This window comes from Furipterus horrens, unplaced genomic scaffold (assembly GCF_987537825.1).
Source record: "Furipterus horrens unplaced genomic scaffold, mFurHor1.1.pri manual_scaffold_19, whole genome shotgun sequence".
Taxonomy (NCBI): Eukaryota; Metazoa; Chordata; class Mammalia; order Chiroptera; family Furipteridae; genus Furipterus; species Furipterus horrens.
This window is the reverse complement of record NW_028327189.1, coordinates 719944-792032: the sequence shown is the minus strand read 5'-3', so window position 1 is coordinate 792032 and position 72089 is coordinate 719944. Positions and strand designations below refer to the sequence as shown.

The following is a 72089-nucleotide window of genomic DNA, read 5'->3' as shown; positions in this document are numbered from 1 at the left end:
AGAAAAATTTGCCAAGGAAACAGGAATTGATAGTATTACGTATCCCTTATCACATGTTCACATGATTGATGTTTTGTGAAAATGACTGTTATTTTCCTTGACTGACTTAAGAAGGAAATTTATGATGTAGTTCAAAAATGATTTTGATGAGGAGAAAAGTAAATCTAGGAAGCCTTTCTTCTTCTTATATTTTCTCTTCAGGCCTGCATTCTTCTTAACACAGGCATGCTTCAGTTTATTGCACTTTGCTTTATTGCACTTCACAGATGTTACATTTTTTACAAATTGAAGGCAAAAGCTTCCACCAGCAAAATGATTATGAATCACTTTATTGTGATACTAGCTTTATTGTGGTAGTCTGGAACTGAACCTGTAAATATCTCCAAGGTATGCCTGTATTATTCATTTACTTGCTCAATAAATATTTATTAAGAATGTTCTAGAAACTTGTGAAGTAGTGACTAAGTCAGGTGTTAGCCCTGCCAACAAGGAGTCCACACTAATTAGTGACCACCACCTCTCCGCACTTTTGACCCACTGCCTTTTATCACCCTTAACCCCAGGATGCCAAATAGCAGTTCTGGCATGAAGATCTTGAAACTGCTTAGTTCTACCCTGTCTTCTAACCCAGGTTTATCAGGCTAGATGGAAAAACATATTATTTCTGGCCATCATGTTACAAAGCCAAGGCACAGGTGAAAGTGGTAGACTATAGTGCCATAGGTAGCTGCTCAGAATAAATGGAGCAGAGTTAGAGAATATTCTAGTTCAAAGAGTTGGCTACTGGACAATGGTTTCAACCAGCATAGGCTTGAGTTTGTGAAAATTATGATTATATCATTTCTCAAAGTCATTCTAACCTTGAAACAGAGCCAGAGAGATAAACTGTAGACACATTTTAAATGAGTGTTTCCCAAAGCCCAATATAGATTTATTCAACTTGGTATTTGGTACTTTTTAAAAATCCTCACTTGAGGACATTTTTTCATTGCTTTTAGAGAGAGGAAGGGTGAGAGAAAAACATTAATGTGAGGGAGAAACATTGATTGGTTGCTCCTATATGCATCCAAACTGGGGATCATAGCCCCTTGACAGGGATCGAGCCTGCACCCTAGGTACGTGCTCTGATTGGGAATGGAATCTGCAACCTTTTGGTTACAGGGGACTCTCCAACCAATTGAGAGCCACACTGGCCAGGGAAATATCTAGTACTTTTTAAAGTGGCATTTTTGAAGTGAGCCAATGAACATAAAATCACCTCATAACAAATTGTTTTTTCAAAAATGTTCTTTTCCTAAACTTAGAATCAATAATTGCTAGTAATTTCAAGAACTAAAAGTTTTTACTCTTATTATTATTTAAAACCACTTGCTCTAGTTGAATACATCCATCTTTGTGGGCAACCGCTCCTCGTGGTTTAGGGAATTGTAGCCCTGGCCTGAGCATGACTGCCGCTGGCATCCCGGCTGTGCCTGTCTTTAAGTCTCAACATAAGGCTGTGTGTGGGACATACCTGAAAGCCACTCAGAGGGTTTCTGTGGGAATTAGATTTGAAAAATGTTTATCATGCTTTTATGCTTTAGAACTTGCTCTGCTTTCTTTATCTGTAGTATAACATAAACAGTCTCTAGATAGGAATGTATGAAACCTTGCACCTAATGCCAGTGTGGCGTCAAGATGTTTGATAGACCACGATACAGACTGGTCACTGTGCCCCCTGTACTCGTACATGTAATCTGTTAGCTGTAACCCTAACACCTCCAAACTATTGATGATTCATGAATCTTGATCTTGTATTTCTCATGCATATCCTCCTCAATAAAAGGCATGAGGGAAGAAGGTCTAGTTGCTGGTCACCACTAGAGAGGCAGCCACCTTCCTTCCCCCAGATATAATAAAATGTGCTGGATAAAAGTTTGTTCCGCCGTGGTCATGAAGCCTCTGCAGGACAGAGCAACTTCCAACTGAGCCTAGGGTGTGTGAGGCACCTCTGCCATACATCTTGACCAGATCCATTTCTAAAAATGTCTGGTCTCACAAGACTTAAAGTGAGGCATGACCTTAGAGCAATACCCAAATAAAAACGACTTTAGAAATTGCTAACTTAGCCAAAATGTGATGATGAGTATTGCATTTAAACTTTTTTATACTTAAAACATTACAGACTTTGATTCATGACTCATTAATAAATCATTTCTTTATAACAATAAATTTCAGCAAGTCTACATTTTGTCAAATCATCAAATAGAAAGTGAAAACATCATCCAATTACCTGGATATTTTTAAAACAATCACTTTGATATAATGACAGATGATTGACCATAGATTTTCTTATGAATGAAAATATTTTGAGATTGTGATACTACTCCAGTAGCTTTTGTAACTCTACACCCATCATATTTTTATTGTTTTATTTTTTTTCCTTTCCATTGGAGGTAATAAGATAGAACATAGTTGAACATTTCATTTTAAATTGGCTGTGTAGCCATAAACTAACAGACAGATACATAAATACTCACTTGCTTCTCCTTGTAATTTACACTTTTACCTGCAGGCAGGAAGTCATACTAGAAAATTAAAGAAAGGAAAGAGGTGTTTCTTCACCTAGTTTGATCATCATACTAATGGAGAGCTTTTTTTCCTCCTTGTAATGTACTTTCCAGTCTTATATCTGATTCTTTCAAGATTCCATTTGACATATGGAATTGAAAATAAGGAAATAACAAGCCCAGTGCTTGAGAAGATTGTTTCCTTTCATTTTTTGCTATCATGAGCACTTTGAGAATATGTTTTTGATCAAGAGCCACAGTTTTACTTCCTATATTTGTATGGGAATCTGACCCTGCTACCTCCTGAATGGTGCAATTGGCAAATCTGTATACATGCACAGGTATATGAGGCTTCAGGGGAAATGAACTTATTCAGAGGAAATGAATCTATTTTATTTAAAAAATGGTAAAATATTACTAGGATTTGCTATTTTGACTTTGACTTTCCTAGTTATGGAGTTAAAGGTAAAAATTCAGCTTTTATCACAATTAAATATAGAATATGTAAAGCTTCTTTTAATTTATAATTAACCAAAAAATAATATTTGTTGATTAGAAAAAATGGGAAAGGTATTAAGCCTAAGTTTTCAAAGTCAAAGGGCATTTTCAAGTGTTTAACCTCCTGATTTTAGGTAAACTATAGAAAATACATTTTCAGCTCATTGAAAAATTTAGATTGGTTTGGTTTGATGACTGCTATATAAACTCACAATAAAATTTTATTTAATGAGTGCTAATTGGTATAAAAATGTCTCTTAAGATTCAGATGCTTGGCTTCTAGATGGAGCTGAACCATTTAATTAGCAAGTCAGGAATGTTTTCTGGGTCTAAGACTTCTAATGTGTAAATTAGAGATTCAGTGGTAAAGAGGTAATCTGTAAAGGAATATAGCTAAAAATGTCCACATTCCCATAGATTTTATCTCTAAAATTGCCTTGATCATGCTGTTTTATCTTTATCTTCTAGCCTTTAATAAAAAGGTAAAATCAGGAGATTTCTGAACTATGCTGAGATTGTTTTACATTTTCACTCCAAGGTACTTATTTTTATAATAAATATAATCAGATTTAAAAATCGCTATTGTGATTCTAAAATACTACTGCATTCCTTGCCCTTCTGAATTCCCTACCTTTAATGCATCTTGGGGCATGGCAGGGACAGGGATGGTTCCTCCATCTGTCAGGGACATTTGACTAAAGATAAACAGTTTAAACTGACAACCCTAAATAGAGAATGGGGAGATGACAAAACATTCAGGTGAATCAATTTTTCTGGGGAAAACAAAACAAAACAAAACAAAACAAAACATCCATTGTCTTGCCCAGTGAAGCCTGTTGAGCTTTTCCGCAAAGCTGAGCTCATAGTCAGGTGTAATGCAATTTGATATATTACCAGTCCCCCACCCCGCCCCCAATGCAGCCCTGGGGGCAAGGCCATTGAGCAAAAATGACCTTTGGAATTGGAGAGAGAGGCTTGGATTATTTCCTAAAATGACATTTCAGCATCTAAAACCCTGTCAGCTGGGTGGTTTAGCTTTCCCTTTGGAATCGTTGCCTTTCTTCTCAATGGCCTCTTATCACTCTCCCCCAGCTCTCTCTCACTCACACAGATGGTAGCTGGGGAGAAGTGAATGTAAGGAGAAAACACTGGAGCTATAAAAATAAGCTAGATTGTCTTCCCTCTGCGTTTCTGTCACCTATGCAATCATTGCTGCTGTTATGTCCTATTTGTAAAAGGTGAAAAACAGTTGAAGGAATAATGATGACAGAAAAACTCAATGAATAAATAATATTTTTAACATAAGAGTTTTTATGTGCCAGAGATGAGGACGTTTTTCCTTGCTTTTAAGTGCAAGTTTAACTTTTCAATTTTAAGTAATGGCTCTCTTCTCTCTGTGATTTAAAACATATACACACCTTACTTAAAAGACATGTTTAAGGATGAAAATATTTTAAAATCTATTGAATCTTACACTGTTTTTCTCAAAGAAAGTTAATGATGCCCAATACATTTTTTTTCTTATTTTACTCTAGCCATTGCTATTGCCCATCATCAACTCTTAGATGATTGTAGGGAATATCAGGCAGCCACCAACTGTCCTATAAAGGGAAATGATTATTTGTAGATTTTTATTTTTCTTTATAAAGACTGTAGATTAAAAAGGTACTTTGTAGAATACTTTATAAAAATAATGATGATGGGAAAAAAGAAAACTATTGAGGTATTGATAGGGGCTGGTTCTTTTTTTAACTTGCTACACATTTGTTTCAGAGAGAATGAGGGAAAGAATTGGGCAGATTGGGTGTTATTTTGACACATAGAGATGGTTCCAAGGGGAAGGTTATGCTCAGAGGACTATTGCCATCTTCAGAGTTTCAGTATACTTGAACATCAGGGAGACTTTCACACTAAGGATAGAGCAGGAGACCCTCCTTTGGCCAAAAGGAATTAATTTGACTAATATAAGTCTAATCTAGATACATTACTAGCAGTGATCAATTGCTTTATTTTTAAAATATCACCACTCAATATTTAAAGAGATGTGTTTTTTCCCCTACAGTGTTGGGAAGTAGCATGAAAGGCTAAGATAAAGCTTATATTCTAGTTGTGCCTCTGTTTACAAGCTGTAGAATTTGGGGCATACCATTTTACCTGTCTTGTCTTATATTCTTAATCTATAAAATTAGAATGATAATACTTGTGCTGCTGTTTCACAGAATTGATGTGTAATAATATATATAATCTTCCTTTGTGAACTGTAAAAGTCAATATACATGTAAGCTGTTATTAGTGCTGGTAGGTTAGAACATCTTTATATGTCTCCAGGTTGTAATATTTTAAGTCTCTCAAAGGATATAAAACACGATTGCTTTTAATCACAGTATCAATACAAGTCATAATGACATTTTTTCCATAATGCTTGTGTTGAGGATTATATGTGAAGCTATCAGAAGTTCACCAGAGCCCTAGAGGTTTAGAATTAGTAAGAGATTATTTAACTCAAGATTTCTCTGCCTCACTAGACTTACATTAAATCAGAGGATTGGAAGAAAATCTCTTTGATTAGAAAAAACAGATTCTTGCCAACTCTAAAATATTCTAAAGATTTTGGGAATATTTACCTATTTCTCTCAGGTCTTTATTTACTTTTCAATAATATTATAATAACCATTTATGGGGCCAGGTAAGTACTTGATATAGTAGGTGGATAACCTTGTAAAGTATATGATTGCCTATTATACTGTATACCTGAAACTAATACAAAATAATATTGACTATAAACTTTAATTGAAAAGTAATATTAAAAATAAGAGCAAATGATGCTTATTGTTATTAGGTTATTTAATTTTAACTAAGAAAATTCATATCTATTTGCCATTAAAAATGGAAAAATTATTAGAAGGTTATTGAACCATCACACAAAATTGAAGAGAAAAATTAACAGCTAAGGACACAGTAAGGAAAGCCACAAAGGTAGTCTTCTAATGATCTTAATATCAAGAGTTTCCTGTTATTCTCTCTAGGTAGTGCCATTAACAGCACTAAATTCCTAACTTCTAGTTTCTCTTTTACTCTGATCTCAAGACAATATTTTCTTTAACAGAATATGTGTGGTCCAACTCGTCGTCGTCGGCAGCCGTCCGTCTCGAGAGACGATGGTGTAGCTTCCTAAGTCTATCTGCACCGCCGAGAATGGCTGTGCAGTCCGACTCGGGAGTGACACGGTATCTGTCTCCTCCCGTGTTGAATCGACATCTTGCGATGACGCTGGAGTGTCCTCTCCAGTGAAGCTGAAGCTACAGAGCCTGGGCAGGGTGATATGGAGGGTCTGCTGTTGCCCATGCAGCAGACCCCCCCTCTCTTCGCAGCTGAAGGGTCCAAGGGAAAAACGGAGTCAATACAGCTTGGCTTCAGGTGCGCCGCAGGAGTTGCCGGTGTTGACTACAACGTCAAACCGCCTTAGGGACTCCGGCTCCGCATTTTCTGTCGGGGTTTACTCCCTTAGCCTTTCCCCTGAAGAGGTATGCCGCAAGGCAGCGGAGGTTTTTTGGAGTCAGAGTTTTCCTTCTCTGACGTGCCCTGACTGGAAGATCGAACCAGCGACACTTAGCTCGCAGGCCGACGCTCAATCCACTGAGCCAAACCAGCCAGGGTCTGTGGTCCAACTAGGACTGATCAATCAAGTTCTAGTTAGGAGACAGGGTTAATATCATGGGCATGGTCATTGGAATATTAAATACTATTAAACTAAGTGCATCTTTTCTGGAATGGATCAACATAGTAATGATTGATATGGTAAATTCATTTTTTCCCAAAGTCCAACTGTAAAGACAATAAAAAAAAAGTTCATATTATGTGCAAAGTGCAAGAGGTAGCTAATACTAGTCTTAAACCTTAGAAAGATTCATGGAGAAGATAAAAGACAAATCCTGCAAATATTTATTTTCTTCACAAGTTTAGACTTCTCTAGATTAAATAGTCTATTTCTCAGGGTTGTTAGGATGCATTTTCTAGATGATAGAATAAGGACAAAGAACTCATTACTAGAATATATAAAGAACTCCTAAAAACCAATAAGGGATAGACAACTGCTCTTTAAAAAGACTTATATAGGCACTTTACCCAGAGTTTTATTAATGACCATTATGCTCAAAATGATTAAGCTTTTATAAATAATTTACCTTTAGTGTGAATAATTGCAAACAAATATAGAAAGAGTTAGGAGAGGACAGTGGATCTGTTAAAAAATGGTAACCTGAGATAAGGATGCTAAAGGTAGAAAAAATATTGAAGCTCAAAGAGTCATATTTGGTGCTTCTGAATTTATTAATAAATAAATTTTAAATACTTTAAAAATATGCTTGCTTAAAGGTTGATTGGAGATGATGGGTAGAGAGGATTCTTTAATAAAGTATGATTCCTTAATATATTGTTAGAATCTTTGTAATTTGCTTAGATTATCTAGTCTGTTTATTTCACAATTATTTAATGAGCACATAACATAACCAGGTGCTAGAAATAAAATAGTGGAAAAGATATGCATTATTTCTATTATCACGAAGAAGCTTAAAGATGGGTAGGATAGATAAAAAAGGAAATAGACCATCGTAATATAAGTTGGGAAGTGATACTATGGAGCAAATGTGAAAACACCCTAGGAGCTTCTAACTGAGTCTGTACATTTTTTAGCATTTTTGACATACATTGATATTATCTTCATATTTTCTGAATAGTTGTTGCTCCCAATTCTCCTCAACTATGAAACTACCTGGCTTACTTAGCTGGACTTGAGCCTGGCTCTATCAAAGCCAATCAAATTAGTATTTGAAATTACACTGTAGGATGTATTTCTAGTGTCTTATGATTTGTAACATTCTGAACCATATAACAGTTCAAGGAGAAAGATTTAGCTTATTTTTTTGATGAGAGAGAAGCTGGCAGACTATGAGAAAGAAGTAGAAAATTAGAAGTTATGGAGAAAAAAGGGTCAGAGAAGAAACTAATCAATTTTTATTGTACATATATGCTAATATGTAGTCAATTGAGAACAAAGTGGCTGTATCTGTATAAAAAAGAACTAAGTAAGGATATGAATCAGATAAAAAGTAGAGTAGGCAGATCAAATGGCATATAATTTATTCAGGCTAAATTCAGGGGGAAAAAATGTTTCCTTAAGTGAAACCATTGGATCATGAAGCACTTTTCTCAAGAAGAGTCTGGTCTTGGCAAGGCTTTAAAGATTCAATAGTTTGATAAATGCATCCTTTTCACAACTGCATAAGAGAAGAGTTCTGGGGGGAAGGCAGTGATGGTCCATCACAAGCACTGTGCTCAGTGAGTAGGGAGAAGACTCTCCTGCCTCTCAACTCTTCTCATGCCCACCCATAATCCAAAAGACATAAAAAGACTCTTTTTTGTGACCATGTCAAGAATGATCAAAAACCATATCCAACATTCCATGATTTACATGTTTGGTTGGCAGAGAATATGCTAAAGACAAAAATTTTAGATGCATAAGACAAAGAGACCCAGGTTGATTGATATGTATTGTTTTCTTGTTTTCAACTGCATTGATTTCTAAAAGAAATCAATCTATTGTCATTTTATTATTATTATTTTTCTGGCTAGCTTTAGGCTTAAATTGCTGTTATTTACAGTTTCCTAAGGTGGAAGATTATATTATTGATTTTAAGTCTTTCTTCTTTTCTAACATATGCATTCAGTGCTATAAATTTCCCTAAACACTGCTTTCACAGCATCCCAGGGATTTCGATAAATTAGATTTTTATTTTTATTTAGTTTAAAATATGTGTAATTTCTCTTCAAACTTCCCCTTTAATTCATTATTTAAGTGTGTTGCTTAATCTCCAAGTATTTTGCTCCATCAGCTTCTGCTGATACTCCTTATTCTCCCCTCTCTCTAGATTTCATGGTGCCTATTTGCCCTGACCTCAATTCTCTGATGGATTTAGAAAAAGTCACTGATATTCAGTTCTTTTAAACATTTTCCTTGCCATGAGGATAGGAGTGATGACTTTTCTGCTCTTTACAATGTTGAAGCTGAAACCAGATGTCCACTTCTTTGTTTTTCAGTGGAAGTCATTCCTGTCTTAAGGGCCTGAACTTGAATCCCTTTTGATTTTATTGATTTTTATTATAATAATTTTTAATTGTTATAATAAGTGAATATAAATTTACTGAAAGGTTATGTACTATTACTATATTTCTTAGTGTAGTATCCTATAAATGGTTTTAGATTGAAATTGAAACCATGGTGACCTGTTAAGCTATTTACATTACCATAGACAATAACATTATTGTGTGTTTCTCAAACAATATGAGTGAGTAAATTTTAGAAGTAAGTTTTATACATTAGGCTCTTTTACCTTTAGGAATACATCCATAATTTAAATATGTGGAATTTCATATGGTTGACAGTAATTATATATATTGGTTATGTTTTCCTAATTTTGATTGTTAGTAGGTCAAAGGTTATGACATTTGAAAATTCTGACTTCATCATAGCATTTGGCATATTCTGGGAATTTCCTTTGATAAAATAAGTAATATATGTAAAATCTATAGTAACCAAAAGCCTATGTAGAGCCACAGAAAAAAGAAATGATGTGTTCCAAATGAACTCAGGTCAGTCAAATATTAGCTGGTGTTTGTAAAAACTAGGTCTTATTAAAAATAAAAATACATAATTGATTTAAACAGACTTGTTCCCCACAGAACTTCTTTGAGCCTCAATAAACATATGTACACTTTAGATCTCTGAGAGGGAGAATCTTCTTTCAGTGGAATTACTATTAATGAGTATTTCAGAGAAAACAGATTGCAAAATTGTGCACCAGGTCATTCTTTTCAAGTAGAGTATGTTGATTCATTAATTACTTTTTTTTTAGATGAAAGTTTTTCTTCTTTGTTGGTGACCGGATCCCTGCAATGATGCGGCACCACATTGCTATGGCAATGTAGAGAGCAGAGTGCTTCCAACCAGGGATGCTTCTTTTCATGTAGAAGAACTTGTCACAAGGTTTCTCAAAGTAATTTTTCTAAAGTAGAAAACATGCTTTAAAATATGTCTGAAAAAATAAAACCTTTAAATTTTATTGAACAAAAGTACATTAGTTTAAAACTGCATTGTGGGCAGAATAGATTATTAAAATTGTATGTTATTCATTAGCATAATTTTATATAATCATATAAGGTCTTAGGTATACTGTTTGCAAATAATTTAGAAAAGTTTTTTTAATCAGTTTTTATTGCACCCATTTGAAGAATATTTTTAAGTATGTTTTATTGATTATGTTGTTACAGTAGTCCCAATTTTTTTCCCTTTGCTCCCCTCTGCCCAACACCCACCTTCCCTCCAGCAACCCCACTCCCCTTAGTTAATGGCCATGGGTCGCTCAGACTCCCACCAGACACTTCCAAACATGCTAGGTGTTGCCTGCCCAGGCAATGGTGAAGTGTTGGAAAACCTGCTTTGTCAAGGCTGGCTCAGCCTCAGGGCTGATGCATGCTGCCATGGCAGCTTTGTCAGACTGGAGGACAAAGTGCCACCTGAGTCAGAGATACACAATCTTTTGTGAAAGACAGTTAGCTGATAGACATCTCACTTACAAGCCCTGCAGAGCAAATGCAAGAAAGGGGGGAAAAATGTTTTCCCCTCTATTCTCTTAGACTGTGTGCTCAGTGTCTGTGAATTAAAAAGACAAAAGACAGGGGAGAGCAATTCGGGAAAGTCGGGACAACTGTAATTGGACAACAATAAATTTTTTTTAATGAAAAAATAAAGACAAAAGATAGGGAGACCCAAGATGGCTGCAGAGTAGCTGGATGCTCCATTCCCTTGCTCCCAGACCCAGACCAGTCCTGCAGCTGAACTACAGAGCACTCAACTCAAAAATCCAACTGAGAGTGAGAGTGTGTGTTAGTGAACGTGTATGTGCACCTGTGCATGTGGCATGTCTGTGAGTAGACAAGAACCGGCCCGCCTGCAGGGCACACAGGAGTGGGTGGCCCGGGCACTCGTGATGGAGCAGCTACCGCAGCCACTGCCCAGCCCAGTACTTCTAGCTGTGCAGATTTGGGGTGGGAGCCTTTCTGAGGAATTGAAAACATTCTCTTCGAAAAGGAGCCTCCAGAGTGCCAGCACCTCGGCACCCAGATGTGTCTCTGTGTCACCTGACCCAGACAGGGCCGTGCACCCTGCCACTTCCAGGAGCCAGGATCTGGCGACTGCAGTACTTACTGTAGCTTCCCTGATCCCGGGTGCCAAGGGAACTGCGAGCGGGATGGGATTGACTGAGGAGACTGCAGATTAGCTTAGCAGCCACGAGCTCCAGGGGTAAAGGGAGATGGCCATGGCTGTCTGGCTCCAGAGACAGCACAGTAGAAGCAGGAATGCCCGAGGTTGAGACTCACAAGAGGAAGCCACAAGAACACCGTGCCACCACCCCCACTATGTATTGCTCCTGGACTCTTCCCAGTACCACCGAGGAGAGGTCCACAGAAAAACTTTATCTAAAATTGTCTGAGGGTCTGGAAGGCTGTGGTCAGCCCTGACTGAGAGAGACTTTGTGCTTTTTGAGGAGGGGGAGTGAGTGGATAAAAGGCCCCCGAGAGATCGGTGCTGAAGTGTGAGGGTCACAGAGGTGCTCTTTCGCAGAGCAGCTGAGGTGGGACTTGGGACTCAGCAGGCACTCTGTGCTCACGGGCACCAGAGTGATAGCATTATGCTAAAGAGGCTGTGGGACCTGACCCAGAATGCCTGGTGAGCCAGGGGCTGTGCAGAGTGGCGAGTAGGACCAGGTCTCCTGTGAGAGCAGCAGGCTTAGGACCGGACAGTCAGGAGCTCAATGCCTGAGACTCACTGGAGCCAAGCAGGTCCCCTCACAGGCAGGCATGCCCAACCCCAGCCTGCGGGATCACAGGCTCTGCAGATCAGTGAGGCCAGGCTCAGGAGCCCCCGCTGTGTGCATATCCACAGGGAAAAGAAGAAAAAGCTCTGCAAGGGTGCTTTCTACCAGACACGACGAGCTACACTCTTCCTCGGGTCGTGATCCACTAAACCCAGCAGAGCAGAGAGATTAGAAACAGGTGCAACAAGTGGTGTTCAGGGCCCTGCCCAGCCTCGGCGCTTAGACAGAGCTGCTGTCTGTGCCAAGCAGGAAGGAGCTACCTCCTACACACAGATTGGCCCCTCACAGGAAATGGCAGCTCATTCACCAGCCCAGGCCAAGACGTGTGGCAATAGGGTGGGGACAGACTCCCACCATCTTCCCTGAAGTCTGAACTGTGCCCGCCAGGGGTGGCCCAGGATCGCACCTTCCTGATCACACCAGAGAGCCCTCTGGAGGCAGGTGGAGAAAGTCCTGGCAGTCCCCTTGGGTCATTAATTGAGCCACTCCTGTGCCCTAGGCTAATGGAGAGAGGGTAGGGCACAACAGTGGTGAGGTTCAAATCTGAAGGAGACATCCACAGGCTGTGGATCAGTTGTAGTCCTCAACAGGCTGCCTAGGGCCAGACAGGGACACCACCATATGACACTGCCAGGGGTAGAACCAGAAAGAGGAGACAGTGGTAAATGCTGGCTTCTACTGAGACAAATTCCACCACGGTCTTCTTCAGGATTGGTGTTATTTTCTCTGCTGCATGGCTTTTTAACATTCATTTCTTTCCCTTCTACTTTGTGCCTATTAGGTCACTAGTGTTTATGTTATAGTATCTTTCAAATCTCATATTTTGCTCTGCCCTTCTCTTACTCCATCTTTCCACCTCTTTCTTCTTCTTCTTCTTCTTCTTCTTCTTCTTCTTCTTCTTCTTCTTCTTCTTCTTCTTCTTCTTCTTCTTCTTCTTCCTCTTCTTCTTCCTCTTCTTCTTCCTCTTCTTCTTCTTCTTCTTCTTCTTCCTCTTCTTCCTCCTCTTCTTCCTCTTCTTCTTCCTTTCTTCTTCTTCTTCTTTCTTCTTCTTCTTCTTCTTCTTCTTCTTCTTCTTCTTCTTCTTCTTCTTCTTCTTCTCCTTCTCCTTCTCCTTCTCCTTCTCCTTCTCCTTCTTCTTCTTCTTCTTCTTCTTCTTCTTCTTCTTCTTCTAGTTTTAATTGGACACCTAAGGACAGGGGTCAGCTTCTATAGCTTTCACGGGACACAATGGGAAGAGGGTGTCTGGCCCCTGCCTCATCCTGAGCGCAGAAATATAACTTGATTTCCATGGATTGGAAACAAGCCAACTAACTGGAATGATCACTGTGAAGTTGCACAAAGGGAAAGCTCCCTACAGTGGAGCAGGGTAGCCTTCTCACATTGCACCACCCGAGGTCAATGACAGGAAATGCTGTCAATCACGGGCCCCAGGACAGGATGTACAGGTACCGCCCACGAGAACCCAACTCCCCAGAAACTCAGCCAGTGAGAAACCCTGAACTGATGCTTTTCTCCAGTCAACTTTCCTCCACAGCGGCCCCTCCCAACTTGTTCCGTTCTCCCCATAAAACAGCGTTCCTCTCCTTTACTTGTGAAACTCGCCTGTGGCTTTTGCTGCAGCTTGTTTTTCCTAAATTGCAGTTCTTTCCTATTTCTGAATAAACCCATTGTTTCCTGAAACAATGACTGACTGCGTTGGTTTTAAGGTCAACATTATGTAGTGGTCCACAAGGCAATCCAGAGAAGACTCCGGGAACCTCTGGGGCTGATGAGCACGCAAGTGCGGTGTCAAACGGACTCCTCATTTTATGTATACGGTCATTATGAAGCCACGGTAATAGAATATTTTTTATCTAAACTGAGTTTATTTTACTTAATGGAAACCTCACTTGAATTTTTTATGGAGAAAAACTTCTACTTTATAAACTAAACAGCAGAACTACATCCATCATCACTTTTTTAAAAAGCAGTTTTCACAGTATACAACATCCAGTGTAATACAAGTGTTTAAAAATGCTTTAAATGTACAGCTCTCCTGCTGTTGGAAGTTGTAATATGTTTCCTCTGTTCATTGACAGCGGTAGAAGAGATTCTCGTCTCCCTATTGGCCAGGGTTTTTTTTGTAATTTCATTTTTATCGTTTTTCTGTTACAATTGTCCCACTCTTTCCCTCATTGGTACCCTCACCCGGCCCCCCTCCCCTTCTACCACGGTCCATCCCGACCCCATTGTCCATGTCCATGGGTTATTTATATTAGTTCCTTTGCTAATCCCTTTCTCTACTTGCCCCTTCCCTCTCTCTCTTCTCCTCCCTCCCATTGGATAAGTGTTACTCTGTTTCTTGTTCAATTTTGTTTATTTCTTTGCATTGTTCGTTAGTCTCCTGTATTCGGTGATAGCATATGGTATTTTTCTTTCATTGCCTGGCTTATAATGCTAAGCAAATACTCTCTAGTTCCATTCATGTTGTTGCAAATGGCAGGAGCTCTTTCTTTCTTCCATTGTCAAATATACCACATTTTAAAAATCTACTCATATACAGAAGGGCATTTGTGTTGTTTCCAGCCCTTGGCTATTGTTAACAGTGCTGCAATGAACATAGGGTTGCATAAGTACTTTTGAATTAGGGTTTCATGAATATTCGGGTATAATTTTAGCCATGGAATCGCTGGTTTAAAAGGCAGTTCCATTTTTAGTTTTTTTGATATAATTCCATATTGTTTTCCATAGTGGCTGCACCAGTCTGTATTCCCACCAACAGTGTAGTAGGGTTCCCATTTCTCCACATATTTTCCAGGACTTTTCATTTGTTGATTGGTTGATAATGGCCATCCTGGCTGGTATAAAGTGGTATCTCATTGTGGTTTTTATTTGCATCTCTCTGATGGCTAGTGAGGTTGAGCATTTTTTCATATGCCTCTCCTCTGGACCTTCTTTGTAGCCTCCTTGGAGAAGTGTTTGTTCAGACTCGGCCTATTTTTTAATTGGGCTGTTTTCTTGATGTAGAGTCGTATAAGCTCTTTATATATTTTGTAAATCAATCCATTACCTGATGGGTCATTGTAAAATATGTTTTCCTATATGGTTGGTTCCCTTTTCATCTTTCTGATGTTTTCTTTTGTTGAGCAGAAACTCTTTAGTTTGATGTAGTCCCATTTTTTTTATTTTTTTTCTTTATTCCCTTGCCTTAGCAGATGTATCACAGTAAATATTGTTACGTGGGATATTTTAAATTTTTCTGCCTCTATTTTCCTCTAGGATATTTATGGTGTCACATCTTACATTTAAGTCTTTAATCCATCTTGAGTTTATTCTGGTGTGTGGCATATGTTGGTTGTCTAGTTTCATCTTTCTGCACGTCCCTGTCCAGTTCTCCCAGCACCATTTGCTAAAGAGGCTTTTTTCACTCCATTTTATGTTCCTTCCTCCTTTATCAAATATTAGTTGAACGTATAGACCTGGATTTATTTCTGGACTCTATTCTGTTCCATTGATCTATATGTCTGTTCTTATGCCATACCAGACTGTTCTGATCACAATGGCTTTGTAGTACTGTTTGATATCCTGTATTGTGATTCCTCCTGCTGTGTTCTTCTGTCTGGAGATTGCTTTTGCTATTCGGGGTCTTTTTTTGGTTCCATATCAATTTTTGGAGCATTTTTTCTTGGTCTGTGAAATATGTCATTGGTATTTTAATAGGGATTGCATGGAATCTGTAAATTGCTTTGTGTAGTTTGGCCATTTTGATGATGTTGATTCTTCCCATCCAAGAACATGGTATTTGCCTCCATTTATTTGTATGTTCCTTAATTTCTTTCTTCACTGTTATGTAATTTTCAGAGTACAAGTCTTTTATCTCTTTGGTTAAGTTTATTTCTAGGTACTTTATTTTTCTTCTTGCTATGGTAAATGGTATTTTCTTTTAGTTTCTATCTCTGATATTTAATTGTTGGTGTACAGAAATGCATTAGATTTCTGTATATTTATTTTGTACCCTGCTATTTTGCCAAACTCACTTATTATATCGAGTAGTCTTCTAGTGGAGTTTACAGGGTGTTCTATGTATACTATCATGTCGTCTGCATATCATGATAGTTTTACTTCTTCTTCCCCAATTTGGATGCCTTTTTTTTTCTTCTTATTCTTGTCTGATTGCTGTGGCTAGGACTTCCAACACTATATTGAATGGGAGTGGAGGGAGTGGACATCCTTCTCTTGTTCCTGATTTCAGGAGGAATGCTTACAGTTTTCATCCATTGAGTATGATTTTGGCTTCAGGTTTCACATATATAACTTTAATTATGTTAAGGTATGCTCCCTCTATTTCCACTTTGCTGAGTGTTTTCATCATAAATGGATGTTGTACTTTATCAAATGCTTTTTCTGCATCAATTGATATGATCATTTGATTCTTTTGTCTTTCGTTTTGTTTAGGTGATGTATTATATTTATTGATTTGTGAATATTAAACCATCCTAGCATCTCTGGGATAAATTCCACTTGATCGTGGTGTGTGATCTTTTTAATGTGTTGCTGGATCCTGTTTGGCAATATTTTGTTGATGGTTTTAGCATCTATGTTCATCAGTGATATTACCCTGTAGTTTTCTTTCTCCGTTGTGTCTTGACCTGGTTTGGGGATTAGGGTAATACTGGCTTCAGAGGAAGAGTTTGGGATTTTTTCCCCTTTTTGGATTTTTTTGTAATAGTTTGAGGGGGGTAGAAGTTAGTTATTTCCTAATGTTTTGTAACATTTGCCCTTGAAGCCATCTGGTCTAGGGCTTTTGTATGCAGGGAGATTTTTTATTACTGTTCCAATTTTTTTATTTGTTATTGGTCTGTTGAGACTTTCTACTTCTTCTTCATTCAGTTTTGGAAGGTTATATGTTTCTAAAAATTTGTCCATTTCTTCTAGGTTGTCAAATTTCTTGCAATACAGTTGTTTTTAGTAATTTCTTACAATCGTTTGTATTTCTGTGGTATCAGTTGTGATTTCTCCTTTTTTTGTTTCTGATTTTCTCTATTTGGATCTTCTCTCTTTTTTTCTTGATGAACCTGACTAGAGGCTTGTCGATTTTGTTTATTTTTTCAAAGAACCAGCTCCTAGTTTTGTTGATCTTTTGAAATGTTTGTTTGGTCTCTATGTCAGTTAATTCTGCTGTGATCTTGATGATTTTCTTCCTTCTTCTTGCCCTAGGCTTTGTTTGTTGTTGTTGTTTTAGTTTTTGTAGCTCTAGGATGAGGTTTTTTTATTTGAGGTTCTTCTATTTTTTTCAGATATGCCTGTATTGCTAAGAACTTCCCTCTTAAGACTGATTTTGCTGTGTCCCACTGGTTTTGGGCTGTTGTGTGTTCATTATCAGTAGTTTCTAGAAATCTCTTGATTTCTTCTTTGATGTCATTGTTAACCCATTCATTATTTAATAGCATGTTATTATTCACCATGAGTTTGGATGTCTTATATTTTTCTCTGAGGTTGATTTTTATTTTCAAGACATTGTGGTCTGAAATGATGCTTGATATCATTTCAATTTTTTTTTTCAAATTTATTGAGTCTTGTTTTGTGTCCTATCATGTGGTCTATCTTTGAAAATGTCCCATGTGCATTTGAAAAGAATGTATGTTTTGCTTCTTTGGGGTGGAAAGTTCTATATATACCAGTTAAGTCCATGTGGTTTAGTGTGTTGTTCAATGCCTGTATATCCTGGGTGTTTCTTTGCTCGGATGATCTGTCTATTGCTGATAATGTAGTGTTGAAGTCCCCTACTATGAGTGTGTTGTTAATTTTCTTCTTGTGGTCTTCTAGTATTTGCTTTATGTATTTGGGTGCTTCTTCGCTGAGTGCATATATGTTTATCAGTGTTATATCTTCCTAATGGATTGTTCCTTTAAGTATTATGAAATGTCCTTCTTTGTCTTTTTTTATTGTCTTCGTCTTGGGTTCTTTTGTGGAGATGCTGCTAAAAATGTAAACACACAGCCCAGTCAGGAAACCCACACCCTCAAACATAGCTTCCACCCTCTATTTCGCTATCGTCAGCCAATGAGTCAGTATTCATATAAATGTAGAGAGATTAGAGCTTTTATACTATAGGAAGAAGGGATCAGAGTTGTTTTTAAGGAGGAAAAATATGATTTTTGAGAAAGGGTATGGATAGCTTAACAATAGTAACAGGTAGTGTTGATTCTATGCAAGACAGTAGGTAATATTTACATTGTATGTTAATATTAATACAAGATAAAGGGGGAAGAATGCAGGATGTAATAAGAAAGTGGGATTGTATAGTATTAGATTCATATAGTAGTTATATTCTATTTATTCAGTGTGAAAGGGAGGCTACACTAGACAGACAAGCAAATAAACAAAAATTAAAGAGGAAGGATGAGAAGGAGAGATGATATGAAACAAATTAAAGATATAGTTTTTTAAGAAAAAATTTAAAAAAGGAAAGTGAAAATTAAAGGCAATATTAAATTTAAAATAAAAAATGAGAAATTATAGAAATTTAAATAAAATACAAATGAAAACACTGAAATAGAAATAAAAATTAAAAAAATATATAATAGGAAACTTTTTACTCAGTTCAGTCTGCCTAACTCCTCGGAGCCCCAAATATCTGGACTCCCAGATAAATTACACTGTAATCTCACCCCGTGTAATCTCTATTTCACTGCCCCAATTCATGCCATGTGCCCAGAAGTGATCAGATTCTGCTGTGGATGATGGTCTTGTGATTGTAGGCCCAGAGGCCAGGCCGGAGGATAACAAGTAGGTACCAACGTGAGATGGCATGTCATAGGAGTCAGAGAGACACATTGACTCTATATGCCAGGAAAAATCAGGAACAACACCAAGGGTCTGGCCTCTCTGACAGTTTGTGTAGTAATGAGGGTTCTACAAAACAAAACAAAACAAAACAAAAACAATAAACAGACTGCTAGTTAATTTCATGTGAACTTGGATGGACCAAAGTGTTCCCAGCTAGCTGGTGAAGCATCTTCTGAGTGGTTCTGAGAGCATGTTTCAGAATGAGATGAACATTTGGGCAAATAATCTGAGTAAAGAAGGTGGCCCCGCACAGTGTGCATGGTTCCCACTAAACCCTTCCATCTACTGGAAGCTAGAATACAACAAAAAGTGGGGTGAGGGATAACTGTCTCTTCATCCTGAGTGTCTTTGAACTGAGACCCCTGTCTCCTTCTGCCCTCAGACTGAGACTTACACGATCAGCGCTTCTATGTCTGAAGACAGCAGAAAGCAGGTCATGGGACTTCCCACCCTTATAATCATGTGAGCCAATTCCTTACAATAAATCTCACATGAATATATAGCTTCTGTGCTGTCTGGAGAATGCTAAAAATACAAGAACCAAAGGAGATGGTAGATAGAGAGATATGCAGAAAAAAAAAATAGGTAGATAATACAGAGATAGATAGATAGATAGATAGATGATATAGAACAGATGGATTGACAGAGGATGAGTGGATTTTTGAATGGACAAATTGATGGATAGATGGATAGGTGGATTGATATAAGTAGATCGACGATGAATGATGATAAGTAGATAGAGAAAATAAACGCAGAATAGCTAGATAAAAAGACAGATGGACACAGGTGCAAAAGATAGATTAAAAGATAAATAGAGACAAATAAGATAGATGGATGGATATATATATATATATATATATATATATATATATATATATATATATATGGAGAGATTTATTTTGAGCTACTGTCTCACGTGATTGTGTAAACTGGGAAGTCCGAATTCTGCTGGGCAGGCCAGCAGGCTGGAGAACCAGAAAACAGCTGTAGTTGCAGCTCAAGTCCTAAAGCCTTCTGGAGACAGAATTTCCACCTCCTCGGGAACCTCAGGCTGTTTGCTCTAAAGCTCATCGACTGACTGGATGTCCACATTATGGAGGACAATCTGCTTTACTCAAATTCACCATGCGAATGTTAATCTCATCCAACAAAATACCTTCACGTCAGCATCTAGAATGCTGTGTGACCGCAAATGTGGCTGACCAAGGTGACATGTAACATTCACCATCACTGTTTGGTAGCAATTCTCCTGGCTGACACTTGGTCCTGGAGCCTTGCTCAGGGCTGACTCTGACACTCTCTTGCCCAACTCCTAGTGTCTGGCCCACTCCCTGAGTCTCTTCTGTGTCTTCCAGTTCATATTTATCAGGGCAGCAGAGACAGACCCAGGAACAGTACATCTTGCATTGGGAAGTGACTTAACAACATTACACTTCAATCTCAACTCTCCCGAAAATCTCTGCCCCAAATTTGCAGCAGCCTGAGAATTTTCACCTTCGCAACCTCAAGACATACTCTTGCATCCTCTCGTCTTGCATCAGAGCTTAATGAATATTCACTTGAGGGATAAGCTGGCTGCAATGAAGCGTTGTGGATGAGGAGAAGAGCATCCCTTCTACCTCCATCAATGAACAGAGGAAACATATTACAACTTCCAGCAGCAGGGGAGCTGTACACTCAAAGCATTTTTAAACATATTTGTATTATAGTGGATGTAGTTTAGTGTGAAAGCTGCCTTAAAAAAAAAAACAAACAGTAATGATGGATGTAGTTCTTGTCTTATGTTTTTAAAGCATAAGTTTTTCTCCATGAAAACAATTCAAGTGAGGTTTCCATGATGTAAAATAAACTCAACTGAGATAAAAACCCTTTTATGACCATGGCCTCATAATATCTATATACATAAAAAGTACTCGGTTTGACACTGCACCTGCTTGCTCATCAGCCCCGGAGGTTCCTGGAGTCTTCGCTGGATCCCCATGTGTGCCACCACATAATGTCGACCTTAAAACTAAAGCAGTCAGTCATTGTTCCAGGAAATAATGGGTTTATTCAGACACGGGAAGGAATTGCAACTTAGGACAAGCAAGCTGTAGCAAATGTCACAGGCAAGTTCCACAAGGAAAGGAGGGGGACGTTATTTTACGGGCAGAGAGGAGCAAGTTGGGAGGGGCCGCTTTGTAGGAGCGTGGTTTGGAGAGAAGCGTCAGTTCAGGGTTTCTCACTGGCTGAGTTGCTGGCAAGTTGGCTTCTCCTGGCAGGCACCTGTACATCCTGTCTTGGGGCCTGTGATTGACAGCTTTTCCTGTCATTGATCTCAGGTGGTGCTACGTGAGAAGACCGTCCTGCCCAAACCTGCCAGCTCCACTGTAGTGAGGTTTTCCTCTGTGCAACTTCACAGTAATAATTCCGGTTAGTTGGCTTATTTCCAATCCACAGAAATCAATTTGTATCTCTCTGCTCAGAGCGAGGCAGGGGCCAGAAACCCTCTTCCCGTCTTGTCCCTCGAAAGCCAGTAGAGCTAAAGTGACCCTGCTGTCCGGACCCCGGTCCTTAGATTTGATGCCTTTTTCTAATGTAAAATACTTGTAGGTTTTCTCAGGGTTTTTGGTACGTTTGTTTTTGTTTCAGTTTGTTATTCCCCTGTGTTCCTGTTTCTGAAGGCTTTTCAGACCTGCATTACCTCCCCATGGTTTTTCCAGTATGCTTATCACTGCACGTGTGGTGTGTGAATCTTTGACCCCTCTGGAACTTATTCTGTGTCTACAAACTGAGTAATCAGGAATCGCTGACTTACCGTTTCCCGCGTCCTCACATGGTAGTGCAGGTCTTGCTGAAGCTGGGTTTCACAAGTAAGAGCGCAGAAGGGCCTAGACGAAAGTGGCAGACCCCGACTACAGTCCGGTGGGACCAGGACGCTTTGTCATCAGGCGGCAGGAAGGCCAGGTCCACCCTAAAGGCCTGCGGGGCGCGGGGCTCCCAGCTCCTGCGGGGCAGGCCCTCAGCCACCGCTGAACAAGCAGCCACGTCACAGTCCTTGCTGAGGGCTGCGTGACAGACACTCACCGCAGCCAATCCCCGCAGCGCGGGGCGGGTCTTCCTTCTGGGGGTTCGAGCCCGGGACTGACGGGCAGGCTCCACCCCCTGTCCCGCACTTTGAGCTTCTTCTGATCGCTCATTGGCCGGCAGGCCCCGGGGATCGGAGCACTGATTGGCGGCTTGCGCCCACCTGGCTGTCCCGGCAAGGAACCTCGAGTTCTGTGCCATCACAATGCTCAAGAGAGCCAGAAGCGCAGGAGCCGAGAGAGGAAGAGGACGCTCCGCCAAGGTGGGCAGCGCGGCAGGGGAGCCGGGAGAATAACAGCAAACCCGGGGACCTTGCCGTGTGAAAACCCTTAGTCCGCGACCTTCGAAGTCCAGCCTAAGAGCCTAGGTACCCTCATCCTGAGAGGCTCCCAATCCCTTCTGCCTCCAGGGGCCCCCACAGTCACTAAACCGGAGGACCCCAAATCTCCTGGGCCAGATACACAATAAACCCCCCAACACTTAGACCCCCAAACACCCTGGAAGCCTCAACACCCCTCAGCCCGGGGCACCCTTCCTATAGTTCGCCCCAAAAGACTAAATTTCCCCAAACTCAGTGGCCCTAAATGCCGTTGTCCTGGAAATGCAATGTCGGGGAACCTGAAGCCTGTAAATGAGAGACCCCAAATCTCTTCAGCATCAGAGGTCCCAGATCCTCTCTCCCCTAGCCCTGTGTACATGTCCTCCTCGGCATGGAGGGCCCCTGAGCTTGTCCCGAGGGACCCCGAGTCGCAGAGCTTCAGGAATTTCTGCCTCTGAGAGACTGTGCCTGCATCACTCGCGGATTCCCCCAGAACCCCATTTCCTGTCGCCGCCGCAGGAGAACTCAACCATTGGGGCCGCTTCTGGTGGCTCTGGGAAGCCCGCGCTTCGGCTGAGGTTGCCACAGGTTGGTAAAAACGGAGTGGGGGGGGCGAAGGGCAGGCACAGTAGGCACCCCTGCGGGCGGTCTACATGACCGCGAATCCTGCATCCCACTCATTCTTTTGTCCCCCTGGGTCCCCAAGTCTTCCCTGTCCAGATGCCCTGACACACGGGAGAATGGGGTTCATCCCTCTCAGCGCATTGCCATTCCACAGGCGCCTTGAGGCTGGGAAATCATGACCCTCAATGATGTGCCACAGAAGTGCCCGGAGGGAAAAGCCGGGAGAAAGCGGCAGAGGCCAAAGGTCATTGGTGGCTTCTGCGAAAACGTGGGCACTGCGCTGGTACTCTGCGGTTGTCTGGCCCCTGGGTTGACCCTCCCTGTGCAGGTGCCTAGAGAGAACCTGATGCAGGAGAGACCCCATGCCAAAAAAAAAAAAAAAAAAAAAAAAAGAGCCTTCTCTGGGCCTGGGAGAAGGCACATAGAGGTCGCAGGGACCAGGGACACTACCAACAGGGACAAGGCTGGTGACATAGCTAGGTACCAGGGAACTCTCTCAACACTTAACCCCTGTGGTGGCCCTCTCTGCCCATGTGCAGGATGTGTGGGGTGGGGTGGGGTCACAGGGACAATAACAGGAGCAGGCATCGCAAGGCTGGTGTCATGCCAGCTGGGACAAGACACAGCAGGATCTCAAGGGCAAAGGGCACTACCAGGAGGGACAGTGCTGGTGATGGAGCTGCCCCACAGCTTTACAAGTGCCAGCTCCATAGGGTGTCACTCTCTTTGCATGTGCAGAATGCTGGGGGAAAGGACTGGACCCTGCCTCTCAAGGCAGTGTCAGGGAAGTGGGAGAAGTCCCAGAGCGTGCTCAGAGCCAGGAATGCTCTGGGGATGGGCAGGTCTGTGGAATCACTTGTTCCGCCTGCCTACCTCTGCACTGTGAGTTCTTTGAGAGTCTGGTCCATACCTGATTCTTCTCAGAAGGCTCAGGGCCCCTGAGAGCACTCCCAAAACATTTGCTGAATGGATGATTTCACAGTTACAAATTAAACTAGAACGGGTCAATGGGCACTGAAAAATTATCACAGAAAAATTATCGTGAGATGTCAAGTATGGAGAGAGCTGAGGGGAAAATCGATAGCAGGAGCATCATCTCACATTCAGACTGCATTACATAACTCACAAAACACTTTGGTTAACATCATTATATGCTGTGTTCACCAGAACATTAAGCATTGGCATCAGGAAACTGAAGAGAACCAGCTAGTGGTAAAACCTTGTTCAAAGAGGATCGATGGGATCCAGTTAAAATAAGTACAGCTATTCTTTCCAAGATATACTAACTTGCACACCTTGGCATCACTCTACTTATTGTCTAGATATGTTTCTGTCAACTGTTTCCTTTTCCTCTTCCCGCTACCCCTCACTCTCACCATTCTAGGGGAAGCTGAAAGAAAAGAGCCTCAAGGCATGGATTCTAGTCTGAATTCAATATCCATATAGGCACCTTCTTCTCTCTCTAATATTTGTACTCCTCAGGGATTCCCAAAGGTTGCCGAAGTATTGTTTAAAGTCGTACATGTGGATATATATCATAGGCTCTAAAGAAACAAATAAGTGCACGTGATCTTTTACTATGTGACTCTTACATTGAAGGCAATGTCCAGGGCATCCTTGCGTAATGAAGGTAGTTTGAAGGAATTGTCCAGCACAGCAAGTTTGCTGACTGAAAGTGGCTCAGGGCAGGCCAAGAAACCAGTCTCCCCTCCCAGAGAAGAAAACACCTCTGAAGAGCACTTCTGGGAAAAAATGGGTAAGAGAAAATAATCTGGACACTACAGGCTCTCTAAGTCCTCTAGGATGGATGATTAATATGGCCTAGACGTGAGGGACACACTCTGTATAGACCCGGATTAATGCCAGATGAAGCTGGAACTGAAGGTAGCACCAGAGTTTTGAGCAAACCTTAGAAATTCTCTGAGCTCCTGAATGCTAATGTGCAAAGGGAACATAAGGATCCATGGCTCATGTACTGTGTGAAAGCATCAAATTAAATTTAGAACAATTGACACATGCAGTTTTCATCGGTGATAACAGCACCCATACTTCCTTGACGCTGTATGCGCAGGCCTTTGCTTGCTGCCTAACACGTAATTGCCCTCAGTAAGTGTTTTATGAATGAGTAAAGGTTGGGTAGTTAAGCCAGACAATGGGAGGATCTAGAAATTAGAATTGAGTCAGCCATCTGTAGGCAGTGTGGAGTCTTAATCTCTCCGAGCCAATGGTTAACAGAGGAAAATACCAGAGAATGTAGAAGGACAGAGGGCATTGCGTGTTTCCTGACAAAACAAGACTAACACTTCCAGATACCACCAACCTCACTCACGTGCTCTTCATCTTAGGATTCAGGAGAAACGAGCATTATGCGAAGGTATATAACTTACGAGAAAGAAAGGGCCAGACGTACCGAGAGGGCAGCAGATTCCCCAACGATGACTACCTCTGTAAGTGATCCTCACAAAAGCATGTTATGTCTTTTTTTTTAATGTGTTGCAAATTTTTCCATTACCATTTGTCCCCCTTGAAGTCCCCTCCCCCACAATCACCTCATGGTTCCCCATGTCTCACCAAATGCCCCCACAATAGCTGTCATCGAGCTCTCTACCCATGAGTCTGTCTCTATTGTGCTTGTTAGTTCAGTTTGTACATTTGTTCATTAGATTCCACGTATGAGTAAAATCACACAGTATTTGTCTTTCTCTGACTGGCTTGTTTCATTTAGCATAATGTTCTCCAGGTCCACCCATGCCATTGCAAGGGTAAATTATTCTTCTCTTTTGTAGCCGAGCAGTATACCATTGTGTACATGTCCCGTGGTTGTTTTATCCACTCATCTACTGACGGACCCTTGGGCTGCTTCCATATCTCAGCAATTGTAAACAATGCTGCAATGAATGTAGGGGCGCTTACGTTCTTTCAAATTAGTGTTTTGGGTTTCTTTGGATATATTCCCAGAAGCGGGTTCACGGGGTAAAAAGGCAGTTCCATTTCTAGTGTTTCCCACTGTGGCAGCAGCAGTCTGCATTTCCACCAGTGCCACACAGGGTTCCGCTTCCTCCACATCCTCATCAGCACCTGTTTGTTCATTTATTGATGATAGCCATTTTGACAGGTGTGAGGTGATAGCTTGTTGTGCTTTCAACTTGCATGTTTCTTTTAATATGTCCACCGGCCATCTGGATGTCCTCCTTGGAGAAGTGTGTATTCAGGTCTTTTGCCCATTTTTAAATTGGATTGTTTGTTTTTTCTTTGGTGTTCTTATAAGTTTTTAGTGACTTTTGGATATTAACCCCTTATGAGCTGCATCAGCAAATGTGCTCTGCCATTTCATGGGTTGCCTTTTCATTTTGCTGATGGTTTCCTTTGCTGTGAAAAAGCTTTTTAGTTTGCTGCAGTCCCATTGGTTTATTGTCTCTTTTGTTCCTTTTGCCTGAGGAGATATACCACATACAATGCATGGTGTGTCTCGATGCAATAGTTTCACCTAGTCATTTGGTCCCTAAAGCATTCCCTTCCTCCAGGGACCTGGAATTCAGGAAGGGGGCGCAATGACGTGAGTGCCAGGGTTCTGTCTGAAGCTCCTCATGTCCAGGAAGATGCAACGCACTTTTCCTAAACCTTGTTCCTCTCACTTCCAGATTGTGAGAAGTGTCGAGACTACTGCCTAAAAAGCTGTAAAGACCATGGGCCCCCTGAGTTTGTAAAAGACCGTGCAGTGGACAAGGGGCATCCCAACCGTGCAGCCCTCTCTCTGCCCTCTGGATTGAGAATTGGGGCATCGGGAATTCCTAAGGCTGGCCTTGGAGTGTGGAACAAGTCTTCCGATCTTCCAGTGGGTCTGTGTTTTGGCCCTTACGAGGGCCAGATCACAGAAAGTGAAAAGGCAGCCAGCACTGGATATGCCTGGGAGGTGAGAAGTGTTTACCTCCTACCCTGTCCTCTGGCTTCCCACATACTTTCTGTGGCGTGAAGGCACCTCATCTCCTACAGAGAGGCATGGGTGGGGATAAACGGTATGGTTAGCTCTGTGTACTGCGTGGGCTTTGCATGAACCTGGAGCTCCTGTTTAAGAATCAGAGGGTAAGTGAGAGCAAAGTGGTACAGACACAAGGCAGTGGCTCCTCCCTTGTGGAGCCTGTGGTCTGATTGGACAGATAGGCGTGGGTGTGTAAAAGATGAGTGAGAAAAAATATCCTGTGGTCGCATTTGGAAGTTGAATCCCCAAGCGAGATGAAAGAGCGTTGGTTGATGTCGGTGGGGTAAAATAATTCTTCTGTTACCTTCCCACCAAAAATTAGAAATAAAAATGAAAGTCCTTGAACTTCTTTTCCAAAATGCAGATCTTAATCAGCAGAAAACACTATGTGTATGTGGACAGCGAGGATACTTCCTACTCCAACTGGATGAGGTAAGGTCAATAGGTTTCTGGGTGCCAGAGAGGGCGCTTATCCCCCACAAGCCCAGATATCTTTCCCTGTCATCCTGCCTCCCTCAATGCTGCCCTCAGCCCTCTGTTCCTCCTTGTTCTCTGCACAGTGTTCTTTCATATCAGGAGAGAGTTAGAGAAATGAAGATAAAAAAATAACACATATTCACAAAATCCGAATCCCTATGCTAGGCAAAATTGGGTGCCTGGAATAAACCTGGAGGACCCTCGATTCAACAGGGACACTGAGTTACACTTCACCTAAAGAACATTAATTAAGCACTTTCTATGTTCCAGCTTAGGTGAATGAGTTCATTACTTGAACAGATCGTACAGCCCATGTCCTTATGGGAGACTTACTGCAGGCAGGCCTGAAACAATTGCATTTAGACATATATAACTATAGTTTTCCTACTCTTAGAGAAGTGCACAGTGCCAGGATAGCCTAAACTGGTGCATCAGTTCTAACAAGAAGTGCTTTCTGAGGCCTTCAGAGGAATGGTCATGGGCCCCTTCTCTGAGGTACTCTCTTTTTTCAGGGGAAAGACAAGGTGAACCAACTATTATTGCTCTGTGTTATTTTTCTGAGACAAAGAGACTTCCAGGTTTCTATGGGAACCTAGGGGCACAAGTGACTCTTTACCCTAAGAAAAGCATGGGGAGATTGGGGAAAGGCTGCTCAAGAGAAGATAGACTTGGACTTTGTATTGAATAATGTGAGCTAATCTAGAAGCAGCGTCTAGATCAAGCACCAGGATCTGTGGGGTGAAATATAACTCAACATTTAGAGAAGCTAGAGGGCACTGGGTTCTATGACCAGTTGGGGTGGATTTTAAGTCTGGAACTGGGCGTTGGAAAAATGGTATTAGGGAAGATGAGCACAGTAAGCAGGACTTGAAGATAGGCATTCACACGGCATAGTGACAGAGGCTCAGACACTGAACAGAGGGTTCCCCGGGAGCATTGGAGGGAGTGGGTGATACCAGGGCCTGAGAGCCTTGGGCATCAGTGAGGAGCTGGTAGGTAGCGGACACTGATCACTGTGGTTTCCTTTCCCTTGATCTGCCTGAATGCCAGGTATGTGAATTGTGCCCGTTGGAATGAAGAACAGAATTTGGTGGCCTTTCAATATCACAGGCAGATTTTCTACCGAACCTGCAAGGTTGTCAAGATGGGCTGTGAGCTCCTGACCTGGTATGGGAACAAGTATGGCCGGGAGCTGGGAATCAAATGTGGAGTCAGGCAGAGGAGGAAGCTCCCGGCCAGAAGATGTGGGAACGGGCATTATTCAAAAGGGAGAAAAAGAAAGGGCTCTCGTTAGAAATCTTCCTCGCCCAACTCTTAAGTGGAGTGAAATCAATATTAAAGTCAGTGAAGTTTCAAATCAGATCCTTTGGAAGTCAAGGAGTCACTTCACATGCCTTTAAATCTTAGCAACAATGTTTATATGTTTAATTTTGCTCTAAAATTTTAAAATACTTTCTATTGTGTTTGAAATGGGCTAACACTGAGTGAAATTGAGAATGGATACTTGGAGTGAGGCTTGAGGGAGGACATCTTTTTATTTTATGATTTTGGAAGACGGAGAGCAGCAATGCTTACTGCGGGCATGTGGTTTTCTCTTTAACACATATTAGAATATAGATACATGCATATGGGAGATATCCCTGCCATTACATCCATACGGCTTTTCAAATGGCCTCTGGTGCTACTTGAAAGTCGCTAGTCTGGTTAAAGTATAGACAATACCCTGGATGTGGGCTTTCTGGATATCTGAAGAAGGTGTAATGCATAGAAATGAAAGGCAAATAGCCTGTGAAGGAACAGAGCTTGCATTGTCACCATGGTAAGAATGTTTTCTGGAGCAGGTCTTATCAGGAGACAAAGCATACAGCTCAGGCAGCCTTGTCAACGTCTGCCCTGACCAAAACCTTCTGCTTCAGCAAAACCAAAACCAGAGGTCTGCCCACGTTCCTCCTGATCTGTGGCCTTCTCCAGTCAGAAATTGTTCAGCCAGCATGTGAGATGGTGCCACCCCTCTCAGATTCTCTTGGAAACCCTTGCAAGACAACACCTCTAATCAGACAGATGCTGCTCAGAGGATCAGAATCAGCAGAAGCAACATTCCTGCATGTGTAGCTGGAATGGCAAGGCTGTGAAGGTCAGGAGGTCATAGAAAGGTTCATTCTTTGCTTAAAAGGATCAGGCAGATGAGGATCTCAGGGGCCTTGTTGAAACCCCCCAGTGGGCAGATGGGGAGCTCTAGTGAGGATGAGAGAGTGATGGAGGAACAGCTGAGCACAGTCCAGAAAGTGACCCAGACGACTCAGAGAAATTATTTGTGGGAGTAGGGAAGTCCAGAATTGTAACAATCAAGTATGGACGGGGTGGTCTGGATTTGATGGTGGGTCATAGCTTATCAGATACCAGGGAACACACACTTGCAGGAAGAGTGGATGAGGATTTTCACAGAAATCACATCTCATCATACATAAGCAGACACGCTGAAGGAGAAACCCTACGTTTGCCCAGTGTTGACAATGCTTTACCAAATCACATGTCAACAGACACCAGAGCATACAAGGGGGAAGTCCTGTGTTTGCGGAGATCATGGGCAAGGCTTTACAGGAAGTCATATCTCATCAACAGCAGAGCACACTCTCAGGGGAGCAGCCCTATGTTTGCAGAAAGTGTGACCAAGGCTTTACATGGAAGTCACATCTCAACAGACACCACAGGACACACTCAGGGAAGAAGCCCTGTGTTTGCGGGGAGGGTGATTCATTAGCATTCAATCACATCTCAACAGCCCTCGCACACTTCATACCCCATCTCGGAAGGGAAATGAGATGAAGTATACTGGCCTCTTACTCTCCCCAAGAGTGTCATTAGCACAGAAGTAACTTATTAAACAAATCCTCTACTTTCACGATGAAAGATGAGATAGAGAAAAAGTTCTTTAACCACTACAGATTTGCCAACATCAAGTACTTGCATCATATTCAGCCTCCTGTTCTAAGATTTGTTTGCCGCAGAAATTGGAAGCCCACATACCTCATTCCCCTCATCACTGAAAGAACAGAGTTTCAGGACAGCCACAGAGAACCCATACTCTCAGCCAGAGGAACTCAACTCCTGGAAAGGCCTGAGTACGGAGTCTATCTAGTTAGGTTACTGCCCAGGGTAAGGGAATTGAGACAGACTGGCCAGGGAAGGAAATTCTCTGGAGTCCTGGGAAGAGGGGCCTTTTCTCATTATCAGGTGTCCCCCTCCACAGACACACATTCCTTGGCTCTTCTCGGCTCCACAGTGGGAGAAAAGAGTGGTTTTCCACTTGGAGGATAGTGTGTGTCCTGCACTCCCTCAAATAACTGGGATTCAGGACCAACTGTGCCCATGTACAGCACCCTCCCACACCCACAGTTATCTCCATAGCCAGGAACTGGTTGGGTTTTCCAGGGACTGAGTTTTTGCCAACTCTGAGCATTCTCAGCAAACCCGAAGCACAAGCATATGTCTGCCCAGCAGCCCCGCTAAAGACACCACCTTGTTTGCATTTGCCCTGCCTGCTCCCATTGGCATATTTGCTTGCAATGTCATGATTATAACTTCATTTACCCTTTTAAGTGGGTGTAAAGAACCTCTGCAGAGCAGCAGGTCCTGCATATTTATAGCTGGGGTTGCTGCAGAAGTGAAAGTCAATGAGATTTCATATTCAAATTTCCCAAATCCAGCCACTGTAAATACAACTGGCCACCGTCCCAGGTAGCCAGAAGTGGCAGCTATGTCTTTGGCATCTGCTCCTGGTAGCCGGGTGTGAGTGTGCACTCTGCCTTCTTACTTGTTCCAAATAAGAGAACCCATGTTCCTGGAGTGGGGCTGCTGCAGGTTGCTCTCTGTGGCCAGAGAGACAAACTCCCGGTGCTCTAGAATGTCTTGCAAAATTACTTCCTGGGTAGAGTAATGGCGCTACGTGAGGTAGTCACTTTTCATTTTAACCCCAAATTTACAGCTACTGTCAAGGGTAACACAAATGTATTGAAATCCTGGACAAAGATATCGAAACAAGAGAGGGGCCACGGAAGATCTTTGGGTGACGTTACCCTGCAAATTATCTGTGAAATGATATTTAGCCCACAGCAATAATAGGGTTGTCACTTAGTAAACACAAGGTGTTTGCATTTAAATATCTCTGGCTGTCACATTCATGATCTCAGTTTGTCCTTATCAAGACCCTGCAAAGTAAGAAGGGAGGAATCCCCACCATTTTACAGAGAGGGACACTGAGGTCATCATGCTGACATCAGATTTGAACTGTCCAGATTGCTGACATCAGGATCTTGTCACTGCATTGTCACTAAAGAGACAGTAGACAGAGTTACTGAGCTGAGTAGAGAAAGAGCCACTGTGAAGTGCAGATAAAGTAGTGGAGTCCTAGAGAGCAGAGCTGATTCTTTTCCTGCCCAGGCACAGGAGGCTGGGAATGCTCAAGTGAGCTCTTTGAAGCCTTATAAAAATAGCATCTTTCTTTTTCCTTGACAATTAATTATTCTCATAACGGTAGGAAGTAGAGTTCTTCAAACATATGAGCAAGTATTCTCTACTTTTCTTTCTTTCTTTCTTTCTTTCTTTTTTTTTTGTTAGTCATGAAAACAGGAATTTTAATTATTTCTCTGTTAAGAAAGAGATTATTTGTGCAAGTGGCCTCTCTCCGAACATTGTGTTCCAAGTTCTATGCAGTAAGGCCTTTGAGCAAAACATCCTTGTTAGAAAGCATTGTTGTTCCATAATGTTTGTTTCCTGCAAAGAATGGATAGAGAGAAGGGGTTAGCATCACTCCCCATGCCTGAGAGATGAAGAAATTGCCCTATCTGCTGTGCAGCAGAGAAGGTGCCACACCCAGAGGACAGAGAACCTGCTTGGACCTACTACTTGGGTAGACGTTCATCTGGGAGAGTGGAGAGAGCAAGAAAGGGATGGCGGGACCCACTTGGGACACTGAAAGGCAGTCACGTGGCTGGAGCCAGGCCATGGAGAGTCATGGATGCTGGGAATTTGGAATGGGGCCAGGGAGGGACAAGGGTCCAAAGGGGAAAACGTGGGAGTTGGCATTCTTGCTGGGAGGTCCAGCAGGCTGCAGGGAGGAGCTGCAGGTGGTGAAGTCTTTGCAGCCAGCACCTGTAGTACAGTTGACTGGGGACACTTGCCTGGGTGATGGGCTAGTGAGGTGTTCCGCTTGCTGTGTGGCAGGGTTGACAGCAGAGAAGGATGATTTTGTCTTCTGCTGACCTCGCATCAGCCTGTGCCAAGGGGTTCCCACCTTCCCTGGGGCCCTACTGGCCTCCCACCATCATGTCCCACGTGTACCTTGCTGAACCACAAAAACTGATAACGGCTCTGAGATCAACATCACAGGGTTATCTGTGGACCATGATGCGGATGGCTAGCCCACCCATAAGTGACTTGGATGGCCTTAGAAAGTCTGGCATCATATAGAGTCCTGTTATTGCCCCAGACAGCATATATTATCCAGTTCTGGGGGGGTGATGGATGCTGAGAAAGTGGTCACTGTGGTGTGCACATGTGTAGAGGCATGTGCACGGGAACAGCGGCATGGCTCCAGCCACCCGCCGTTTTCTGGGTGCTTGGCTTTCTCTGAAGGTGGCTTTGGTGCACGAGAGCCCTCAGGTCTTTCTGTCGAGCCCCTGTGCATTATCTACTTGGGCCCAGTGCATCTGCATTCCCATGGGATACAGCGCCCCAGGTGGGCTTCCTCTGAGCCTTGCTCCATTGGTCAAACTGCAGTTAGCCCTTGCATTGGCTGAGGGACCCCCGGACTTCTGCCCTTCTAGGGGAGCCTTGGAAGTCCCACCCCCACACTCACTGTCTTGTCCTTCCCTCCCCTCCTGCCAGCTCTGCGCCGTGGTGGGAAAGCGCCCTTTCAGCTTCTCACTCTCCTGATAGCAGGGCCTGTAGATCTGTGTTGCACTGGGACCAAGGCCAAGCTGTGAGGCCCTGCTTGGGTAGCCTGCATGTTGCTTGGCAGGAAGGGAAGTGCACCAATGGGCAAGGTGAGAGGTCAGCTTGGGTTACTACTCCCTGCAGTGTGGCTTCCCAAGAGCCTGTGACAGCGAGGGCTGAGCTCTCGCTGGGCCCTACACAGCCCCACTCTTGCTGCTGACATTTCATAGCTGCAGGCAGTCAGTGTTGCACTGTAGCAGTGACGCCACACGGATGCCAGCCGGAACCCTGGATTTGAGTCTGTCTCATGACAGCACAGTCTGTCTTCCTTGTCCTTTTTAAACAAACAAGCAGCATTCTGTTTTCTTCTCTCCTGTATCAATTAACATCCCTTGTAGTGAATCTGGAACTGCACGTACAGGCAGACCGCCTGACTCTAGTCCTACTCACCCTCCTCAGATGTCTTCTGTTTCCGCCTGAAGTCAGCTTTCCTCACCCCCTCTGAAGACACATTATCCACAAGAGCCTGGATCCTGTTCTTTCTGGGTGCCTCAGACAGGAGTCAGAGGTGTACGCTTCCCTGTCTTCCTTGCGATAGACTGCTGACATAGGAGCAGAACTTTCCCCCTTGATGATGGGTCTAACCTGGGTCACTCTCTGCAATAGGAACTGCTTGAGGTTCGGGTTATAGGTTTTCTTTATTATGCTACCCCCACTCAAGAGCTTCCAAACATTAGCCAATCAGCTTGAGTAGGGAAGTGCCTTGAGTGAGAAACCTTTGTGAAAAGCAAGTTCTTCTTCCCAGGCACACACGATCCACCATCTAGCGGACCGTGTGTTTAAGATCATGTAAAATGTCACTGGAGAGCAGAGGCTTAAGGATGCAATGTGAGATTCTAAGAGAGGCATCAGTGGAGAAAACAACAGAAAAGGCGGTTTAGGACCCAGGAGACTCGGGCTCCCAGTGCTCACACACACAGGGCCCTATCACCTGCTATCCAAGAGCTGTGGCTTCTGGTAGACATGGGCTTCCCTTTGAGCCAAGCCAGGCATCACCTGAGCACATGGATGGCTCAGGTCCCATCAGAGAAGGCCCCTCAAAGAAAAACCCAGGTGAATTTGGAAGCCCTTTGTTATTCCAGCCGTCAACTGTTGCAACAACTCCAATCCCTTGCTGCAGCAAGATGACTGTGCAAACACTTTGGTGGCATTGGACTCTTTCGTTTCCATGAGAAAGTCAAATAGTACTAATGAGAGATGCAGGGTGGGGCCAAAGCAGGCTTAAAGTTGTTTGTATGGAAAATAACACAATGATCAATAAACAATAATATGAGAACAAACTCTGTGCTTTGCATACTCACAATGGTAAGCCTTTTGTAGCTTGACCCCACCTGGTATTTATACAGGGCTTACTCCACACCAGTTCAGATCAGAGGACAATGAGGTTGATATTAAAATACCTGTTTTACAGGTGAGTAAGATGAGGCCCTCAGAGGGGAATTAATTACCAAGGTCATCATAGGGTGAGGACATGGCAGAGCTTAAACTCAAACCCAGCCTCTGTGTCCCTCCCACCGTCCTCACTGTGGGTTGTACAAAGGGGTCAAAAGCAACCCCTGGGGAGCATTATCCGTCAAACACGGATTAGGATTCAAAAAGAGATACAAAACTCAACACCTCTCGTTTTAAAGAGACTGGAGAAATGTAAACGATGCCTAAAATATTTTCATGGCTGCCTCGGGAGTACAACCTGATCCACAGAGAAATGCCTTCATGCCAGCAGGAGGCCGTTTGGACTCAACCCAAACTGAGCCCATGACTCATTCTGTCTCTCACTCGCCTTGTGGCTTCCTTAGGTCTTTCCGGAGACTTGAGTGCCTCCTGCGTGTGTGTGAGTTTGCTCGTGACTGGGGGACTTGGAGCTGGATCTGTGCTGTCTATCTCAGGACCTGCAGCGGTGACGTCTTGGACTCCTGCTGCCATGTTTTCTCCATGAGGGGAGGGGGCCCTCCTTTGCAGAGACTGACTCTGCCTTCTGGAACACCAGATCTTACTTCTCCTGTAGTGCAGTGTGAGAGAGAGGTGGGGCTTATCCAAGTCTCGGCAGCTTCGCTGGCAGTGATCAGGTGATAGTACTGTGTACAACTTCACATCCTCTGTCCCCTTTTCACTGGGTTCCTTGCGATCCATGTTCTCTTCTATAGTGCTAACCTGAGGCTCCAGTTGCTCAGCTCCCACTAGCTGTGCAAATAAATAAGTAAATAAATAAATAAATGAATACATACATACATAAAATATTCTATTTTTATACATATATTTTATCGTTAAATAGGATGTTCAAGACATTATATAAAGCTATGCAAAGGTCTACAATGTCCTACTATACTTTCACTTACAATTCTGATGTTTGTTTTGGAAGGTTGTTTCTTGCAGAAAGGACATGTTCTGTGCCAATGGTGTTAGAATCAGATCTGTGATGAGGTCATTTTTTCTTGCTCGTTTTCTTTTTGGTCACTGAATGACCATCACTGCTTTCTTCTAATAAATTGGCAAGCATGTTTCTTCTTAAGAACCCATGAGAAACGGGTAACTCTTTTAAATTAGAAATTTCTGAAAGTAGATATTCACATCACACTTTTAAATGTGACAAGGATTTATGGTACTCTAAGAAATAATTCAAAGAGGGAAGATGGCGGAGGAGTGAGGAGAGCCTGAGGTTTCAGGCTCCCGAGACCCTTCTGCAGTTTGGGCTAACTGCAGACAGAACACCTAAGTGAGCAGCTGGACACTGGCAGGAGTCGAGCCAAGGCCCTGCTGGATTACAGAAAATCCATCTGGGGACAACCTATTTAGGGAGGATAGTGGAGAAAAAGGGGACGAAACGGGATTCCTGACTGGGGCGGCTGCCGGAGCTGCGGCTGGAAGGACACAAAAGATTTTTGGGGACCACAGGCTGCCCCGGGAGAGGAGTTGGGAGGAGAGCGGATCTCTGCCCGCTGGCAGAGACCGGACTCGACCAAGCGGCATTGGCGCTGAAGGACAGGAGACAGCGTGCTGCCAGGCAAGTGAGAACATAATTCTCCTTTATATTTTTCTCTAGTGGATGGTGGAGAGGGGAGGAAAGTTTGGGGGTGGTAGGCCATTCTTGAGGAGCGCAGGCGCAGTGGTGCGCTCATCCACCCCCCAACCCTCCCCTTGGGTCGTGGGGGCGCACATAGGGAAGTGCCCTCATTCACTGGCCCAGGTGCGCAGGGCTGTGCGTCCAGGTGCCCCTCGGACACACGCCAACAGACATAAAATCAGTGACCCAACGGGCGCAGGGAGGGCCCACTGGACACGCAGAAGACTGTGCGCAATCGCCCCTGGCCAGTCCAGTGGGCGCCAGGCCGAAGTACCAGGCCGGAATCCGGAGCGCAGAGCATTTACCCAGGCTCCGCGCGTGCCCGCTCAGGAGGTGCGGGAACGATGGGCAGCAGGACTCACAGACACTCACTTCTACTGAGCACAAGTGTCTGCAGCCCTGCCCTAAGAGGCGAAAGACCAACGCCCAGAACACTGCGCTGCAGGCCTGAGGCTAGCTCCCCAGCTGCTTGTGTGCACACCTGCACTCGAGCCAAAAAACACCTCAAGGGCTTTCCCGAGCGCAGTGCCGCCAGCTTTCTAGGAGCGCGGCACGACAGGCCCGAGCTTAGTTCCCCGGACACCTTGGGCGCGCACCGGTGCTCGAGCCAAAAAAACACCTGGAGGGCTTTCCTGGAGCTTGGCGCGGCCTGCTTTCTGGGAGCGTGGCGCAGCAGGCCTGAGCTTAGTTCCCCAGCTGCCTTGGGCTCGCATTGATGCCTGAGTGAAAAAAAACAAAACAAAACACCTTGCCAGCTTCCCCAAATTGCGGCGTGGCCTGCTTTCCTGGAGCGCGGCGTGGCAGACCTGAGGTGGGCTCTTGGCTGCCTTGCATTGAGCCTTGCCAGCCACCTCGCGCACACCACTGCTGCAAGGAATAGGAACCTCTGACCCATCACATTAGACCAGCTGTGGACGCAGAAAAAGAAGACGACACAAGAAGGCTGAACTGACATCTCCACAAAAGAATTCGAGATAAAGTGGATAGAGTGACTCTCAATCAACAACCCAGAAGGAATATCCTAACAACAACAACAAAAAAATCTGAACTATAACCAGACAGCATAAACAAACGATATAAAAGGTACCCCAAGAACATCAGGCTCAGGAGACCAAAGAGACTGCACCACTGAATCCCCCAGATCTACCATAAAGAATCTCATATCACAAAGGTGGGAAGGCAAAGCAGACAAATCCAAATAACAAAAACAAACAAGAAGAATCCAACATGGTAAGACGCAGAAACAACCTCTCAGTGAAAAGAAAAGAGGAATCCCCAGAAAGAGAGGTAGATCTGCTTGCCCCTATCGCAGAAAGGTTTAAAGTACAAACACAGAGACAAGTGAGTGAGTGCAAGGTTCGGACAGCGCGAGCAGGAAAGGGAGTGCAAGAGCAGAGTGAAAAAGGGCAAAAGGGCAAAAGACTTGCCTGTGCTCTCAAGGGGAGTCGCAGGGCCCACCAGCCCAGCCGCTGGGCCCGCCGAGCCCAGCACAGCCGCCACAGCCCACCCCAGAGGGGCAGCTGCAGACCAGCTCCCTGGCCAGGATCTCCCTGGAAACTGCTGCTTGCAGTAGGTGCTGGGACCAGGGAAATCCCAGAGAAAGACAATATGAAGGTTTCCTTGAAGCAGCCGGGAGGTGCGGGAGGACAGCGAGCGGCCCAGACTGTGGGAAGCTGTGTGAACTGAGTCCGGGTGGGGAACCCCTGGACTGGCAGGTCTGAGCTGGGGGCCCCATGCCGCGGGTGCACACATCGCGGCACCAGCTAGGGACAGACACAGCCCTGCGCTGTGGCTTGGAGCATAGAGACTTCTTGGGAGGAGGAGCAAAGACAGGACCCAAGGCTGGGCGGGGACTAGAAAGATGCGCACTGGCTTGCCAACAGAACAGCGTTGCGAGAGAAGCCTGAGGAATGCTGGACGGCGCCACAGGACAAGTGGGGAGAGAACCAACTCTGCTCTGTGGCCCACAGAAGATAGTTACAACAGGCCCCTGAGGGAGAGGAAAGCAGCCGCAGAAACCAGCCAGAGCTCCTCACAGCCAGCCAACCAGGAAAAAATTTGAAACACATGGAATTTTGAAAAAGTGTGGATCCAGAAAAAGAAGACTGCTCACAAAGGCTGAACTGAGTAAAAACTTTCTTTTAAATTTCAATTTAAAACCTTTTATATAAAATTTTTCTTTCTTTTTCTCTTCAAACTATCTCTTCAATCTGTTTCATACCGTCTCTCCCCCCAATCCTTCATTTTTAATTTTTCTTTGTTTGTTTTGTTTAGCCTCCCTTTCACACTAAATATATAGCATATAACTACTATATAAAACTAACGCTATACACTACCACTTTCTACTTTATCCTGCATTCTTCCCTCTCTCCTCTTTTTATTATTAACATGTAATGTAAATATTACTTACTGTCTTGCAGTCTTAACACTACTTGCTACTATTATCACTCTATCATCCCTCCTCTCAAATATCATTTTTTCTTCATTTAAAACAACTCTTATTCATCTCTTCTATACTAGGATAGCCCTAACCTCTTTACATTTATATTAATACTGGCTCATTTGATGCCAATAGCGGGATACAGAATGGGGGATATTTCTAAGGGTGTGGGTTTCTTGCCTACACTGTGTGTTTATGTTTTAACAGCATCACCACAAAAGAACTCAAGATGAGGCGGGCAGAGTGACTCTGAATCCACTAGCCAGAGGGAAGGTCCCACCAAAGAGCATCTGAAAAATAACCAAACAGCATAAACAAGCGACGTAAAGCGTACCCCAAGAACATCAGGCTCAGGAGATCAAAGAGACCGCACCACTGAGAACCCCAGATCTCCTATAAAGAATCTCATACCAGAAAGGAGGGAAATCAAAGCAGACAAATGCAAAAAACAAAAGCAAACAAGAAGAATCCAACATGGTAAGATGCAGAACCAACCTCGCAATGAAAGGGGAAGAGGAATCCCCAGAAAGAGAGGTAGATGGAAGAGACAGAACCCAAATGTCAGACATGGAATTCCAAAGAATGGTGGTGAAGAAGCTCAATGTACTCGAAAACCTCAAAAATAACTACAATAACCTCCAAGAAAGCTACCAGTAACTCCAAGAAAATGACAAGAAACTTGCGGAGAACCACACCAGCATAAAAAAGACACAGAAACTATTAATAAGAACCAGGAAGAAATAAAGAATACAGTGTCAGAACTAAAAAACACAGAATCAAAAGCAGGCTAAACGAAGCAGGGGATCAGATTAGTAAGTTGGAGGACAATGTAGAAAAAAATTCCCAGACAACAAAATGAAAAGAGATTGAAAAAGTATGAAGAAAGTCTAAGAAAATTACAGGATAACATGAGACAAAATAATATCTGGATCATTGGCATAAAAAAGGGAGAAGAAGAAGAACAAGGAATACAGAAGCTGATAGGAGAAGTTATGACATAAAACGTCCCTAACCTGATGAGAGAAAAAGTCATGCAAGTCCAAGAAGCACAGAGAGTCCCAATAAAGAGGAACCCTAAAAGGTTCTCTCCACGGCACATCATAATTAAAATGACAACATTCAAAGACAAAGAGAGAATCCTAAAAGCAGCAAGGGAAAAAAAGCAAATAACATACAAGGGAGTTCTGACAAGGCTATTGACTGATTTCTCAGCAGAAACACTAAAAGCCAGTTGGCAATGGTCAAAAATATTTCAGGCAATGGATAGCAAAGGCCTACAACCAAGAATACTCTACCCAGCAAGGCTCTCGTTCAAAACGGAAGGTGAAGGAAGGAGTTTCTCAGACAAAGAAAAATTAAAAGAATACATCTCCACCAAATCAGCACCGCAAGAAATGCTAAAGGGAATGCTTTAAGCAAAAAAGGAAAAAAAAAAAAAGAGTGAAGGGGAGGAACACAGGTACAAAGGGAAATGAATAAATATACGTCAATAATAACCTTAAATGTAAATGGATTAAATGTTCCAATTAAAAGACATAGAGTAGTGGAATGGATAAGAAAACAGGACCCACGTATTTGCTGTCTACAGAAACACACTTCAAAACCAAAGATTTACACAGACTGAGAGTGAAGGGATGGGGAAAAATATCCCAAGCAAACATACACCAAAAAAAAAGAAAAGCTGCGGTAGCAATAATCATATCAGACAAAACAGATGTCAAAGCAAGGGCAATAAGAAGAGACAAAGAAGGACATCTCATAATACATAAAAGAACATCCATCAAGAAGATGTAACTCTGATAAACATATATGTACCCAACATAATAGCACCTAAATAAGTAAATACTAGAAGACCACAAGAAGGATATGAACAGCAATACACTCAGAGCGGGGGACTTTAAAACTCCATTATCAACAACAGACAGATCTTCGAAGCCAAGAAACACCAAGGACATACAGGCATTAAACAACACACGAAGCCACATGGACTTAACTGATATATTTATAACCTTTCGCCCCCCAAAAAGCAAAATATATATTCTTTTCAAATGCACATGATACATTTTCAATTATAGACCACATGCCAGGACACAAAACAAGCCTCAACAAATTCAAGAAAACTGAAATTATATCAAGCATCTTTTCAGACCACAATGCCTTGAAACTAGAAATCAACCTCAAAGAAGAAAATTAAAGACATCCAAACTCATGGACAATGAATAACATGCTATTAAATAATGAATGGGTTAACAATTACATCAAAGAAGAAGCCAAGAAGTTTCTGAAAACATGATAACAAACGCACAACAGCTCAAAAACCTATCGGACATACTCAGCCCAAGCTAAATATAGTAAACAAAAAGGTTCTGGACGAATATGATGTGCCTGGCACACTATCCTCCAAAGAAGCTCCTCTTTTTCTTTCCCTAAATGGGGACGTTGAAAAATTAATACCTGCCTTTTGTTATCTAGTGGGTATGGATTGAATGATACCTTCTAGCCCTGTTCCCAAATCTGTTGCCCCCAGGATACAACAAGGATGCCAGCCTGTTAAACGAAGCACGCCGTTGTCTGGGGACAGCCAGCTGACCTGGAGTCTTCAACATCCTTCCCTATGTGGGAAGGCCACCCTCCCTTCCACACCCCCACTCTTATTAGAAATTTCTGGACCCAAGGGTAGGTAGGACGATGACCGCACCCAGCTTGAAGCAGCTAGAAGAGCAGGAGACCATCGCCCACTGTCCTCTATAAGATAACAAAGGGTCTAAAGTCTGGTGGGGTGGGGGGAATGTTACCTTTTTTATTGTTATAAAAAATATCAGTTAATGAAGTAACTCTAAAATAATGGTAACATAGGAAAGGGAGAAACCGAAGAGATTGCATATATGACCCATGGACATAAACTGGGGAAAAGAGAGATTGCTGAGGGAGGGGGGTGCTGGGAGGAGAGGGAGCAAAGGCGGAAAAGTGGAACTATTGTGACAATATAATCTATAAAATGTAATAAAAATAATAAGTAAATAAATAAAAACCTATGGGAAAGAGCAAAAGGAGCCCTGAGAAGAAAATTTATAGCAATACAGACATATCTGATGAGGACAGAAGAATCTCAAATAAAAAATCTAATCCTAAAGCTACAAGAATTAGAACAACAACAACAAACATAGCCTAGGGCAAAAAGAAGGAAGAAAATCATCGAGATCAGAGCAAATTAAATGACACAGAGACTAAAAAGCAATTCAAAAGATCAACAAAACTAGGAGCTGGTTCTTTGAAGAAATAAACAAAATCAACAAGCCTTTAGCAAGGCTCATCAAGAGAAAAAGAGAGAAGACCCAAATAAACAAAATCAGAAATGAAAGAGGAGAAATCATGACTGATACCAGAGAAATAAAAGCGACTCTAAGAACTTTCTACGAACAACCGTATGGCAAAAAGTTTGACAACCTAGTAGAAATGAACAAATTTCTAGACACATAACCTTCCAAAACTGAATCAAGAAGAAGGAGAAAGTCTCGATAGTCCAATAACAAAGAAGGAAATCAAAACCGTAATAAAAAATCGCCCGCCAACAACATCTCTGGACCGGATAGCTTCAAGGTTGAATTTTACAAAACATTTAGGGAAGAACTGACTCCTACCTTCCTCGAACTATTCCAAAAACTCCAAGAAGAGGGTAAAATTCCAAACTCTTTCTATGAAGCCAGAGTTACCTCAATTCCAAAACCAGGTCAAGACACGACAAAGAAAGAAAACTACAGACCGATATCACCGATGAACATAGATGCTAAAATCCTCAACCAAATAATGGCAAACAGGATCCAGCAATACATTAAGAACATCATACACCACGATCGAGTGGGATTCATCCCAGGAATGCAAGCAATGTTCAATATTTGCATATCAATAAGTATAATACATCACCTAAACAAAATGAAAGACAAATATCACATGATCACATCAATAGATGCAGAAAAAGCATTTCATAAAATATGACACCCATTTATGATGAAAACACTCAGCACAATGGGAATAGAGGGAGCATACCTCAATATCATTAAGGCTATAGATGAGAAACCTGAGGCCAACATCATACTTAATGGACAAAAACTGAAAGACTTCCCCCTGAATCAGGAACAAGACAAGGATGTACTCTCTCCATTCGTATTCAAAATAGGATTGGAAGTCCTAGCCACAGCAACCAGACAAGAGAGAGAAATAAAAGGCATCCAAATTGGGAAAGAAGAAGTAAAACTACCATTATATGCAGATGACATGATAGTATACCTAGAAAACCCTATAAACTCCACTAAAGACTACTCGACATAATAAGTGAATTTGGCAAAATAACAGGGTACAAAATGAATATATAGAAATCTAAGGCATTTCTGTACACCAACGATAAAATACCGGAGACAGAGACATAAAAGATAATACCATTTTCTACAGCAACAAGCAAAACAAACTATCTAGGAATAAACTCAACCAAAGAGATAAAAGACCTGTACTCTGAAAATTACATAACACTGAAGAAAGCAATTAAGGACGATACAAATAAATGGAAGCAAATGCCATGTTCTTGGATGGGAAGAATCAACATCATCAAAATGGTCATACTACTCAAAGCAATACGTGCGTAAGGACATATAGATCAATGGAACAGAATAGAGAGTCCACAAATAAACCCAGGCCTCTGTGGTCAACCAATATTAAATAAAGGAGGAAGGAACATAAAATGGAGTGAGCAGAGCCTCTTCAACAAATGGTGCTCAGAGAACTGGACAAGGACGTGCGAAAACTGAAACTAGACCACCAACTTACAACACACATGAGAATAACCTCAAGATGGATCAAAGACTTAATGTAAGCCGTGACACCATAAAAGTCCTAGAGAAAAACATAGGCAGGAAAATTTCAGATATCCCACATAACAATATTTTCACAGACACATCTCCTAAGGCAAGAGAAAGAAAGGAAAAAATAAACAAATGGGACTACATCAAACTAAAGAGTTTCTGTTGAGCAAAAGAAACCATCAGCAAGTGTTCTCTTTTAAAATCTCTGTTTATGTCCTCTTGCAGATCAGCTTCCCCATGACCTCCCTCAGCAGAAGCTCGTTTTTGAGCTACTACACAATTCTCGATGGCAGAGTGTATCCCTTTGATCAGATGGTGAAAACCCTCAGTTTCTTCTGCGATCATGCTCATGACCACTTGAATGGCCGTCACCTGGAATGTTCGAGTAAGTTTCACTGTCTCACTCATAATCACCTCGCGTAGTGCTACAGCAGTCATAGCGGCGACTACTTCCACTGTAAGTCATAGAGGGCCCTCGTGCTGGTGGTGCTCCACATGAGCTACCTGCAAAGACAATGAACAGATAATGAAATGCCAACCACAGTACAACATGGTTTGTATCATTATACTATGACTCTAGAAGAACACTAAATATTTGGGAATTATACACTTTTCTCCTCCAGTGTTGAGAAAACAGCAATTATGTTGAGTGAACCAAGAAAGTTGTCAGTTATTAAACCTAACTAGTTGACTTAAAGTAAGTATTCAGTCAGTCAGGTATGTATTGTGGAAACGGGCTGAATCTGGACTTCACCTCTTTCCCATGCTTTACACTGTAACACACTCCTTTTAGCTTAAAGTGTAAAAATATAAGTGAGCCAAAGAACACATACACAAAGCCCACGGCACAGACATAATATGGTGATGGCCAGAGGCAATTGTTGTCAGGGGTTAGGTGGAAGTGGACAACAGGGAGAAAAATGGGGCATGTATGATATTGTCCGCAGAATGTGAACATAAAAAAAAAAAAAAAACAAAACAACACTTAGTAAGGAAAATAGATGAGATTGACCTCACTTCTTAAAAGCAACCTTTTATAAGGCATTTACATGAAAATAAATGGGAGACCTTAAAACAAATGAAACAGCCATACTCCATATACATTTCCCTGGTTGGATGGAATAAAATTTGAGTAAACAACATTCAGGCTTACTAAATATAATTCTAGGCAATAACTGGTGTCTTACCATAATACTCATATGAATCTCTGTGTGAGCCTCCCCACTGATAATCATAACGATCTCTGTCACGACCACCACCATAGCCATCACAATCACTAAATTAAACACAAAGCAGTGTTAACTGTATCCAAGCTAAAATTTATAATAACTCTTTATAAACACAGAAAATATTTATAATATCTGCATCTTCGATGGAAATGCTCCTACTGGGAAACCGAATACACATCATCACAGCAATCCTTGGTGACTGGGGCAAGTGGATCATCTCCACTCAAATATCTTAAATAAACAAATTGAAAATTCTTATAAATGCACCTGCTGAGATCTAGTAAATATAGAGACAAGAGTATAAAGGATTTAAATGGTCAAAGCCTTTAACAGATGTTTCTCCATGAATGTACAGACAGCCAGAAGCATATGGGAAGGCGCTCAACACAATTTGTCATTGAAAAATGCAAATCTAAAGCTAAATCAGAAACTATTAACGTCTACTTCACTAGTAAGTAGGCTATACTTTAAAAATACTTCAGTTATTTATTTATAGAGAGAAGGGAAGGGAGGGAGAAAGACAGGCGGAGAAATATAAATGTATGGTCACCTCTTACATGTCCCCAAATGGGGATGTGGCCTGCAAACCGGGCAGGTGCCCTGGCTGGGAATGGAATTGGCAACCCTTTGGTTTGCAAGCCATCGCACAATCTACTGAGCTCACCAGTGAGGGCAGGGCTATACATTAGAAAAAAAAATATCAAGATTTCATAAGGATATAGATGATCACGGTCCTGTCCACCGATGAACAGAAGTTTGTTGAAATGTTGCAGATACTCTGAAAGATATTGGAGATCTCATAAAAATACTCAGATATATGATATGACTCAGGATTTCCACTTCAAACTATGTAGCCAAGATAATTGAAAGTGAGTTCTCAAATGCTTGCAGCAGTACTACGGTGGAAATAACCCAAACAGATGACCTGGGAAACAAACTGCGTTAATTTAACCATGCCTAAGATGAAATGCTTAGTCAGTCATAAAAGCTGTCATGTGCTGATCCATGCGGCATGGTGATACCTGAAGACGTTTATGCTAATCAAGACAAGCCAGACAGAAAAGGTCATATGTTGCTTGATCCATTAGTAGCATACATCGAGCATCGGTACATCTGCACAGAACACAGACTGGTGTTTCCCAGGGGCTGGTGTAGGGGAGAAAATGTTAGTGACTGCGAAGGGACAGATCATTTTATTTGGGGGGTGATAAAAATGTTTTCAAACTTGGCAGAGGTCATGCTGGTGGTACAGCACTCTAATTGTCCAACCTAAAATATTTTCGTTTATAATAGAAGAATTCCCCCTCAACAACTAAAATAGCAAATTTAAATAAACTCTTTGTGTATTTCGTTTTCCTTTACCTGTCATTAGTAGGGCAAGCATCAGCTCTTCGGGACATATAGTAATGTCTCTGGGAAGATATTGGACCTTTGCATGGAGCACGTCCATAATTGTCTCGCCCCCGGCGTACTGGTTCTTCAATGCAAAAAAAAAAAAAAAAAAAATGCTTTTGTGAGTATGTCAAAACACAGAGTAATATTTCAGAGAAAAACTTCCAAACACAATCTTGGTCTTTTTGCCTAACTATTTTAAATGTAATTCCTCCAGGTCGCATTTTATGCTCGTTTTGTGTGAACTGTGAAGTGTTATTCTTGAAAGGTTTTTCTTCTGCAACCTTCAAAACCCAATACATTCTATACAGTATTTCAATTACCTACACTGCATACAATTTCTAAAAATTTGAAGTACATATAATTTCAACAACTACTTCTACATATCTGTTCATGACTACTCATGCCTGTCAAATCTCTTCTGTCTGCTTTTCCCCTTCTCCGTGTTTCATGGTCATACTCATCAACCTCCTGCCTAGATGCTGGAGAGCCTCTTCATCTTCCCTTCACACTTACTGCTTAAAGTACTCTCCCTGACAAAGGAATAATTCTGTTCAACAATCAAGCATTGTATTGTTACCACCATGGCCAAACAGTTTCCATTGCACCTGAGAAGACCACGATATTATGCCCAGCTATGATCCCCAGTTATTTTCAAGATGCAGTCCCCCACTTACCTTACGATTCTTAGGCTATATTTACAACTACTTTTGGCCCTGAGGATACACCTCTAATACTGTCAGAAATTTCCCTGTGCATATTAGTATTTTCACTGGGTTATACATACCAAATTCTTCACACATATTTAATAAGTTATCACCGAAACTTGTTTCTTACTGCTGCTTATTAGATGGGTTAGCTTAGTCTCCGTAATGATGGCAATATTAAGTGTACTGCATATCAGCAGTACTCTTTATGGGCTCATTTTAAATCTTTCCAAAGAGGAGATTTCCTCCCATAAATGATATTACCTCCCATGAAGGAAGAGGTACAGAAACAATATGTATCCACTTCAAAACATAAACTTCCTCCCATTAATAATAATATTTTTAGGTGCGAGTTCTTTTCTCAGTTATTATGGACTGGCACTTCACTTACTTTGTTTAGTACTAGCTGATCCACTGACTGAAATTGTAGGCGACTTGTGTATTTTGAAGACCAAGTAATATTTTACTTAGCTTCATCGATGTGCTAAGTGCTTTATTTATTTCTCAGTATTTTCATATTAAGCAGCATTATTTTAGACTTCAAGATATCTCTGCACCAATCTTAGTGCTCAACATGTGTCTGCCTTATAATTCACAACTTAGGAGCCCTTCCAGTATGTCTCAACATAAAATATCTCACTCCTTAAAACTTTCCAGGCTCCACTTAATTCCAATACAGCATCTAACCCGTATGGAGCTCTTTTCAGTAGCTGACAGAATACTTACTTTCTGTTCGTTAACACGTAATTACTTATTCAACATGATCCTTGGAAACAAAGAAAGTATCTTGCATGTATTTACATTAAACTCAGGACTTTCACACAACAAACCAATGCCCCTCGCACAAACATCATGGCTTTAAAACTGAGCTCTCTGATAACTTTTATATTATGGAAAGAGTGGCAATGCATCTTCAGAAGAAGAGGGACTGAAATTCCTGTGGGGAGCACACTCACGATCCAAACAAACAATGAACAGTAATTAATATGACATATTTCAGTCATCGCTTGTCTATTTGGCAAGGCTGTCAAAACACATGCCACACTGTGCTATCCATCGGGACCTTCACTCACTGGCATCAGAGATATTGTGAAAAATTTAATATTTAATCTGTCTGAAAAGGAAACCCCCTAACACAGGAAGTTAGCAGAAACTCCAAAAATCCAGAGGGAGTCTGCATCAAACAAGGACTTCAAGAGAAATGTATCCCCCACTGTGGTGTTAGCTATTGTATTGACTGCATCTCTGATTAGAAGCTGAAGAATATTTCCCAGCCATTAATTCATGCATATGTATGTGATCAGCGAACACATCCTTTCACATTCCATTTTACTTCCTGAATAAACAGTAAAGCATTCATCTTAAAATACCTCTTTTTAATTGATATGAAACAGCTGTAGTGGTATTATAGGGCATTTACCTCTTCTTCTCAGCGCAGGAGTGTTCTGCCTGGGAGCAGCAGAGGCAGATCTTTTAGGAGGAGGGTCTCCACTTCTTGCTGACGCACTCCGTTTAAACAGAAAGGGCTCTCTGGAAGAACCCATCTTGAGGTTGTGAGCATACCCACCATCATCTGTGTTTCAAAAACAATAATTTCGTTAAGCAGAATCAACATTTGTGAACTGGTCAAGTTTTGCTTATTGCTTATAAGTCTTTAGTAAACAGGGTCACATTCTTAAGCGCTAATTTTAGGTACACTGAAAAGCCGTTTCCTTATATGACAAAAGGGTCACTGACAGACTTATTGTAAGAGTCTGTTTGCAAAGCCTATGCAAATCTAAAGCTGCATTTCACACTGGTGTGAAAGAAAGTTTTGGGGAGGATACAGTGGGTGCAGACAAATCTGACTGAAGTAAATGGAGAAATAATTTAATCGTTCAGTGAAAACACCGACTGTACATGTGGTGAGAAAATTGAAAAAGCTGGAAAACGGTAACATCAGAGGTATAAAGATATGAACAAATAAAATGGCTATACTCCATATACTTTTCCCTGGTTCGATGAAAGTAAAACTTGAGTAAACAACATTCAGGCTTACTAAATATAATTCTAGGATTTACATGCCACAACTGGTCTCTTACCATAATTCCCATATGAATCTCTGTGTGAGCCTCCACGTCGATATTTATAACAATCCCTGTCACAATCAACACCATAGCCACCACTATCACTAAATCAAACACAAAACAGTGTTAACTATGTCCAAGCTAACAATTACAATAAGCTACTTGATAAAAACAGAAAATATTTACAATACCTGTATCTTCGATGGCAATGCTCCTGCCGGGAAACTGAATAGCTACCATCAGAGTACAGTATTCCTCACTTATCACGGGTATTACATTCCAGATCCACCCCCCCCCCGCAAAATAGGAACCTTACATTTATTATACTCTTAAACCGATGTAACTTTAACAACGTTCATATACAGTACCACAAAATCCCATCGATATAGGGAAAAATCCACAATAAATTATTAAATATAATATTTTAAAACATCCCGCTATACAGTGAGGCTGCAATAGGTGAACTGTGATAAAGGGAGGAACTATGGTAATCCTTAGTGTCTGGGGCACCTGAATCATGTCTGCTCAGATAAATTAAGTAAACAAACCAGAAATACTTAACAATTCACCTCCTAAGATCCGGTATATATATGGACAAGAGGACAAAGGATTTAAGTCATCAAAGGCTTTAACAGACCTTCCTCCGCAGAAGATATACAAAGAGCCAGAAGCCCGCGGAAAGGCGCTCAATGCAATTTGTCATTGAAAAATGCAAATCTAAAGCGAAATGAGAAACTATTAACTTCTACTTTCCTGCTTAGCAGGCTTTACATTTTTAAATAGTTTTTCTGCCTTTCTTTCTAGAGAGAGGGGAAAGGAGGGAGAAAAACATGGGGAGAAACATCAATGTGGGGTCAGCCCTCACACATTTCTAACTGCGGACCTGGCCTGCAACCCAGGCAGGTGCCCTGACTAGGAATGAAACCGACCACCGTCTGATTCACAGGCTGCCGCTCAATCCACTGAGCCACAGCATCCAGGGCAAGGCTATACATTGTGAGAAGGAAAACATCAAGGTTTCATGAGGATATACATGACTGCAGTCCTGTCCACTGATTAACAGAAGTTTTATTAAAATGGTGCAGCTGCTCTGAAAGATATGAGGTTTCATAAAAATACTCAGATATATGATATGACTCAGGAATTCCACTCCAAACTATATAGCCAAGATAATTGAAAGTGAGTTCTCAAATACTTGCAGCAGTAACTACGGTGGAAATAACCCAAACAGATGACCTGGGAAACAAACTGCGTTAATTTAACCATGCCTAAGATGAAATGCTAAATCAGCCACAAAAGCTGTCATGTGCTGACCCATGCTGCACGGTGATACCTGAAGACGTTTATGCTAATCAAGACAAGCCAGGCAGAAAAGATCGATCATATATTGCTTGATCCATTAGTAACATACATCGAGCATCGGTACATCGACACAGACGGAACACAGACTGGTATTTCTCAGGGGCTGGTGTAGGGGAGAGGATGTTAGTGACTGCAAAGGGACAGATCATTTTATTTGGGGGGTGATAAAAATGTTTTCAAACTTGATAGAGATCATGCTGGTGGTACAGCACTCTAATTGTCCAACCTAAAATATTTTCATCTATAATTTAAGAATTCACCCTCAACAACTAAAATAGCAAAGTTAAATAATGTTTTGGTGTATTTTGTTTTTCTTTACCTGTCATTAGTAGGGCAAGCATCAGCTCTTCGGGACATATAGTAACGTCTCTGGGAAGATATTGGGTCTTTGCATGGAGCACGTCCATAATTGTCTCTCCCACGGCGTACCAGCTCTTCAATGCAAAAAATGCTTTTGTGAGTATATCAAAACAGAATAATGTTTCGGAGACAGAAAACACTTCTAACACTATTTTGGCCCTTTTGCCAAACTATTTTTAAAAGAATTCCTCCAAAACACATGTTAGGCTCATTTTGTGTGACCTTTGAAGTGTTATTCTTGAGTGTTTTGTCTTCTGCCATCTTCTCTTCCCAATACATTCTGCATAATATTTCAATTACCATCAGGACACGCAATTTCTAAGCATTCGAACAAAGTACATGGAATTTCAACAACTGCTTCTACATATTTGTTCATGGATACACATGCCTGTCAAATCTGTTCTCTGTATGCTTTTCCCCTTTTCCATGTTCATAGCTGTACTCATCAGCCTCCTGCTAGGTGCTGGAGAGCCCCTTCATTCTTCCTTTTACACTTACTGCTTAAAGTACTCTTCCTGACAAAGGAATAATTCTGTTCAACAATGAAGCACTTTATTGTTACCACCGTGGTTGAACAGTTTCCATTTCCACTTAAAAGACCACAATATTATGCTCAGCTATGATCACCCTTTTATTTTCAAAATGCAGCTCCCCACTTACCTTATGATTTTTAGGCTATACTTGCAACTACTTGTGGCTCTGAGGCTACGCCTCTAATACTGCCGGGAATTGCCCTGTGCATATTAGTATTTTCATTGGGTTACAGATGCCAAATTCTTCACACATATTTAAAAATTCACCCCCAAAAGCTTGGTCGTTTCTTCCTGCTGATTATTACATGGTTAAGCTCAATCTCTGTAATGATGTAATACTAATAGGTACTGCATATCAGCAGTACTCTTTATGGGCTCACTGTGTGTCTTTCAAAATAGGAAACTTCCTCCCGTAAATGATATTAAATCCTGTAAGAAAGAGGTACAGAAATGATATTCACAACTGCAAAACAGAAATTTCCTTCCACACATGGACATGGGCAACAGGGAGGCATATCATTGTGGGAGAAGGGGTGGGTTGGGTGGTGGAGAGCAATGGGGGAAAAATGGGACATCTGTAATTGAAAAACCAAAAAACAAAGGAAAAGAAATTTCCTTCCACAAATGATACTATTTTGGGGTGCTAATTCTTTTCTCAATTCTTATGGACTGGCCCTTCACCTATTATATTTGGGACTAGCTGATCCACTGATTGAAATTGTAGGTGGCTTGTGTAGTTAGGTCCATTGTAAAATTGTATTTAAGCTTCACCGATGTGCTAATTGCTTTATTTATTCCTTCAGTATTTTCAACTTAAGGGGCATTATTTTAGAGCAAGACATCTCTGCACCAATCTCAGTGCTCAACATGTGTCTGCCTTGTAAGTCACAACTTAGAGCTCTTCCAGTATGTCCAACATAAAATGTCTCACTCTTTAAATCCCTTTTCCAGGCCTCGTTTAATTTCACTATAGCATCTAACTCACACGGAGTTCTTTTCAGTAGCTGACTAAAAACTTACGTTCCTTTCATTAACACGTAATTACTTATTCTACATACATCCTTCCCATGGATAGACCCTTGGAAGCACACAATGTATTTTGCATGTATTTACATTAAATTAGCATTTTCACACAACAAACCAATGCCCCTCCCTCAAACATTATTACGGCTTTAAAACAGAGCTCTCTCACTATTAGATTGGAAACACTGGCAAGGAGTCTTTGGAAGAATGGGGATTGATTTCCTGAGTGAAATACTGTCGAGATCAAAACAAAGAAATAAAAAATCAAATACGTGGTCAACAGAAATGAGCTCTGTGGAGAACGGATGGTATGAACAGAGGCATGGAGTAATAATGGTAAAATGGTCTGAATTTAGCTCAAATTTGCATCACTTTTCTGCAATGTGGCTTACATGTTTTGCTCACTAACTGTTTCAGTCATTTTTTAACTACGATATTTTTTTAGCACTTGGAAATCATTTTGTTAATCAACGTTAAGTCCTAATCTCATGATGCTTACGCTTGGATTTGCTCAAAAAGATATAAATACAATTGAGATACTTCCATCCACGCAAACTCACTCGTTTTCACTCTGATGGCTTCACCCTTGTACTTTAAAACACTACCCAACTGTGCTCTACCGGAGGGATGCCTTCTTGCTCCTCCACTTCTGTCTCCTCCACTTCTCAGACTTCTTTCACGTCCTCTTTGTCTTGAAGGAAGTGAGACCCTCCATCTACCACCACTTTCACTTGATGGTTTGTTGTTGGCTTGCTCTACGGTAATTGTTCTCCCCTCCAAACACTAAAAAATTATTAATACAATCTATAATACAAATTTATAAAAAATGTTCATAAATACATCATATTTAATGGAAGCAGATGAAAAGCTTCTGGAAATCCACTTAAGACCATGACTGAAATCAGGTTCTGTATCAATATTTTTATCCAAAACAAACATTTTATTCAAAGATGATTGAGTCATTCATCATGTCATGTGTATGAGATGTTCCAATATTAACTGCCTTCCATGTCTCACACGAAAGAAAATACATACATATATATATATATATATATATATATATATATATATATATATATATATAATAAAAACTCCATAAAGTGTCCTCGGGTAACTTAAGGAAAGATTACTCGATCACATATACCATGAGAAAACATACGCATGACTTTCTGCAGTGCTTATAAATGCTTCATTTGTTTCCTGAAAATTTAATTCACTTAATTTTTTGGCAGGATAATACAGCTTTTTAAAAATGGACATTATTTAGAAAACAAATTACTCATTATTCATTCAAGTTACCCATTATTTTATTCATAGCCTTTATCATGTTTAGTATTCTGTTAAAATGAAGGAAACTAATTCCCACTGTGATTGCAGTTCCATGCTTAACTATAGATGTAAAGCTTTTCACAGTTTTCTCCTTTAAAGAGGCAGGTTGTGTAACACTTAGCGTTTAGTTTTCCTTATGTGGATGTTTTGATTTAAGTGTATTCCCTTTCCTTCTGGCCAGGTTCCTCAGTTGGTCACAGTGTCATACCAACAGGCCAAGGTTGCAGGGTACATCTCTAATCAAGGCACAGACAAGAACCAATAAATGAATGCTTAAGTAAGTAGAACAAAGAGCCGATGTTTCTCTCTCTCTCTCTCTCTCTCTCTCTTCCTCTCCCTCTCCCTCTCCCTCTCCCTCTCTCTCTCTCTCTCTCTCTCTCTCTCTCTCTCTCTCTCTCTCTCTCTCTCTCTCTCTCCCCCTTCCCTTCCTCTCTCTCTGAAATGAATTGTAAGTAAATACTTAATGAATAAATCCCAAAACATAAATATTACAGGTAGCATTTTAAATATAATAAATGTTTCCATTTCTGAATTTTCCCATGACCTCATAATGGTTTATCCTTTACCGAAGTCAAGGTGATCTATGTAAACATAATTCAGGTATAGTGATTGCTCCACATAAATAACTTTGGTAGGTTGGTATTATTTTTGCAAAGGAAGGTGAAACCATAAATTCCAACAAGACTTCCGAGGCACACGGGCGCAACCAATGCGAACAGCCGCAAGGGCCAGTTCAATGTTTAAGGCCTCGGGTGTTACTTTGGGTCCAGAATATTTTCCACAGATTTATGCACAACCACTTCCTTCCCAATATTCAAGAAACAGGTAACATCCCTTGATTTTCATGAGCAAAATCACTGCCTGCTCCCCCTACGATCTCTAACGAAACTACGGTATTCCCTCACTTATCACGGGTATTACATTCTAGACCCCCCGCAAAATAGGAACCTTACATTTATTCTACACTCTTAAACCTACGTAACTTTAACAACGTACATACACAGTACTGCAAAATCTCAGGATATAGCAAAAAAAAAAAAAAAAGAAAGAAAAAACGCGATAAATAATGAAATATATTTTTAAAAATCCCGCGATACAGTGAGGCTGCAATAAGTGAACTGCATTATAGAGGGATTGCTTTACCACCCTTATCTTCATCTTTAGTATGTGCATGAATAACTATACTTAGTTCTTTTCCCTTGTATATTTGTTTTCTGTGCTGCAGTAAACAATTGCTCCCCAAGAAAAAACAAGGGCTTTGACTTATTCAGAACCCTTGCTCAGTTCACACACCACTGCTTAACACACAGCCAGTACTCAGCAAAACATCTGTAGAAAGAAGAAACTAAGGGACAGTGAGCACAGAAACTACATTTTCTTGAGCTAAGAAACTAGGAACACACGAGTCACCATCAATCATTCTTCATAAGCCAAACTGATTTCTGTACCCAACACAAAATGAAGAGCTAAACCCAACTAGTGGGTACTACAAAAGCCTAAAATATGAAGGTCATGTAAAATAGTCAGTATGTACTAGTGCCCTCACAGTGCCCGAAACCAGCTGCCTAAAAATGAAATTATTGTAAGATATGCAAATTATGTTCCAAAGTACTGGAACTTATTTAGCAACAAACAGCTTATGTGTGATAAAATGAACACATGAGTATATAACCTAGTGTATAAGTGGAATAAAAATTAGGAGCAAATGTACATCAGTTTTTGAAGGAGAAATTTCTGTTGGTTAGGGATGTCACTGGGGGTGGGGGGTGATTTTTAAGAAACCCATAGAGTAAGGCTTAGGATAACAATACAAAAATATTGGAACTATCTCAGAAAATAACAAAAACATAACACATAACTGGATAATTTAAGAAAAAATAGAACCAAGAGGGAGTCCACAATGGAGTGATGTAACATTATGGAAATCTTATTTAACATTCGCTGAAAAGTTTAAAGTGCAAAAGGGGCACATATGATGCCTAGATTTTAGGATCCAGGAGGAAAAAAAGACACTGTTGCATTCAGTTGTACATGGAAGACTGAATCAAAATAAACTCTCAACCACTGCTCTAAAAAGGAATCGTGAAATATACCTTCCAGAAAATCACTCTGATTATAGGAGGATAACTTGTTAATGACAGAAGAGCAAATTCAGGATCAGGAGAGTTAAGCTGCTTAGCACCCCCACCAGCTATTTGTTCATGCCACTTCCTTTCTTCAAGAACTGAACACCTATTTGAATGTAATGGGATTCCACAAAGAGACACTTTGCCAAAATTCCATCCCCCAAATACAGGAACTAATTTTTCCTCACGTGTATGCACAGGGATTTTTTCTGTGATAGAGGTATTCACATCGATTGCAATAGCTTTTTATAAACACTGCCTTATTTGTGCTGTGGGTATTTTTCTGAGGGGTAATTCTAAGTCTGAAAGCTCTCTGAAGCTGAAAACCTACTTATTTCTCTGTTCGTACACTAATGCAAACAATGATTAATGAAGTACGTTGTTCAACTATTTATTGTTCTTTTCAGTCTCATCCCAATCACGGTCTCCTATAGAAGGGTGACAAGAAGAGTGTAACTAAATAATCTTGGCTTATATGGCATTCTCCACCTTTCAAATGTAGAAAAACAGAAGTACCTAGAAATACTCTCGTAGCCAAGAGAGGAATCAGCCGCCTGTCTTTCTGAAAGCCAATGGAATGTGCTTTATTCAAGAGCCAACCAACTGGGTGATGAGGGACTCATATCTCAATGCCCATCTCCCTGGGAAGTGCTGGGACTCATGTCACAAACCCCATCTCCGTGTGTCTGTGGAGGCAGAACTTTTTCTAAGAAGGGAGAGAGGAATAGGACAAAGAGATCAAGGGAGGCTGAAGAGATCTCTAACTGCACACCGGCACCATCTATTTACATGAGGCCAGTGACAGTCTGTATGTGTCATCCTGGCTTCACATCATCCTTGCTTTATGTCATTCTGCCTCCACGGTTGAAGGTCAAAAAATGTGCCAGAGCCAGCCAACCTTAAGGTCTCTGTCTATATAGCGTGCAATTAGCTGCTAGGATTCTTATACAAACGTGCTGTTTATCTACAAGCTACTATTAGGCAGATGCAACAGTTACAGAAACAGTGTCAGAAGAACAGGGAGTTTGGAGTTTGGGACGGTTTACAAGGCCCCGCCTTTCAATTTCCCATTGTTTCTCTCTTAAGTGAAGTACAGACGTATACGATTATGCAAAGACTTACTTTTCCATTCATCTGTTTTTCAGCATCCATAGCATCTTCATGTCTGTGAAAGGTAATAAAACCAAAGCCTCTGGACTTCTTTGTTTCTCCATTCCTTATCAGAAGAACTGTAATTTAAAGTTGTTCATTTCATATGAGACAAAGAATTTAAATTTTCAAGTTTTCAACATCATAAGTTCTTTGGAATTTTCTCACAAAGTCTTTTCATTTGCTATCATGGAAACAGCAGAGTAACACATGTCTGAAAAGCTATTTTAAGTAATAAAATCTAAGTTTTACATCGTTATTCATTTCCTAAAACCACACAGTGAACAAACTCTGCAGTCGAGCTGTATGTATCCCATTCCGTGCTCTACTTTCACGATACATTTACTGTTCCTCCCCGTTCTGCTTTTGGTAAGATACCAGTCACGGAGCATTAAACTCATTGCTTTGAGTGCTTTCACAAGAGAAGAGAGAAACCTAAAGGAGTTGTTTTTTAAAAAGTTCCAAGCTCCAAAATCAATCAGTGTTGAGCTAGTGGGTGGAATATGTACGAAGGATATGTTTAGATGCAGCAGATATGCATATGGCTTCTAAGAGTTACCTTCTCTGATGGGACCAAATTTCCCAAAGAGTTCTTCAAGTGTCTTTTCTTTGGTCCACGTACCGAGACCTCCTATGAACAGCTGCTTAGGGCCACTGGCTTCCATCATAGTGCTGTGAGGGCTTAAATATACACAAAGCAAAGAATCCATTAAAAGCCAAAGAAATTGTATCGCGCAGCGACTTAAATATTCAAGTGAAACATGGTACAAAAGATTAATTTTACAAGTCTCAAGAATGCATAACCTATAGAGCACTGACCTACAAAACACAGGCTGCATTTTCCTAGACACCTGGGAAAAAGCTGCGGGGATGCCTGAATGTGACAGCCTTGGCTCCCACACCATACCCCTCCCTCCCCACCCGCCTGCAGCTGCCTGGGAGTTTCCCACGATAGTAGGGTACATCAGCTCGAGCTATGTTTGGCCTTGATGAGCCCTAGACTCACAGCTGCGAGATAACAACTGACTTCAATAGTTTCTTCATTCTTCTCCCTATAAAACAGCCCCTCCTTCCCTAGCACCCCGGAGTCAGGCCATTCGCGGCATGGCTTTTTCCCTGCTTGCTAATTCCCTCAAATGAACTTCTAGCTGCTCGTTGCCTCCTATGGTTCTCTGAGTGACACCGTTCTTACAAGATGGAACACTCCTGTCATTATGAGCTGCAATACATGGGCATTCACTTTGAAAAAATGTGGTTATACTTTTCAACTGAACGTGAGCAGTGCGAATACCACTCTGCATTCTCCACAACCAACAGCGCATCTAGGCAGTCTCATCAGAGACTCTCATGGCCCCCAAACAATTGCCATTATGTTGGGTTCGTATCAGGCATGAAAAGTTCTGAAGTACCGTTCTGTTTCCGAAAGGTCTGAAAAAACACGACGCAACAAAAGGCGAAGGCCCGTGCTGAGGAACGGTTAAACTGCGGTTGCTTAGCGTGACAGCTTCCCACAAACCTGGTGAACGTGAGCGCCGTGACGCGGAACGTAATCTAAGATTTGAGGATTCCTCCCCAGAGAATCAACTTCTTCACCTTTGGTGACTTGGTGACGAAGGGTGCCACTTTTAAGTCACAGTCCTCATGCATCCCGCGTATATTTTGACTCATTACTGCGCTCCTCCAGTAAAACCGCCACAAGCAAACCCGAGACGAAGTGGCGCCCCGGCGTTCCGTCCCACAGCAATCCACTACCCGCCGACTGGAACGCGGCACAGAGAAGCCGACTCACTCAGCCACGAGGGTGCACAAGCGCGCCGAGCAGGAGTTTCTCGGCCCCAGTGTGGGCGCCCTAGGCAGGAGTGCCTGCCGTGCGCAGCAACCCCAGCGTTTTAGCCCCTCCCCGCCAGCCACGCACCCACCGACCAGACCCGAGCGCTCGGCTCCCTTTCTTTTCCTGCCGCCGAAAGGCGTGCTCCAGAAAAAAAAACAAAAACTGAAGCAACAATTCTGGGCATAAAGCTCTACCTAACGCCCCCGGGCACCACGTGCACTTACATGTGCATTTGTACACGCAGAGCTCACTCTGCCGTGAGGACACTGAGCCGCCAGCCAACATCAAAGTCGGCTTTGCCACAACGCCCCACTCGCAGGTGACAGTGTGGCTGTGCCGACCTCTTCTCAGGCCTGCAACGGCACAGGGCCCAAGTCGCTCTAAAACGCTCACCTACCTCCCTCGTCTTTCGAACGTCCTGCCTCCCGGCTGCCCTCGGGGACGACGAACTACCACAGCGACTGAATGCGGCGTCACCGGAAATGAGGCGGCCGGCAACGCGGATGTGGCCGCTCTGAGCCGCAGAGGAAGTAGGGAAGGCGGAAGCCCCGCCCAACGCAGGCGGAGTTCCGGACATCCGGGGACCGAAGGGTTGAAATGCAATACAGACAGCAAACGCTGCTGCTGGGGGCCTCAGCAACAGCCTCAAGATGAAAGGGAAACTAACATTTTACTGCCAAACGCGCACCCGCGGTTTGGTGCCCTCCCAAACGAGGCCAGCACGTTCCCGTCCGCACATGCTCCCCTGTCCTGTTTTGACGTGCGACGCCGACACTAAGGGGCACAGACAAAAATCTCACAGCTGCACAAGGGAACCGCAATCACGGAAAACGGGTAGTATCCGAAGCTTCATTATCATCTTAGGCCTTAATCCTCCATTTTCCCTACGAACTCCACACAACCAACCTTTCGGCGCAAGCAGGCAAAACAAACGAAAATAACACACTCGGTGATAACTCCTCACACATAAATCTCTGCAGCCTCCGTGTGTGCAGGGCTGAACGCCCAAGAGGGAAAAGGGCCAGGAGAAGGGCGCACTCCGTCTGTCTGCCTGCCAAGAGTCGCCTTCCCCTGGGCCCCACTTCTTGCTTCTCACTGACTCTCCTCTCTCCGTCGCTGCCCCCTCCTGACCTTCGGTCACCGGAGAGCTACAGCAGGGGAGTGGGTGCCTTAAATAAAGCAGGCATCTCGGAAAAAGAGACGTGCTGAAGTAAATGAACGGCCTGTCCTCGTCTGCGACCACACCCATTCACGTGACAGAAGGGACCCGGGATTTCTGTCGCAATAGCTGACACCTCAGTGATTTCCTACCCAGAAAATCCTCGTTTGTCCAGAGAGTGAGGCCCTTCTTTCTTACCTGGACGCCCTGTGCGTCAGTGGGAGAGTGAGAGAGAAATGTCAATGGGTTGTGCGAAACTCTGGTCGGTGCGAGCGGTGTAATCAGCAGGCGATGATGCACAGGGAAACCCCAGAATTGAGTCAGAGGGAGAGCTGCGTGCGGTCCACACGCAGGAGACTCGGTGGAAGAAGATGTCCAAGGGGGCACAGTGAGAGGCGGGGCCTTGGAGGGAGCTGCCCGCGATACTCTACTTACAGGAGGGGACGTTTGAGGAGCAGAGTGGACGGGGCCAGCACACTGAATCCCGCCCACGTGCCTGTGCGACTGTACTCTCCAAAGCATGGTAGCAGCAAGGACCTGGATAATGGCACTGGCTGCAGGCAGCGAGCTTTCACCTCCCATCCTAGGCAGTTTCCCAGCCATGGGTCCCAACCATGACGAGCTCGGCTGGGCCTGGAGTCAGCGGGGCTCCGTGCAGCTCGTCGGTCACCACAGTTCCCAGAATGGTCCTCCAGGTGACAGGGCTTTGGTGGTGTCTGTGCAGTGTGTGTCATGGGCCCCATGCCGACCAAGGCGGTGGGATGGCCAATGATCGCTCCAACGTCAGGGTGAACACTGTGCAGAGCAGAGGTCCTGCAGGCCCTGATGAGGTGGGCCATGGGGTAGAGTCGAGGAAGGCGCTGTGGTCAGAGTTTGAGCTCGACGTGGAGGATTCCGTCCAGATGGTGGTATTGGAGGTAAGAAACCACACGTTGCCCACAGAAGTTGCGGGTTTGACAACAGCAGAGGAGGAGCCCAGCCCGAGGACCACAAACAAGCAGAGGCAGGTCCCAGTGGGAATTGCACCCGGACCCCACTGCAGACGCCGGAGGCCGTGCAATTGCAGCTGAACACCGAGAATGAGCCCACAGGGACTACTTTCGTGTGAAGCATGGCACGGCCCAGTGGTGGAAGCGCATGCTAGAGTGTCGACTGTGCATCCCTGGCTCCTGGGTCAAAGCTGTATCCTTCCGGACGTTCTTGGGGGTTTGGACTGACGAGGAGGACTGACGTGTGCAATAGGGGAAGAGGGACAAGGTGTGGTTGCAGGGAATGAGGTGTGAGGGCAGAGGCTAGCAACCCCAGAGGCACAGGGATTGGAGAGAGGATCTGGAGCGAATGGGAGGCTGTGTGAGGAGGCAATTGTGGTCCCTAGGCATCAGGCCAGAAAGTGTGGGCACAAGGTACCATTCGGACACTGCAGGTAGGGCAAGGGAATTTCCCCTGTCCACAGAGAGCCACAAAACTGGTTTATCCCACGTAGCTAAATGAAAAGCACAGGTGTTCCACACCCACACTATTGATGCCTGGTTCCTGTGCTCTCTGTCAGACATCAGGTCCCAAGAGGTTTAGAGGCAGGCAACAAAGTATACTTCGACCCACCTTCCATAGGCATACACAGGCCTGAACCTATCGGCACATGTACACAAACACACAGGAAAAAACGTTGGTATTGCAAGCCCTGTGTTTGGAAGCGTTCCAAACAGGAATGCAGCCTTTCTGGAGTGCAAGGATCTCTAGAAATGGCGTGCTGACAAAGTTACTAAGGAGCGTACACATTGCTTTTCTCTGGGATCCCAAGGGATATGGAGGGATTACATGTAGACACCCTGGGCACAGAGCCATGAGCGCACACACTGAAAGGGCCGGCATCAGGAAAAGTCTGGAAAGAGCCCCTTCCCTTTGTTACTCAGAGGTACCAAACTCGCAGGCATGTGTGTGGAAAGGCAGACTGGGTAGGCACTGATAGAGCACTTATGCCCAGGGACCTGGCCCGAGGTCCCCTGCAGTCTCTTTTTTTGGTTTCCAACTAAATGTGTGGCCAGTATCTAACCCACCCATTGCCTCTGAAGTCTCCTTGACCATAAAGCAGATTTGGAACCAACTCCAGATATCAGCCATCTTCTGTGACCAAGGCTCATGCTTAGTTATGTAATCAAATTAGAGGTCAGACTGGGATGGCAGAAGCGTAGGCATGATGGGGATGTGAGATCATGGTGGTAGTGGTCCTAGCAGGAAGAAGGAGGGCAAGGAATGCGGATGACTCCTGCAAGCAGGCAAAATCAGAAAGCTGGGACAGATGACACTTGCCACCACATCGCTGCAGGTGGATGAATTGGGCCAACCAAAATAACTGCTGTAGGTTGATGTATTTCTTTCGGAGAAACCCCATTTTCCTGAGTGAAGTGACCTTTAATGAATATAATCTTAGCCCTGCAAGAGAGAGAGGGTTCTGAGGACGAGGGTTTGGGAGGGTACCAGACAGGTGTGGGTAGGAATGCCGGGCAGATAGGGCACCACCCTTCCAGCTCTGTTCCTTCGGGCTCTAGGGAAGCGTTTCCACTGTCATCCACTGGTTCTGGGATTATAAACCTGGAGCCCCCAGCGACAGGCACGACACCACCAGTGTTAACCTATTCAACTGTTTGTCTTCCAGTGTTGAGCAAGATTGCTGAGGTGAGACTGCTCCGGCCACGGGCACTTGGGACTTGTTTTTTGTTTTTTTTTTTTTCGTTTTGTTTTTTTGTTTTTTGACTTGTGAATCTTTCTCTGCATTCTTTTTGTTTCAGGTCATAAGTGAGGACTTCTGGACCAATCCCCTGAGGAACTAGCTGAGGTCAGAAATTCATGGAGCATGGAGTTCAGAAATTCATGGGGCATGGATCTAAGAGCCATCATGTTGCTGGGGAGCTAATGGGATGGGCCTTCTAACACGAATTGTTGCACCGAGGAAACTCGTCTGTGAAACAAGTGTAAATACTAGGCTAAAGAAAACCGGATGTTACCTCAGTGCACTAGGTAGTGGGTGAAAATATTGAAAAGGACACTGGGAGGCCTTTGTGCCCCTGAGTACAGGCAGAGAACTCTGAAAGCACCTAAGTCTTCCTTGTGTATGTCCCAGGGCGCTGTGCAAAAAGCATGATTCTACACCTTTCTGCAGTTCAACTACTGGTGCCTTGGGCTCTTCACTAGGAAGCAAACCACTCAGTCCGCTTTGGGTTCCCTGATTTCATCTTCCCAGTTGAGAAAGCAAAGTCCACCCTGCCATTCTCCATCTCCTCTCAGTGCTTTTAACCCAAGTTCCTGTATGTTTTATATGTGTCCCTCAGTCTCCTTCAGCCCAGGCCACAATGCTGGATGTGCATCAGCCTCAATGTAGCACAACTTTGAAGTCCTGGGGCAGGAAAAGGAAACAGGGTCAGGAAAGGGCTCAGTGTACTGAGAAGGACAACATTGGTCACAGGGTGGCCCATGACACATTCAGGTGCATGCTCATGCCTGTGAGTGTCAGTGAGGGTGTTTGTGTTGGGTGTGAATTGTAGGAAGCAATGCAGATCAGGAAGTGAGCAGGAAAGAGCATCAGACTGGGCCAGGTAGGACTTCTCCTCAGCAGAGACATCCCATGTGAGTGAAGCTGAAGGATTCTTGTTGCTCTTTGGCACAGGAACAGAACCTGAAAAAGGGATCCTCTGTGGAATCAGAGAGTTTCTGTCACATCCTTGAGTGACACTGAGAGAGTCATAAAGAACCTCACAAGTGCTTCTGTCTCTGTGCTGCCTGTAGCAGGCATACACACTAGTATTAAGCAGATGAACTCAAGGGGAATCTAGGAATATGGTGTTGTGGAATTACACCTTTATTCAAGTGGGAGAGACCTATGGCAGGGAGGACACGGGTACGGCAGGCCTGATGTATGTGTTCCTTTCTACGGGGTAGTGTCTGGGAGGAGGGGGGAGAACAGACCGACTGCTGGTACGGAGACTTGAATTTGGGAAGGTGGCACACACTTTGTGATGTCATGGGGAATGGGAGCCTGACATTGGCTAATGATCCATAGTTTCCATCTGCTTTAGCCTGCACACATTTTCCACCTACTCTTTGTTTCAGACATGAGACTGACATGACAGGAGAACAGTGACACTAGCCGCTTGCTACAAGGTTGAACCAGAAGCAGCTGGAGTTGCCATGTGAATGTGGGAAATTTACAGGCAGAGCCAATGTCAGGCTGTGTGTCCAGCTTACAGGAGAGCACTCAGGAGTGCAGGTGTGAGGCTGACTTTACATGCCAGGCAGTGTGCTAAGGTCTGGATGTATGGAAGTAAGTGCACAGATCCCCCAAACAGAGAGTCATACAGAAGGGGGAAACTCAAAGCCATGGAGGCGGGCTGCTGCCTTGGACAGAGTGAACAGAATAGGGTCAGTCTGAACGTCCACAAGCACCCGAAACCCCAAAACAACCATAAGAATTAAGAATAAAGATTGCCAACCAAAAATAATATGAGAGGAAGTTCTTCTTTGGAAAGTGGTAAATACTGTTTATGTACCTCCTCCCTATGGGAGGTAATGTTATTTATGGGAAGGGGCTTTCTATTTTGACAAACACACAAGGAGCCCTTAAAGAGTGCTGATGATACGCTGTACCAATTAATATTGCCATCATTACAAAGAAAAACTTTACATAAGTAATAATCAGCGGTAAGACTGAACCAAGCTTTTGGTACCGAATTTTAAAATCTGTGTAAAGAATTTGTCATGTATAACCCAACACAGGGGAATTCCTGACAGTACTAGAGGTGTATCCTGAGACCCAAAAATAGTCGAAAGTACAACCTGAAAATTGTAATGTAAATGCAGAGTTGGATTTCATAATTAAGTGATCATAGCTTGGAGCAACGAATACTGTTCAACCATGGTGGTAATAACACAATAATTGAATGCTGAACAGACTTATTTCTTTGTAAGGGAGAGTGCCTTAAGCAGTAAGTTTGAAGGGAAGATTAAGAGGCCTTTCAGCATCTAGGCAGAAGGTTGATGAGTACAACCATGAACCTGGAGAAGGGGAAAAAGAGAAGAGATTTGCCAGGCATGGGTAGCCATGAATAGATATGTGGAAGTATCTGAAATTACTTTTACTTTGTTCAAATTTTTGAGACCTTTTGTGTACTAATGGTAATTGAAATATTATGCAGGATGTATTGGGACCAGAAGGTGTCAGAAGATAAATCATTCAAGAATGACACTTTAAAAGGCATATAAAATAAGCATAAAATGGTAATGACGGAATTTTAAAAATTCTTTTGGCAAGAGGAATGAAAATAGTGCTATTAATTTTTCTCTGTCTCTGAAACATTACGTTAGGTTTGATGTATTTACAGAATCATTTTTGTGTTCAAGAGTCAGTATCGCATGAGAGAGACAGTTATGAAGATGCTGCATTCAGAGACTCTATATTTTCCCAGAGAAATTGCTATATGTCACCAAAGGATGATGCTTGCCGTACTAATTACAGGCAAAAGAATATACACAAAGAGTTCATTTATAATTGATATATTTTATTGTTTAGGAAAACCATTTTATCATAAATGTAAGTATTTTAAACTGAAGAATTAAGTAACATACAGCATGTCTATTGTGCCGTACCATCATGGCCTCCTCCTAGTTCAAAAACATTTGTATCACACCCAGAGAAAAGGCTCTGCCCGTTCTGCCTTCACTACCATTTTCTAACCTATACCAGCCCCAGAGAAAAGCATCAGTCTCTGTTCCGTCTGTGCTGATGTACATATTCTTGACATATGCTAGTGATGGAATCAAGCAATATGCGACCTTTTGCATCTGGCTTGTTTCCATTAGCATACATATCTTCAGGATCCTCCAAGTAGCAGCGATCATGACAGCTTTTATGGTTGACTAAATATTTCATCAGAGGTATTGTTAACAGTTTGTTTCCCAGTTCATGTGTTTGGGTTATTTCCACCATAGAACTGCTTTGCGTGTTTGAGTACCTGTTTTCAACTATTTTGGCTATAGCGGTTTGAGTGGGATTCCTGAGTCATATTGTAGTTCTGCGTATTTTTACTAAATCTCCAGTATTCACAGCAGCGGCACCATTTTAACGTTTATGTTAATCAGTGCACAGGATTCTGGTCATCTATATCCTCGTCAACCTTTGATATTTTCCCTTTCAAAAATGACAGCCTGCTTAGCAGTAAAGTCGAGGTACAAATAAATCTCATTTAGCTTTACATTTGTATTTCGCTTATGTCCACTTGTATTGAATGCCTTTTCATTGTGCCATTCATATATCTTCTTTGGAGAAATGACTGTTAAAGGCTTTGACAGTTGAAATCTGTTGTCTTTTTGTAGTCAGAGTTTCAGGTGCAATTGTAAAATTTCTGCTCTGTTTATTTAAGTTAGTCCAGCAGAAATGATCCAGGTGTCCTTGACACAAAGGATTACCATGACAGTGGCTGTTCATGTTCACGATGGGAAGATACGGGTATTCTAAATATTTTCCATTTCCATCAAATAGCTTATTGCAGTTGTTATCTTGGACATAGTTAACACGATTCGGTGTTTAGTTTAGTGATCGTGATGGCTGTGGTTGTGCCAGAGATATTTCTGAATATCAACATGGAAGCTCCTACAGAGATTCATATGAGAGTTATGGTAAGAGACCAGTTACGGCTTGTAAATTCTGGTATTATATTTATTAAGCCTGAATGTCTACTCAAATGTTACTTTCATCCAGCCAGGACGAGTACACGTAGTATGGGCTTTTCATGCATTTGGAGGTCTTTGAATTATTGCATAATAGCACCATCAAAATAACGATGGTTATTATGAGTAAGAGAGCAGTTTTATCTTTTTTGCTCACTAATTGTTTATGTTCATATATGTTGTCACTATTCCATATGGCCCCCGTTTTCCTCCCCTTTGCCCACTTCCACACAGCCCCAGACTGCCATTCCATCTGGCCTTCCTCACTACTGTCTGTGCCAGGGGCTCTGCATATGTGTTTTGGACTCATCTGTATTTAAACACTTTTGGCTAAGAAGGAGCGTGACACAGTATAATGCAGGGGAACAAGATAAGGTTCAGAATTCCCGCCCATTTTTGCAAAATGTGCCTTACTGTATATTTATGTTATACAAACTAGTTAGGCTTTAAAAGCCCACTGTTAATGTTTATATTAAATAAGTGACAACTCCCGTGGCTCCTGCAGCATAATTGCTGTTTTCTCAGCACAGGCAAATAAAAGAATATCGCTTCCAAGCTTTTAGTGCTTTCCTAGAGGCATGGTAGAATTATATTTAAAATCTGTGCACTATAGTTGGCATTTCATTATCTGCTCATGGGCTTTACAGGTATCTCACAGGGAGCACCACCAGCATGAAGGCCCGCTCTGACTTACGGTGAAAGCAGTTTCTGTGACGACTGCTATAGCAGTACATGAGGTGATTATGAGGGAGGTCGTGAAATTTACTCGAGCAGTCCAGGTGACAGTCATTCAAATGGTCACGAGTATGATGGCAGAGGAAACTGAGGGTCTTCACTATCTGTTTGAAGGGATACACTTTGCCATCAGTAATTGTACCAATTTTGCCACCAAAAATGCACTTCTGCTAGGGAGGTCATGGGGAATCTGATCTGCAAGAGGACATTGATACAGATATTAAAAGAGAACACTATGTCCTGTACCAGGTTTTCTTCCTGGAGGGAAGCCAATAATGACTTTAGCATTATTGCTAAGGGGGAAAGGTTGGCTTGGCGAAGATGAAAGAGTTAAGTTACCCATAGTTGTTTTGTTAGTGCCCATTTGAATTGAACGAATAGAATTAAATGTTTAATGGCTATATGTTAAAGTTTTTAGAATAAAGATTTCCACAAAATGCTACTTCCTGTCTGATTTCACTTCCGAGTGAAGCATACAAGCACTTCCTTGAGAGGGTGAATAGCGCTATGACCTGAACTGTACCATACCCACCTACACAATTAAGCGATGCACTGCTTTTCCATTGCACACTGTACTGCTTCCTAGATAGGGAAGCTAAGCAAACTATATATTCCTGTTTGAAAACCTAAATGCATAAAAAGGTTTGAGACACCTGTGACAAGGCCATGAAACCACATTTTTTCCAAACCTGTGACATTTTGTATGTCTTTGTGAAGGAATAGTATGATAGGAAGAAAAGATTGATTTGGAGAGGTGCACCAGTGTTCAAGAAATCTAAATTTAGGTATCCGTTTTTTTATTGAAGTTAGAGCAGCACATGTTTGAAGCGGGAGTAATGGGGTTGACACAAAGTTTCCCACTTACAGCTAGCAGATCCAGTTTGCTCTCCTGACCATGTATCTCAATGAAAAGAAGGCATGGAACCCTAGATTGGAGAATGTATTGTATTTTAGAATTGTTTCTTAACATTTCTAGAAACGTTTCAAAGTTAAGGTACCTCAAAGAGTGTAATAGTATTCTCTCACAAATACTCAGGTATCTAGAAGGTTTCGGAGTCTTACCAGTGAATTTAGGTGGACGTGAATAGGGATGCTGTCTAAAAAAGTCATTTCTTCTTGGAATCTTGAGTGCATAAAGTTTTATCAACATCTTCCAAATTTGCTTACAAAAGTAACAGAAAATGTGGTGGTGTCTAGAAAGCATTAGGTTTTATAAAGGAAGTGTGTTCCTGAAATTCATGGCACAGCTGAGGTAACAGAACCTCAAATGTTTAAGAACTTTACAATCTAGCATATCAGACTGAATCATGAATGAGAAGATCTAAAAGAGGAAAGAGCAAGCTGGTAAGTCTGGATCCAGAAGGGAAAGAGACTTACACACCCACAGTTACCAGAGAGGCACAGGAAATAGAATCGACACCGTTGTCATCACTGTGTATGATGCTAGGTGGGTACTGGAAAGGTCACTTTGTAAGTGAATGATGACTAACCACTATGCTGTACACAAGAAATTCAAAGGAAATAACATAGAAAGAAAAGGCAAGGTGTCATGTGTTAAAATACACTGTACTGTGGTGGCAAAAACTGAACCAGTATTGCCAAGTGCACACTTCATCTGAGAAATGTTCCATGGTTAAGAGTTGGTCATTCGGAAAAATACCGACACATTCTTCAAAGAGGAAGGACCGCTTCTATGGGTAAACATTGAAGAAGATCACCGACAGGACACACATTAAAGTTCAATTAAGTGGGAATGTTGAACTTCCAATAGAAAGTGTGCATTTCTTAAAAGAGACATCATAAAACTTCACATTCAATTGAATTCTGTTCTGAAATTTACCTAACAATGTGTATTCACTCAGACCTTCAGCCTGATTGTCAGGCTCAACAACAATAACCAACACTTGCTAGGCCGCATTTTAACACTAGCGTCGCCTGAAATAACTTCTTTGAGAGCCCGAGCCTGGGAACTTTTAATTCCCATAAAAATGTTCATCTAGCTGTTACAGTGATAAAACTAGTGGTAAGATGAGAGTAGTAACCTAGAATACAAAACTTCTCGTTGGAACAAACTTGCTCTATTTTTGAGCAGGTCAGGCTAAATGATGCACCATATAGCCAGAGTTTTAAGAGAGGTATCCCAGTCAAGTTTTCATAGGCACACGATACTTTCCAGTGCATAGTTGAATGTGTCTATGGTCCAGAGAATCAGTAAGCACCAACTACAAAGGTGTTTGATTTATTTTGAATTTTGGAGTTTACATGGGTTAACAAAATTATGTAGGCTTAGGGCATACAACTCTGTATAACATGATCTGTGTATTGCAGTGTGCATTCACCACCCCTAGTCATGTCTCTTTCCATCACCATTTACTCCGCTTTACCTTTCCTGCCACCTGCGACCCTTACGATCCCTCTGCTAATGACCATACCGCTGTCTCTCTATGAGGTTATTTTGTTTTTCTCGTTTGGTTAGTTGCTCTTTTTCTTGATGATGATAGTGGAACTGCAGAGTTCTAAGCTAAGCGAATTAAGCCAGTAAGGTAGAAAGCACCGAATGACTTCTTCCATGTGTGGAATCTAATGGAAAAAATGACAAAACAAAATAAAAGTCCTCAAAGCTGTTCAAGGGAAGGGTTCAGGGGTGCTCAGTAATAAAGGTAAATGGATATTATATTGATATATATATATATACACACACGCGCGCGCGCGCACATACATATAAGTGGTCACGGGGCAGTGTTGACATTATGAGTCGTGAATGGTCACAGTGGCATGTGAACATTAGGAGTAAGTTGGCATCACAGTGGCGTGCGGTCATAGGGAATCATTAGGGTCACATGACAGTGAGGACATAAGGAGTCATCGAAGGTCACAGTGAAGACACGATATAGAGAGTTATCCAGGGTGTCAGCGGAGTGTGGACATTGGGTGTGTCATAGGGAATCTGGGAGGAGTGTGAGTTAAGGGAGTCCTTTGGAGGTGTCAGTGGAGCAAAGCGATGGAAACCTTGAAGGGTGGGGTTCTTTCTCGAGGGGTCTGGTTGATGCTTATTTAGAGATGAAAGTTGAATTTCCAACCGTCCATAGATGTGCATTTCTTTCTACTAAGTGCGGAGACCACACTCTGTTTTGTGTGCTGTTGAGATCTAGTCAGGAGAATCCGAATTGCAGGGGAGAGGGTTGTTTTGGATTCTCTTTAAAAGGTGGTGACATCTGTCTAGAGAATGAGTCATCGTTTAGAGTAAAGGGTGCAGGCTTGGGGCAGGGAAGCTTCTCATGCCTCAAAATTATCTCTTGCCCTGGCTGGAGTGAGCACCAACTGGCCTGTGAACCCCAGGGTCACTGGATCAATTCCCAGTCAGGACCCATGCCTGAGTTGTGGGCCGTGTTTCCAGTTGTGCGTGTATGAGAGGCAACCACACTATGACGTTTCACTCTGTCTTTCTGCCTTTCTTCCCCTCTCTCTAAAGAGTAAATTCATACACGCATATGCTGCGGCCCGCGCAGCTTGACGTCAAAACCTAAGGTACCACAGAGAGGGGCGACCTGGAGATTAAAAGAAAAACATAGACACAGGACGCAAGATTAATGCAAAGTGGGGGTCAGGTGGTCCATTGCCCTCGGATGGAGAGACAGTGACACCAGCCTCAGTCCACCAAGTTTATTTATAATGTTCCATTGCATCAGCTACTGACGTCAGCAGTCAGGAGGTAAAACTAACAAGTGAAACTTCTGAGAAACGAAACTGATGAGAAACTGCTGAGAAAGCTGAAGGCTGAGTGTTCTCAGATATCTTGCAAGCAGCTCCTGCTCTAATCTAATAGCCAGGATGTTTCCTGATCCTGCTTTGTTTCCAGCCCCCATGGCTCCAGTTTTCGTTATCCAAAGGCTACATGTTGCAGAGGTATTCGGTCAGGCAAGACAGTGCAAATACCTGACCCATCAGCAAATGTGGACAATCAGGCAAGACCTTGCAAATACCTGATTCCACCCAAGCAAGTTGACCTTCCTTTTGTAACTTCAGCTTTCACCGTCCTCTTACATGCATACGTAAATACATACATACATACATACATACATACATAGATAAAAGTTTTAAAAATTAACTCTTGACTAGAAGGACCAAGCCCCTGAATGGATTCAATCTCTAGCAGACAGCATTCCCTGAATAGGGCAAAAGTCACAAACTAGTGGGGGTCACTAGAGTATGGTTTAAAATTTGGTTTTAAAAATGTATTATGTATTGCTATTTGAAAATCAAGTCGCAGGTGAATCTCTGAGATTCTGTCTTCTTGTGCTCTGGGATCTTGGCAACCTGAATTGGTTTCCTCCTTGAAATGATGAGCTTCAGTCCCTTTCACCCGCCTTCAAAGAGCCCTACCCAATATCCCCCTCATGTAAGGCAGGTGATGTCGATCCTGTTCTTACCCCCAACCCAATCACGTCACTAACTGCGTCCCCACCAGGCTGCTGCCTGTAATTCCAGTCCTGCCACATGTGGCATAGGCACTGTGGAAGGTGTGAGGTCAGGAGGACTCAGTCAGTTGTGTGACTAGCATCTGCTTGTGGCCAAAGTGACGGATGAACGGGAGTGGCCATGATGGTTCCTGTGGTTTCATGACAGCCAGAGTTTAGGGCCATGGACCAGGGAAATGAGCTGATGTGAGGAGAGAGGGTGAGGTAGGAAGATTTGGGAGTTCAGATGGCTAAGGTCCTGTCACTAAGTGTGAACTTGGAAAGAG

The 72089-nt window shown here is 42.5% G+C and overlaps 1 pseudogene; it reads left to right on the top strand.

Annotated features, from left to right (window-relative positions):
• The first annotated feature begins 24431 nt into the window (after nt 1-24431).
• Nucleotides 24432-60998, top strand: LOC149990266 (histone-lysine N-methyltransferase PRDM9-like; annotated as a pseudogene).
• The last annotated feature ends 11091 nt before the right edge of the window (nt 60999-72089 follow it).